Raw genomic sequence first — 71745 nt, 5'->3', positions numbered from 1 at the left:
GCATTTTCTTACCAAATCCTCAGCGTTTTCCAAAGCAGTGGGCCAGTAGAACCCATGCCGGAATACTTTTGCTACCAGCGCCCTTGATGAAGCGTGGTGCCCACATTCTCCTTGGTGAATCTCCTCAAGCATTTCTTTTCCTTCTTCCGGTTCCACACACCTTTGAAGGACACCGGTAATACTTCTCTTGTACACCTCGCCATTGATGATGGTGTATGCTTTCGACCTCCTCTGGATCCTTCTGGATTCATTTTCGTCAACCGGCAAGGTGCCGTTGATCAGGAATTCCTTAATAGGTTTAACCCACGATGGTGCTTCCCGAACTAGAAACACCGGCGCGTCTATCTCCATGTTATCCACCAACATTGTCTCTTCCGGTATAGCTGCAACAGCCCCCGAGCTTGCCGGTGCAGTCCCCGAGTTTACCAGTGCAATCCCCGAGTTTACCGGTGCAGTCCTCGAGTTTACCGGAGCAGTCCCCGGGTTCCCTTCATCGATGTCCATGGGTACTATGTGTGACTCCGGTACGAAAATTGATTCCGACTCCGGGCTCGGTTTGATCGATGGTACCCTTAAGTGTTCCAAGGCTATTCCGGGAGGAATTTCTTGCCTAGATGAGCCCAGTTTGGACAAAGCATCCGCGGCTTTATTTTCCGCTCGCGGTACATGGTGAAACTCACAGCCCTCAAAGAAGCCGGCAATCTTTTGCACGTGAAACCGGTACGAGGCCATGTTTGCATCTTTTGCGTCCCAATCTCCAGAACTCTGTTGCACCACGAGATTTGAATCCCCATAGCAAATGATCCGGTGCACACCGATTTCTTTTGCGACTTTAAGCCCATGAATCAGAGCTTCGTACTCAGCGACATTGTTTGATGCCCTGAAATGCACTTGCAAAACATACCGGAGATGATCTCCCTTAGGTGAGGTAAGCACCACACCGGCACCTAGACCCTCTTTGAGTTTGGATCCATCAAAGTGCATCTTCCAGTACTCTATTCTTTGATCCGGCGGCTTATATTGCATTTCTGCCCAATCAACAAGGAAATCCGCCAAAGCTTGCGATTTTATGGCGTCCCTCCTTTCGTACACCGGTACATACGGTGATATCTGAATTGCCCACTTTGCAATCCTCCCGCTAGCATCTTTGTTGCACATGATATCGGAAATGGGTGCCTCACTTACCACTTTCATGGGGTGCTCCTCAAAGTAATGCTTAAGCTTTGTGGCGGCCAGTACACGCCATAAGTCATTTTCTGGAAGTGAGGGTAGTTTTGTTTTGAGAGGGAGAGCACCTCGCTCAGGTAGTATACCGGCCTCTGGACGGTTTTTCCTTCCTCTTCTCTTTCAACCACAACCACTACACTCACAACCCGGTTTGTTGCTGCTATATACAACAGCATAGGCTCTCTCTCTAGAGGTGAAGCCAGTATAGGCGCCGTAGCCAGCATTGTTTTTAGCTCTTTGAACGCCGCGTCTGCCTGAGGTGTCCAGACGAACGTATCAGATTTCTTCATGAGAGCATAGAGTGGCAGAGCTTTTTCTCCCAACCTGCTTATGAACCGGCTTAGCGATGCAAAGCTACCGGTGAACTTTTGCACGTCCTTGAGATCGCGCGGTATAGTCATTCTTTCAATTGCCCGGATTTTTACCGGATTGACCTCAATGCCCCGGCTTGATACGAGAAAGCCAAGCAGCTTGCCGACAGGGACACCGAAAGTACATTTTGCCGGATTAAGCTTCATCCGGAATCTTCTCAAGTTATCAAATGTTTGCCGGAGGTCATCGATTAAGGTTTCTTTTACCTTGGTTTTTACCACGACATCGTCCACATAGACTTGCACGTTTTTTCCGATTTGATCAAACAAGCATTTTTGCATACAGCGCTGGTACGTTGCACCAGCGTTGCGCAAACCAAAAGGCATAGTGACATAGCAATAAGCCCCGTGCGGGGTAATGAACGCAGTTTTTATTTGATCTTCCTTTTTCAAAGGGATTTGGTGGAAACCGGAATAAGCATCTAAGAAAGACAACAGCTCACATCCTGCAGTGGAATCAATCACTTGATCGATCCGAGGTAAAGGGAAAGGGTCTTTCGAGCAGGCTTTGTTCAAGTTGGTGTAGTCGATGCACATGCGCCACACCTTTGGAGCTTTTGCTTCCATGTTCTCTTCTTTCTTCTTCTCGACCAGCACCGGATTGGCTAGCCACTCAGTGTGCAGTACTTCCACGATGAAACCGGCAACGAGTAACTTTGTCACCTCTTCTCCGATGATCTTTCTCCTATCTTCAGCAAACCGGCGCAGCGGCTGCCTTACCGGCTTTGCATCTTTTCGGACATTTAATGAGTGCTCAGCCAGCTCCCTCGGAACACCTACCAAGTCATCAGTAGACCAGGCAAAGATATTCCGATTCTCACGGAGGAAGCTGACGAGCGCGCTTTCCTATGCCTCATTCATGCCGACACCGATACGAACGGTGCGCTCAGGGTAAGCCGGGTCCAGCACAATGTCCTTTGTTTCTTTTGTCGGCTTGAATGCCGGTGTGCCCAGGTTTGCACTCATTGCCGCTAAGCTCAGCTGTGAGGACTGAGCCAGCGCAACTGCAGTTTGCATCCTCCTATTTTCCTCTGCGATCACCAGCGATTCTGCCAGGTTTGATCCGGCAGAAGCTGTTTCCAGTGAGACTTTGTAGTTTCCCACCACAGTTAAGGGTCCACGAGGTGCCGGCATCTTCATCTTGAGATACGCCGTGTGAGTTGAGGCCATGAAAGCAGCCAACGCCGGTCTCCCCAGCAATGCATGATAAGGACTATCTAAGTCCACCACTTCGAACTCAAGGTTTTCAACCCGGCAGTTGTCACGTCCTCCAAACGACACATCCACCCGGACTTTTCCAACCGGTGCACAGGACAGACCCGGAATGATTCCATGGAAAGTCGTACGAGTTGGCTGTAGCATGCTTTCTGTTATGCCCAGCATGTTCATGGTGTGCCGGTACATGATATTTATGCTGCTCCCATTATCTATCAGCACCTTGCTGAACTTGACTCGAGCGTTTCGCCCTTGCATGATTGGGTCCAAGACGAGAGCATAACCGCCCGGGTTAGGCATGATCTTGGGGTGATCCTTGAACGACCACGAGATCTCTTGATCAGACCACAGCATGTACTTTGGCACTGCCGGCATCACCACGTTCACTTCCATAGAATGGCGATGCAGGCTCTGTCTGTCAGTTGGCTCAGTTACGAACACAACGCAGCACATATCTGGGTCATGGTAAACATTCCGGCCCAAAGGTGCCGGTGGAGGCGGTTGGCCATTGCCTTCTCCCACCTGGTTAACTTGCTGGTATTGCTGCCGGTTTGGCTGTACCGGTGTTGCTGCCAAAACCCACCGGCGGGCAGCGACGGGCAACACCGTAGAGCCGGGAACAACCTAGGGCTGCGGCTGGCCGAGGTCCCTCCGAGCGACGGCCCGCAAAGCCTTCTGGTACACACGTCCGATGCTGATGCAAGGGCGTGCCACCTGACCTATACCTGGTCAGGAAGGTGATGGAGATGCCTCGCTTAGTTTCCTGCATGGCATACACGTAAACATTAAATACGAGCCTCGATCGGCTCTCAGGTTATCATGTGAATCGGCTCAAGGAGCCGATCCACCCATGATTCGTACGAGGTGCACGAATATATGGTGGTCCTGCTTGATCAAGATAAAGCTAATGAGATCTACGACGATTTAGGGTTTTCACCGCATAATCGGATCATCCTACTCAGGATTGGGCCTCGTGGCCACGCACGGTGATCATAAGCCGATCCTAGACAAGGCCTAAAAACCAACACGAGGTTGATCCCCGGAACATCCTGTCTAGGACTAGCGAACGACACCCTACGTGCCGCTGGATCCTCCAGCCCTTTGTAAGGCCTAACTATTGCAGATATTAAACTAATCCTTGATGAACAAGGAGCAACCGTAATGGATCAGATCTACTAAATAATGATCAAGCGGGGTGCCGGCCCTACACCTGAGATAGGTGTAAGGGCGGCTAGATATGCAAGGGTTGCACTACGATAGCATGTTACGCGAAGAACTATGCTAACCCTAACATATCTATGATAACTATGTTGCTCGCCATCAAAAAGGCTTCAGTACGAGCAACGCATGAACAACATAAAGCTTGTGCTGCCTAGATCGCAAGATGCGATCTAGGCAGCATGTTGCTTACCGGTAGAAACCCTCGAGACGAAGGAGTTGGCGATGCGCCGAGATTGATTTGGTTGGTTGAACGTTGGTTGTTGTCTATTCCATAAACCCTAGATACATATTTATAGTCCAGGGGACTTTCTAACTTAGACGTGCACCTAACCGTGCACGGGTAAAACTCTAACTAACCGACACGTATCCTAATATGTTACAGATACACAGGCCAACTAGCCCACACTTTGCATATAAAGGCCGATCCATATATTTCTTCCATGTATATTCTCCAAATCCATCTTGATCGCGGCCCACCTCTGACTCGGTCAAATTCTGGTGATAACACATGCCCCCCTGGTTTTGGAATTGGTAATTCCAAAATCACTCTGCTTTCCTTTCGTTGGGTCATGTCGTGGCAGAACCGTTGCAGTATCCGTCATCATGATGCCTTGCCTTCTCAACTTCTCCGCGTGACCTGGCAGTTTTTTTTTCTTAAGCACCACTTCCTCGGAAACTGCTGTGGCATTAAATTTCCACTATATCCCCTTTTATTTAACCACTCCGCACAGTTTATTTTCGCATCTTCTTCGCATTAGCACTCCAAAAGCCCTCCGGCGCCATCATGTCTTCTTCCTCCTCTGCTCCATCGGATCTTTCCAGCCAGTCCTCCCCTTCCCGTGAGCCGACGCCGGAGCCGACCCAGGAGGAAGTCCACGCGGCAAACACCCGCCGCGCCATCGAAGCTGGGGAGGAGTCCAGCCATGACTTCTCCGTCTGGTCTGAGGACGATAAGTCCTTGACCGACGGGGAAAGCGACCTCCGCTTCCTCGCCGACGGGGAAACGGAGGAGGAGAGCGATGACGATCGCTTCTCCTGCGACTTCACCTCTTCCGAGGAGGAGGAGGAGCAGGAAGAGGAGGAGGATGACACCTCCTCCGACGAGCCGCCGGCCAAGCGGTTCTGCCCCTGGCCGGGCAACCTCAGCGACTTCGACAGCGACGATGACGCTGATGAAGAGGACGAGGACAATGAGGGCCCGGTCGGCGGCCATTGGAGCGACGACGAGCCCGCCGGAAGCAGCGCCGACAGCGGCAACAACGGCGACGACGAGGGCAGTGACGGCCCGTAGATAGGACCTCTAGTATAGGGCCAGTAGCAGTAGATGGGGCAATGTATCCCCTAGTACTTCCTTTTGAGAGCAATCAGCTCTTTATGTAAGAAATCTCGCCTATCAATGAAGAACTTTTCCCAATTTGATTTTGCCGATTTCCTTTGAGCTTAATTTAGCCGATTTCCTCTCATACCGACCTTGCCGATTTGTCCCCTTTGCCAACGCGTAATGAGCCGATAGCAACGCATCGGTCCTTTTAAAATTCACCCTTCCATTCTTCAACTGATGATCTTGAAATCTGGTGGATAATGTAGAATCTTCAGGGAAGCCTTTGAATTCTCCCAACCAAACCTAATGGTCTTCTTTAACACTCATCATCTGTGAAGAAGGTTGCGACGAAAGATCAGCCGATGGTACCCCAATCGGCTCATGAACAGAGCATCTACCAGGCCTGCTGCCCCCCGAGCCTTACTCGAGGCGAGAATGTCAGAGAGGATGCACCAAAGCCGATCACCTTTCTTCCTTAGAAAGCCGATATACCCCTTCTGTCAACACGGCTGAACTAGTATCAAAGGTTGGAAATCCTCGACAAGAAGGTTCAGGAACCCGGATCGGCTCAAAGCAGCTGAAGAAGTTCTCATTGTTTTACCCCCGCGAAGAAGCAGAGGGCCCCACAGCTGAACTGGATTTGGTGGAGATCCGGTAAACCTCGTGTAATTGCACTAGAGTCGATGGCTGCGCATCGGCTTTGTTTCTTAGTTCTAAAGTCGATGCCCTTGCATCGGCTGTAAATTTTTTTTTTACTGGCCGATTTTCTCCTATCGGCCCGAATATTTCACTGCACACATGTTCTCCTGCACCTGTTCCCATGTTCATCGTGTTTAGGTGCCCCCCGAGCCGAATCTGTCAGGGAATGGCAGATATCGGCTCTGTAATTCGCACGTCGGCTCCGATAGGATCAAGGGCGAACACAAGTAGAACATGTGGTGAGGATAATTTTGGCCGATTACTGGGATCGGCCACCATAATGATTGAAGCGCTGACTGAAGGTTCTGTAATGCCCCTTCATAATTTTTTGGGGCCGATCACAAGGATCAGCCTCGTCACGTTTGCTCATCGCTTTGCTTCAGCTACTCGGTCAGGCTGGTGGATAAAACCAGCCCAACCTTTGACTTGATGCGCTTGCTGTCGTCCATCTTGAGTGCATCGTAGAATCGTGGAGCACTAAGCTCCGTTGGAAGGACGAGCACCATGTTTGTACCAGCCGATGTTTCATCATCGGCTTTCCTTTGCTTTCCTTTGCTTGGGACGACCCTCTTCGTCCAGGGTTCGCTGAACTTTCGCAGCCAGATCAGGTCGTGCCTTCCTTAGCGTATGCAAGTATAACCTTTCGGCTTCCTCCAGGCCGCGCAATCGCTGAACCCTGCGCTTTTGTGAACGGCTGAGTCCATCAGGGCACCACCTTGGCCGGTGGTACCTGTCTTCTTCTTCTTGTCCCTCGTCTTCTGAATCCTCGAGATCTGCCCACCGAGGGGACTCAGCGCGTTTGCTTTGTGGCGGGAGAGGCCCTAAGCGCTTGAACACGGACACATTGGCTGCCTCCTTCTTCTTCTGGTTGCATTCTGGGCAATTGCCGATTGTGGGCAATCGGCTCATTCCTGAATCCCAGCAGTGTCTGAATAAGGGGCAGTCCCAGTGCCTGTCGTTGTCGTCTTGCTCCCTTGATTTTTCTGTGGCACGGCGCTCGTGCTCCTCCTCATCGCGATCATGCCGACGATGTCTTCTGGCTTCTCTAGCCAGACGATCTCTTTCATCATCATCACTGGATCGTCGGCATTGGTCATACTGACTCACATATTTGTTGAGGAGGTGATCAGAGAGGGGTCGCTGATATCTCATGTTCTTCACTTCTCCCTCTGTGACGTAGCGCTTGCCATCATGACGGAGCCGATCGCGTGGAGCGGCCTCCTCTGTGTCCTTGCTACGAGAGCAGCTGCCCTCGTCTCCATCTTTGCCAGAGTGATGCCCAGGTCCTACCATGTTGATGCTGAACGAGGACCCTGGCTGGCAACCTTCAGGGTAAGTGCATTCCACCATGTTAACGGCGGGGAAGGGCTGGGTGTCGACCTTCATGGCGTACTGGTTGAAAATCAGACGCCCTTTTTCTATCGCCGCTTGGATGTGCTGACGCCATACCCTGCAGTCGTTGGTGGCATGGGAGAGCGAGTTATGCCATTTGCAGTATGGCTTTCCGTTCAGCTCTTGCACCGTGGGGAATTTGAGACCTTCGGGAATCGTCAACTGCTTCTCCTTGAGCAGGAGGTCGAAGATTTGCTCAGTCTTGGTCACGTCAAAATCAAACCCCCGGGGCGGGCCTGGTGGCTTTACCCATTTGCAGGACACGGGGGTTCCTCCCCGAGTCCATTCAGCCACTGCTACCTCTTGATCTCCCGCAGAAACTTTGTCTTCCTCTGCATCGACCAGGACTACTGCACGCTTGAATTTGTCCTGGTACAGGTCCGGGTGGCGCTGTTCATATGCCGACAGTTTCTGAACCATGTGCGCCGGTGAGGGATAGTCTCGCTTGGGAGGCCATGTCCTTGAGCGGTGTTGCGAGGCCCGCTATCGCCAACTCGATCGCTTCCTTTTCAGTTATACGAACCGAATAACATCGGTTCCTAAGATTCCTGAAGCGCTGGATGTGATACATCACGGTTTCTCCACGCTTCGACGTAGTTGTGCTAGATCGGCAATGCCGACTCGGAAGCCTTCCGAATGGTACTGCATATGGAACTGTTCTTCCAACTGCTTTCAAGTCCGGATGGAGTCTGGTGGCAACGAGGTGTACCACCCGAAAGCCGATCCCGTGAGGGACTGTGAGAAGAGCCTCACGCGTAGTTGATCCGACACTGAGTCCGGTCCTAGTTGTGCCAAATATCGGCCTACGTGCTCGATGGAGCTGGAACCATCTGATCCACTGAATTTGGAGAAATCAGGGAGCCGATATTTAGGTGGTAGCGGGATCATCTCGTAGTCGTCGGGGTACGGCTTGGAATAGCCGATTGCCCTCCTTTTCGGCACCATGCCGAATCGATCTCTCGCATGGTACCGATCTGATCCGGCTGTGCTGGCTGCAGGAGTTGAACTACGAAGATTCGCCGGGGTGGCGTACTTAGCCAGCCATGTTTGCTTTTCCAGCTACGAGCCAACCGCAGGAGCTGAGCTCTGGAGGTTCGTCGGGGTGGCGTACTTAGTTAGCCACGTCTGCTTCTCAAGATCTGTTGCTGACGTCCCTCCTGTTTTCCCAGAAGTCCCTGATGTTGTGGCCTGGTTTGTGAGCGCCCAGTTACCGCAATCTGGCACATACGTGCACGTGTACCCGTGAGGGATCTCCTTAGGCGCCTCAGGCAAGAACTGGTAGTCACTAGGGTCACCACCGATCTTGTAGACGACGAATGCCGGTGAAGCCGGCACTTCTGGTGCTGCCAACGCAAATGGCAGCGGTGGACGGGACTGGAGTGGCAACTCTCCTTGATGCGTCCCGAGAGCTGGTCCTGACGGCGAGTACTAGTGCCTCATGATCTCCTGGATCAAGCGAAGAGCGACACGCTCCAACGTGTTGACCAGGTTCTCAGAGTGGCGGTGTAGCGAGTGAGCCACCAAGTAGTTGATCTCCTGCCGCAGGGACCTGGTGCGTTCTTCTGACGGGGCAGAGAGGTCTATCCCATCGAGTGCACCATTAGGCGAGAACCCCTTCCACCTGATGCCATGTGAACGGGTTCTGTGGAAAGAGCCGATGAGGTCGGCCTCGAGGATGACTTTGATCTCGTCATACTTCTTCTTGAGCTCATCGGTCAGATCCTCGTACGTGACTGGCGTGCCGTCCGCCATCTCAGATGTAGATGGCGATGTGGTTGATGTAGAAGCTGGTCCCACCGGGCGTGCCAGAATGTGTTGCTGCCAAAACCCACCGGCGGGCAGCGACGGGCAACACCGTAGAGCCGGGAACAACCTAGGGCTGCGGCTGGCCGAGGTCCCTCCGAGCGACGGCCCGCAAAGCCTTCTGGTACACACGTCCGATGCTGATGCAAGGGCGTGCCACCTGACCTATACCTGGTCAGGAAGGTGATGGAGATGCCTCGCTTAGTTTCCTGCATGGCATACACGTAAACATTAAATACGAGCCTCGATCGGCTCTCAGGTTATCCTGTGAATCGGCTCAAGGAGCCGATCCACCCATGATTCGTACGAGGTGCACGAATATATGGTGGTCCTGCTTGATCAAGATAAAGCTAATGAGATCTACGACGATTTAGGGTTTTCACCGCATAATCAGATCATCCTACTCAGGATTGGGCCTCGCGGCCACGCACGGTGATCATAAGCCGATCCTAGACAAGGCCTAAAAACCAACACGAGGTTGATCCCCGGAACATCCTGTCTAGGACTAGCGAACGACACCCTACGTGCCGCTGGATCCTCCAGCCCTTTGTAAGGCCTAACTATTGCAGATATTAAACTAATCCTTGATGAACAAGGAGCAACCGTAACGGATCAGATCTACTAAATAATGATCAAGCGGGGTGCCGCCCCTACACCTGAGATAGGTGTAAGGGCGGCTAGATATGCAAGGGTTGCACTACGATAGCATGTTACGCGAAGAACTATGCTAACCCTAACATATCTATGATAACTACGTTGCTCGCCATCAAAAAGGCTTCAGTACGAGCAACGCATGAACAACATAAAGCTTGTGCTGCCTAGATCGCAAGATGCGATCTAGGCAGCATGTTGCTTACCGGTAGAAACCCTCGAGACGAAGGAGTTGGCGATGCGCCGAGATTGATTTGGTTGGTTGAACGTTGGTTGTTGTCTATTCCATAAACCCTAGATACATATTTATAGTCCAGGGGACTTTCTAACTTAGACGTGCACCTAACCGTGCACGGGTAAAACTCTAACTAACCAACACGTATCCTAATATGTTACAGATACACAGGCCAACTAGCCCACACTCTGCATATAAAGGCCGATCCATATATTTCTTCCATGTATATTCTCCAAATCCATCTTGATCGCGGCCCACCTCTGACTCGGTCAAATTCTGGTGATAACAACCGGTAAGGCGTTTGCCCCGGTAAGCGGTGGTGGTGGTGGTAGCTGTTGTTGCCGCGGCATGTCTTGCGGTGGCTGCGCATCTTTCACCGTTCCCTTTTGCATCAGGTACTTGGTCCAGGTACAATCCTTCGTCAGATGGTTTGATGGGTGTGCCGGATTCGGTGTGTGCCACCGGCAAGGTTGGTCCATGGCAGCTTCCATGGTGTACTTCGCGGGTTCTTGCCAGTTCTTTTTCTGGCCCCAGGGTTTCTTTTCGACCCATTGCTTCTTTGGACCCGCCCATGGCTGCGATCCGGTTCTCTGCCTCTGACTGCCGCTGGCCTCCGAATTTTCTTGTACAGCAGCAACTTGCTGCGGACCGTACCTTCGATCCGGAAAATCTTCCCTTCTTTTGTTGTTCCGGTTATCCCGGTGTTGCTCTTGGCGCTGCTGAGGCGGGTTTGACTGTTCCGGCTCAAGTTGCACCGCCGGCTGCGTTGGGTCTCCCAACGCATAGCTATCCGCCACGCGTATCATCTCTGCCAATGTTGTCGGCATGTTCCGCTGCAGCTTTTGCCACAACGGCGAACCTCTTCTGCACCCACTGCTGAACCAGGCGATGGCCTGCGCCTCTATCACCCCTTCGCATGAGTTCCTTGTGGTGTTCCACCGGGCCAGGTAGTCCCGGTCTGTTTCATTCTGGCGCTGTATGCACAGAGCGAGCTGATGCGGCCTGTTTGGCCTTCGATAGGTGCTGCTGAAGTTGCTCACGAAAGCTTCCTCAAAGTCCAACCAACCATTTATGCTTCCTGCCGGCAAGTTGTTCAGCCAAATTCTTGCCGGTCCTACCAAGAATGACGGTATGATTCTCACGGCCCAACGCCGGTTTCCTCCTCCTGCTACGCTTCCTCCGCCACCAGCGACGTATACCGCGGTCACATAATCCGCGAGCCAATCCTCTGGCTTCGTGGTGCCATCGTATGTTTTTGTGTCACGGGGCAACACAAAGTTGCGGACTGGTGGCTTTTCTTTCATGATCCTTGGACCAAAACACTTTGGGCCCGGAGGACCTTCTTCCTCGATCATTGCTGACAAGTATACTCTATCCAGACGATGCCTCGCATCCCATTCTGGCAGGTATCTTTCTCCTAAGCGTTCTCCCAACGGGTTCCGGTATGCTGCCGGTCTTGTGGAATCAGCCTCATGATACGCGTACAACACGCGTCCGTTGGGAACCCCAAGAGGAAGGTGTGATGCGTACAGCGGCAAGTTTTCCCTCAGTATGAAACCAAGGTTTATCGAACCAGTAGGAGCCAAGAAGCACGTTGAAGGTTGATGGCGGCGGGATGTAGTGTGGCGCAACACCAGGGATTCCGGCGCCAACGTGGAACCTGCACAACACAACCAAAGTACTTTGCCCCAACGAAACAGTGAGGTTGTCAATCTCACCGGCTTGCTGTAACAAAGGATTAACCGTATTGTGTGGAAGATGATTGTTTGCAGAAAACAGTAAAACAGTATTGCAGTAGATTGTATTTCAGTATAGAGAATTGGACCGGGGTCCACAGTTTACTAGAGGTGTCTCTCCCATAAGATAAACAGCATGTTGGGTGAACAAATTACAGCTGGGCAATTGACAAATAAAGAGGGCATGACCATGCACATACATATTATGATGAGTATAGTGAGATTTAATTGGGCATTACGACAAAGTACATAGACCGCTATCCAGCATGCATCTATGCCTAAAAAGTCCACCTTCAGGTTATCATCCGAACCCCCTCCAGTATTAAGTTGCTAACAACAGACAATTGCATTAAGTATTGCGCGTAATGTAATCAGTGACTACATCCTTGAACATAGCACCAATGTTTTATCCCTAGTGGCAACAGCACATCCATAACCTTAGAGGTTCTTGTCACCCCTCCAGATTCACGGAGATATGAACCCACTATCGAGCATAAATACTCCCTCTTGGAGTTACTAGCATCAACTTGGCCAGAGCATCTACTAATAACGGAGAGCATGCAAGATCATAAACAACACATAGACATAACTTTGATAATCAACATAACAAGTATTCTCTATTCATCGGATCCCAACAAACGCAACATATAGAATTACAGATAGATGATCTTGATCATGTTAGGCAGCTCACAAGATCCGACAATGAAGCACAATGGGGAGAAGACAACCATCTAGCTACTGCTATGGACCCATAGTCCAGGGGTAGACTACTCACACATCACTCCGGAGGCGACCATGGCGGCGTAGAGTCCTCCGGGAGATGAATCCCCTCTCCGGCAGGGTGCCGGAGGCGATCTCCTGAATCCCCCGAGATGGGATTGGCGGCGGCGGCGTCTCTGGAAGGTTTTCCGTATCGTGGCTCTCGGTACTGGGGGTTTCGCGATGGAGGCTTTAAGTAGGCGGAAGGGCAGGTCAAGAGGCGGCACGAGGGGCCCATACTACAGGGCCGCGCGGCCAAGGGGGGGGCGCCGCCCTAGGGTGTGGCCACCTCGTGGCCCCACTTCGTCTCCTCTTCGGTCTTCTGGAAGCTTCGTGGCAAAATAGGACCCTGGGCGTTGATTTCGTCCAATTCCGAGAATATTTCGTTACTAGGATTTCTGAAACCAAAAACAGCAGAAAACAGCAACTGGCACTTCGGCATCTTGTTAATAGGTTAGTTCCAGAAAATGCACGAATATGACATAAAGTGTGCATAAAACATGTAGATAACATCAATAATGTGGCATGGAACATAAGAAATTATCGATACGTTGGAGACGTATCAGCATCCCCAAGCTTAGTTCTGCTCGTCCCGAGCAGGTAAAACGATAACAAAGATAATTTCTGGAGTGACATGCCATCATAATCTTGATCATACTATTTGTAAAGCATATGTAGTGAATGCAGCGATCAAAACAATGTATATGACATGAGTAAACAAGTGAATCATATAGCAAAGACTTTTCATGAATAGTTACTTCAAGACAAGCATCAATAAGTCTTGCATAAGAGTTAACTCATAAAGCAATAATTCAAAGTAAAAGCATTGAAGCAACACAAAGGAAGATTAAGTTTCAGCGGTTGCTTTCAACTTGTAACATGTATATCTCATGGATATTGTCAACATAGAGTAATATAATAAGTGCAATATGCAAGTATGTAGGAATCAATGCACAGTTCACACAAGTGTTTGCTTCTTGAGGTGGAGAGAAATAGGTGAACTGACTCAACAATGAAAGTAAAAGAATGGTCCTCCATAGAGGAAAAGCATCGATTGCTATATTTGTGCTAGAGCTTTGATTTTGAAAACATGTAGAGATCATAAAAGTAAAATTTTGAGAGGTGTTTGTTGTTGTCAACGAATGGTAGTGGGCACTCTAACCCCCTTGCCAGACAAACCTTCAAAGAGCGGCTCCCATTTTATTTTATTTTTGTGTGGCACTCCTTCCAACCTTTCTTTCACAAACCATGGCTAACCGAATCCTTCGGGTGCCTGCCAACAATCTCATACCATGAAGGAGTGCATTTTTATTTTTAGTTTTATTACGATGACACTCCTCCCCACCTTTGCTTTCTCAAGCCATGGCTAACCGAATCCTTCGGGTGCCGTCCAACAATCACATACCATGGAGGAGTGTCTATTTAAGTTAATTAATTTGGGACTGGGAATCCCATTGCCAGCTCTTTTTGCAAATTATTGGATAAGCGGATGAAGCCACTAGTCCATTGGTGAAAGTTGCCCAACAAGATTGAAAGATAAACACCACATACTTCCTCATGAGCTATAAAACATTGACACAAATCAGAGGTAATAAATTTTGAATTGTTTAAAGGTAGCACTCAAGCAATATACTTTGGAATGGCGGAAAATACCATGTAGTAGGTAGGTATGGTGGACACAAATGGCATAGTGGTTGGCTCAAGTATTTTGGATGCATGAGAGGTAATCCCTCTCGATACAAGGTTTAGGCTAGCAACGCTATTTGAAACAAACACAAGGATGAACCGGTGCAGCAAAACTCACATAAAAGACATATTGTAAACATTATAAGAATCTACGCCGTCTTCCTTGTTGTTCAAACTCAATACTAGAAATTATCTAGACCTTAGAGAGACCAAATATGCAAACCAAATTTTAGCATGCTCTATGTATTTCTTCATTAATGGGTGCAAAGCATATGATGCAAGAGCTTAAACATGAGCACAACAATTGCCAAGTATCACATTACCCAAGACATTTATAGCAATTACTACATGTATCATTTTCCAATTCCAACCATATAACAATTTAACGAAGAAGAAACTTCGCCATGAATACTATGAGTAGAAACTAAGGACATACTTGTCCATATGCTACAGCGGAGCGTGTCTCTCTCCCATAAAGTGAATGCTAGGATCCATTTTATTCAAACAAAACAAAAACAAAAACAAACCGACGCTCCAAGAAAAGCACATAAGATGTGATGGAATAAAAATATAGTTTCAGGGGAGGAACCTGATAATGTTGTCGATGAAGAAGGGGATGCCTTGGGCATCCCCAAGCTTAGACGCTTGAGTCTTCTTAGAATATGCAGGGGTGAACCACCGGGGCATCCCCAAGCTTAGAGCTTTCAATCTCCTTGATCATGTTGCATCATACTCCTCTCTTGATCCTTGAAAACTTCCTCCACACCAAACTTAGAACAACTCATTAGAGGGTTAGTGGACAATAAAAATTAACATGTTCAGAGGTGACATAATCATTCTTAACACTTCTGGACATTGCATAAAGCTACTGGACATTCATGGATCAAATAAATTCATCCAACATAGCAAAAGAGGCAATGCGAAATAAAAGGCAGAATCTGTCAAAACAGAACAGTTCGTATTGACGAATTTTATCGAGGCACCAGACTTGCTCAAATGAAAATTATCAAATTGAATGAAAGTTGCGTACATATCTGAGGATCACTCACGTAAATTGGCATAATTTTCTGAGTTACCTACAGAGAAAACAGCCCAGATTCGTGACAGCAAAGAAATCTGTTTCTGCGCAGTAATCCAAATCTAGTATGAACTTTACTATCAACGACTTTACTTGGCACAATAAAACACTAAACTAAGATAAGGAGAGGTTGCTAAAGTAGTAAACAACTTCCAAGACACAAAATAAAAACAAAGTACTGTAGATAAAAACATAGGTTGTCTCCCATAAGCGCTTTTCTTTAACGCCTTTCAGCTAGGCGCAGAAAGTGTGTATCAAGTATTATCAAGAGACGAAGTGTCAACATCATAATTTGTTCTAATAATAGAATCAAAAGGTAACTTCATTCTCTTTCTAGGGAAGTGTTCCATACCTTTCTTGAGAGGAAATTGATATTTAATATTACCTTCCTTCATATCAATGATAGCACCAACAGTTCGAAGAAAAGGTCTTCCCAATATAATGGGACAAGATGCATTGCATTCAATATCCAAGACAACAAAATCAACGGGGACAAGGTTATTATTAACGGTAATGCGAACATTATCAACTTTCCCCAAAGGTTTCTTTGTAGAATGATCAGCAAGATTAACATCCAAATAACAATTTTTCAGCGGTGGCAAGTCAAGCATATTATAAATTTTCTTAGGCATAACGGAAATACTTGCACCAAGATCACATAAAGTATTACAATCAAAATCTTTGATCTTCATCTTAATGATGGGCTCCCAACCATCCTCTAGCTTTCTAGGAATAGAGGCTTCGCGCTCTAGTTTCTCTTCTCTAGCTTTTATGAGAGCATATGTAATATGTTGCGTGAAAGCCAAATTTATAGCACTAGCATTAGGACTTTTAGCAAGTTTTTGCAAGAACTTTATAACTTCAGAGATGTGGCAATCATCAAAATTCAAACCATTATAATCTAAAGCAATGGGATCATCATCCCCAATGTTGGAAAAAATTTCAGCAGCTTTATCACAGGCAGTTTCAGCTTTTAGCGATTTCAGGCAGTTTTGTACGCTTTGCACTAGGAGTAGAAACATTGCCAACACCAATTATTTTACCATTAATAGTAGGAGGTGCAGCAACATGTGTAGCATTAGCATTGCTTGTGGTGGTAATAGTCCAAACTTTAGCTACATTCTTCTCTTTAGCTAGTTTTTCATTTTCTTCTCTATCCCACCTAGCACGCAATTCGGCCATTAATCTTATATTCTCATTAATTCTAACTTGGATGGCATTTGCTGTAGTAGTAATTTTGTTATGATGATTCTCATTAGGCATAACTTTCGATTTCAAAAGATCAACATCAGAGGCAAGACTATCGACTTTAGAAGCAAGTATATCAATTTTCCCAAGCTTTTCTTCAACAGATTTGTTAAAAGCGGTTTGTGTACTAATAAATTCTTTAAGCATAGCTTCAAGTCCAGGGGGTGTGTTCCTATTATTGTTGTAAGAATTCCCATAAGAATTAGCATAACCGTTACCATTATTATAAGGATATGGCCTATAGTTGTTACTAGAATTGTTTCGATAAGCATTGTTGTTGAAATTATTATTTTTAATGAAGTTTACATCAACATGTTCTTCTTGGGCAACCAATGAAGCTAACGGAACATTATTAGGATCAACATTAGTCCTATCATTCACAAGCATAGACATAATAGCATCAATCTTATCACTCAAGGAAGAGGTTTCTTCGACAGAATTTACCTTCTTACCTTGTGGAGCTCTTTCCGTGTGCCATTCAGAGTAATTGATCATCATAGCTTTGTTGCTTCACCAAGAGTGATGGACATAAAGGTACCTCCAGCAGCTGAATCCAATAAATTCCGCGAAGAAAAATTTAGTACTGCATAGAAGGTTTGGATGATCATCCAAGTAGTCAGTCCATGAGTTGGGCAATTTTTAACCAGAGATTTCATTCTTTCCCATGCTTGTGCAACATGTTCAGTATCTAATTGTTTAAAATTCATTATGCTACTCCTCAAAGATATAATTTTAGCAGGGGGATAATATCTACCAATAAAAGCATCCTTGCATTTAGTCCATGAATCAATACTATTTTTAGGTAGAGATAGCAACCAATCTTTAGCTCTTCCTCTTAATGAGAAAGGGAACAATTTTAATTTTATAATGTCACCATCTACATCTTTATATTTTTGCATTTCACACAATTCAATAAAATTATTAAGATGGGCAGCAGCATCATCAGAACTAATACCAGAAAATTGCTCTCGCATAACAAGATTTAGTAAAACAGGTTTAAATTCAAAGAATTCTGCTGTAGTAGCAGGTGGAGCAATAGGTGTGCATAAGAAATCATTATTATTTGTGGTTGTGAAGTCACACAACTTAGTATTTTCAGGGGTAGCCATTTTAGCAACAGTAAATAAGGCAAACTAGATAAAGTAAATGCAAGTAACTAATTTTTTTGTGTTTTTGATATAGTAAACAAGATAGCAAATAAAGTAAAACTAGCAACTAATTTTTTTTTGTATTTTGATTTAGTGCAGCAAACAAAGTAGTAAATAAAACTAAGCAAGACAAAAACAAAGTAAAGAGATTGGGAAGTGGAGACTCCCCTTGCAGCGTGTCTTGATCTCCCCGGCAACGGCGCCAGAAAAAGAGCTTGATACGCGTACAACACGCGTCCGTTGGGAACCCCAAGAGGAAGGTGTGATGCGTACAGCGGCAAGTTTTCCCTCAGTATGAAACCAAGGTTTATCGAACCAGTAGGAGCCAAGAAGCACGTTGAAGGTTGATGGCGGCGGGATGTAGTGCGGCGCAACACCAGGGATTCCGGCGCCAACGTGGAACCTGCACAACACAACCAAAGTACTTTGCCCCAACGAAACAGTGAGGTTGTCAATCTCACCGGCTTGCTGTAACAAAGGATTAACCGTATTGTGTGGAAGATGATTGTTTGCAGAAAACAGTAAAACAGTATTGCAGTAGATTGTATTTCAGTATAGAGAATTGGACCGGGGTCCACAGTTCACTAGAGGTGTCTCTCCCATAAGATAAACAGCATGTTGGGTGAACAAATTACAGTTGGGCAATTGACAAATAAAGAGGGCATGACCATGCACATACATATTATGATGAGTATAGTGAGATTTAATTGGGCATTACGACAAAGTACATAGACCGCTATCCAGCATGCATCTATGCCTAAAAAGTCCACCTTCAGGTTATCATCCGAACCCCCTCCAGTATTAAGTTGCTAACAACAGACAATTGCATTAAGTATTGCGCGTAATGTAATCAGTGACTACATCCTTGAACATAGCACCAATGTTTTATCCCTAGTGGCAACAGCACATCCATAACCTTAGAGGTTCTTGTCACCCCTCCAGATTCACGGAGACATGAACCCACTATCGAGCATAAATACTCCCTCTTGGAGTTACTAGCATCAACTTGGCCAGAGCATCTACTAATAACGGAGAGCATGCAAGATCATAAACAACACATAGACATAACTTTGATAATCAACATAACAAGTATTCTCTATTCATCGGATCCCAACAAACGCAACATATAGAATTACAGATAGATGATCTTGATCATGTTAGGCAGCTCACAAGATTCGACAATGAAGCACAATGGGGAGAAGACAACCATCTAGCTACTGCTATGGACCCATAGTCCAGGGGTAGACTACTCACACATCACTCCGGAGGCGACCATGGCGGCGTAGAGTCCTCCGGGAGATGAATCCCCTCTCCGGCAGGGTGCCGGAGGCGATCTCCTGAATCCCCCGAGATGGGATTGGCGACGGCGGCGTCTCTGGAAGGTTTTCCGTATCGTGGCTCTCGGTACTGGGGGTTTCGCGACGGAGGCTTTAAGTAGGCGGAAGGGCAGGTCAGGAGGCGGCACGAGGGGCCCACACCACAGGGCCGCGCGGCCAAGGGGGGCCGCGCCGCCCTAGGGTGTGGCCACCTCGTGGCCCCACTTCGTCTCCTCTTCGGTCTTCTGGAAGCTTCGTGGCAAAATAGGACCCTGGGCGTTGATTTCGTCCAATTCCGAGAATATTCGTTACTAGGATTTCTGAAACCAAAAACAGCACAAAACAGCAACTGGCACTTCGGCATCTTGTTAATAGGTTAGTTCCAGAAAATGCACGAATATGACATAAAGTGTGCATAAAACATGTAGATAACATCAATAATGTGGCATGGAACATAAGAAATTATCGATACGTTGGAGACGTATCACCTCATCATAACATTCCGGTACCGCGGCCCTTGCCTGCCGATACCTTGGGAGATCTATTTCCTCCTCATCGTACGCTGCCCTTGCAGCTTGATAGTTTTGCCCGGTTTCATGTCTACCAGCATGATTGTTTCCGGCATAGCCTTCTTTGGCATAGCCTCTGTTTGCCCCTTGGCTTTTTCTACCGGCATCATATTGCCCGGCTTGTTGCTTTCCGGCAAGAACCGGATCGTACACAGTCATCTGCTGCGCATTCATTTCTTTTTCTCTTCTTCTGTCCGGATGGGGGGACGAAGCCTGCCCATGGGACTTGCTACCGGCATTCCTTGTCGAACGCGCGGATTTTGAAGCCACAGCCTTGTTCAGCTTATCAAGCTGCTCGGCGTTCTGCTGCTCGATAGTTTCAAGAAGTTCCCGGACACGCTCTTGTTGTTTTGCCAGAGCGTCCCCGGAAAGAGATTCACATAGTTGCACAACAGCTTTAGCAGCTTTTATTGTTTTATCCGGGCTACTGTACTTAGGCTTTTCTACTATGCTCACAGATGCAGAAGTGCTTTTGCCGGCATGAATTTCTTTACGCAGATCCTGATCTAGATTGCGAGCCTTAAGCCGGTTCTCCGGTATCCTAGCAGCATGAGCGCTAACAGAAGCAAAGCCATGGGCAGCGTTATACTCACGTACGGTTAGGTTCAGCTCGCGCTGCGCCCTGACGACGTCCTTGCCGCTCTCGAGTATTTTCTGGCGCTGCACCTCCAGCTCCGCCTGAGCCGCTGCCGGGTCGATGTTCTGCGCGATGGGGGTGGCGAGGACGTTCATCGCCGCTTGGAGCGGTGTTTCCGGTGGTGCGGATGATGCTCCCGCAGCGCCTGCGCCGCGCTCCAGCGGTGGCTTGGCCGCACGGGTCGAAACCGCATGCCCAACACCTTCTTCCACAGTTTCTTTGCCGGCGTCGACCGCGCCTGCCATCATCACCTCCACGCTGCCAGGAGCACGGCCTGCATGTAGCCACCTTGGCGGATCCGGTGCCACCAGCACCGGCGAGGGGCGCTGGCGCACAGGAACGGTGCCGAAGTAGACACGGTGGCTGCCGAACTCAATGATGCGGCCATTCTTGGGGAAGATGCCGCCGTTGGCGAAGCAGCCCGCGTTGTCGTTGATGAATTCCATGGCGTAGATGCGTTGCACCAGCGCGGACACCGTACGCTGGCCGGCGACGTCGAGGATGCCCGCCCGAATGTGAACTCCAGCAAACGCCACTTCTAGCCCCACGGTGGGCGCCAACTGTCGTCGTGACGAACGAGCAGATGCCATGGGATGGCTTAAGTTGGGGCCGAATGGGCGCAAGCGGATTCGGGGGAGGGTTTGCGACTAGATGGGATGAACTTCCGGATGCTTTCCTCAAGAACACAACCAAAGGCAGGTATGCAAGAAGAAAGACAAGAGGAAGAACTCTGCTCTAGATCGCTAGCTTCATTGATCTCAACATGGTTACAGGTTTCTGGGCGTACATGAGCGTGTCCATGAAGGACGGTGCCCCCTCTCCTTATATAGGAGAGAGGATGGCTTACAGAGCAAGAATCCCTAATGGCATCTTTGACTAGACAAACTACTTTACAAAGCTACTTTAATCATGGATGACGCCGGGGTCTTCTTTCATCAGGGACGCTGACGTCCTCCGGCTTCTTTCAGCGTCACCCCTCTCTTTGGCGCCAGGGCTTCGATTAAAGTCACTTTGCTTAGCTCATCCTTGTCTTCTAGCTGTGAAGAGAATCTTTGACCAGTCTTGCCGACATGCTCTTCTTTCCGGTAGCCCGGTATCTTCTTTATCCGGTTCCGGTATACCCCTCTTGGGGATACCGGCTTAGCTTTACTTAGCCAAACTCTTATCTTTGTGCTCCGGTATAAACATTAAACCGGTATCTTGATGGCCCAAACCATCCGGTTTGGCATGCCTTTGGCATACCGGGTGTCATCCCCCCAACACTCCGGGCACGCCGGACACAACGAAAAGCGAGGCGGGCTCCCATATGTCGGCGACTATTTGCATAAACCGTTGGTTCGCGCCTCTTTTCTCGTCGCTCCTTCCTTCCCGCGCCTCCCACCCCTCCGCCGCCGCTGGATTTCCCGGTCGTTTGGGCGTCTGATCTTTGATGAGAGTCGGCATCGTCGTCGCGGCTGGGGCTCCCGGCGGTCGTGCCGCCGCCGCCGCTTCGCCAGCGCATCCCAGAACACGCCGTCAAATCCGCCCCACCTCCGCGCACAGAAGGTGCTCGACGACTTGCCAGGTAGGCGCGATTGGCCGTTGTTTGTTGCGTTGTCTGCCTCGGGGCAATTTTAACCATTGATTTTGCTTTAGCCATCGACAGCAACGATGAGATGCTTGCCCTGCTGCTGGAGGACGAGCAAGCCTTCGACGATGACCTACGGGAGCATTTGCTGATCATCGCGTCCCTCCAGGACTTGGTTGACGCTGAGGCGGAGAAGAGGAAGAGGCCGCGCCGCGGAGGATCAAGGCGGGGAAGAAGGAAGTCGAAGCCCCGGCAGAGGATGGAGGGGCATACCATGCTGCACAACGACTACTTTGCAGACGGTGCAACACATGAAGACAATTTTTGCCGCCGGTACATGATGAGCAAGGGCCTGTTCATGAATATCCTCCACGACGTTCGAGAGTTCGACCCCTACTTCAAGCTCAAGCTCGACGCTGTAGGCGTTGTCGGGTTCTCGTCCATTCAGAAGTGCACCGCCGCCATGAGGATGCTTGCATACGGAGCACCTGCCGATACACAGGACGACTACCTTCGCATGAGTGAGTCTACTGCCATTGAGTGCATGTACAAGTTTTGCCGAGCTGTGGTGGGAAAGTTTGGCAATACTATTTGAGAGGGCCAACTGAGGAAGAGACTGCAAGGTATCATGACACAAAATGCTGCCAGAGGATTCCCTGGAATGCTTGGAAGCATTGATTGCATGCACTGGGCAGGGAAGAACTCCCCGTTTGCTTGGCAAGGTATATACAAAGGGCGTCATGGATATTGCAGTGTGGTGCTTGAAGCTGCGGTAGATTATGACCTATGGATTTGGCATTCTTTCTTTGGCATGGCGGGATCACACAATGACATCAACGTGTTGCAGCAGTCTCCGGTGTTCAGCAGATTAGTGGAAGGGCATGTTCCACCATGCAACTATGAGATCAATGGCCACCAATATACCAAAGGCTATTATCTAGCCGATGGTATATATCCAAAATGGGCCACTTTTGTCAAAGCAATATCGAATCCATCAGGTCTGAAGAATTCCCACTTTGCTACGCGACATGAGGCTTGCAGGAAGGATGTGGAGCGGGCATTTGATGTGCTTCAAGCATAATTTGCCATTGTCCGGTACCCTGCTCTAAGCTGGTCTCACGACCAAATGTGGGAGGTGATGCAGGCTTGTGTGATCATGCACAACATGATCATCGAGGATGACCGCAAGAATCATGTCAGGACACATGCTGGTCCCTATGAGTGTCAGGGCCCTCTTGCGGAGGTTGATCATGAGTTGCCTGCAGATTTTGCTGATTTTCTCGCCATGAACACAAAGATCCGTGACAACAATGTTCATGAACAACTTCAAGTTGATCTCGTTGAGCATTTGTGGATGATCAAAGGAAATACCGTGGCACCTTGATCTAGCATCTAGCCCTATTTATTATATTTGTTTACTTGTTTTATTGTTTGTTGTAATTTAATTTGAAAACAATCCTCGCAAACATTTTTATTCATATGCTATATTTGATAAATAATTATGTGTTAAAAAAATATTTTAAATGTTTGGGGGCGGCGTTTGGGGGACGCGGCTGGGGAGCGACGTCCCCCAAACGCAGCACGAACAAAACACATCCCCCAAACGCTCAATCCGACGCGGTTTGGAGGACGCTTTGGGGGACGCGGCTGGAGATGCTCTTAGGCCAAAAATTACACCCATCTAGCGCCGATTTCAGCCTGGGAAGCACCAACGAGTGGAGATACTCTTAGAGCATCTTCACCGGAAAGTTCAAATCGTCACCGGCAACAGTTTAGGGATTTTTGAGAGAGAAACTGATCACACCGGCGGTTCCAATGAAAATCTACGCCATACTGCTAACCGCTCCAGCGTTTCCAATAGAATCGTCGGGAACCCAAACTAATTTGGGAGGGAGTATTTTCTAACAAAGAGCACCTAGGCTGCTCACTTGGCATGCTACTAACGACAATACCAAATGATCGGCCGAGAAATGCTAGCAACAAATACTTCACGATCATTATCAAAAAACCAAAATTACGGAAATAGCTAGACAATTTTTGTTCACTCGCATCATAATTTCCAAATAACAGTCTGGGGTTTATAATGACTTCAACAAACAACGGTAACACCAACAACAACACGAGGAGTCGACGTCTGGAAGGTAAAATCACAGACAAAATACCAACATGTTTCTCAGGAAGTTTGGTTCAAGGCTTTAATGAGTACTCAGGTTATAGCGGCCAGCCGGTTCCCAACTTTGGGAGCTTAACTAAGCAATTCTGTATCAGTTACCCTGCCGTTCTTTCTCTCCCTTCCTGTGAAGCTCTATTATCATATTGAGAGCTGCAGAGCGCTTCGCCTCGCTCGGGGTCATACAAGGATCGCCAGTGATGCTTATTTCAAAATCATGGCCTTCAAGATGTACAGTGGCACGGAACTTTCCTGAAAAATATAGGAAAGTAGACTAGTGAAGAAGTGCTCAAAACAATGTGTGAGAGCTCTAGAAGGGAGACAGGTGATAGTCAATCAAACAACAGTTACTGGTTATTGCTAGCAGAAAACCTAATCAGCTCTTGACAAGTGATTGCAATGCTATGGCTAGAGGTGATGTCTAATAAAGACTACAAAGGTGCACATTATTTGCCTTTACTTCTTTAGTAACAACGAACCGAACTCACACTTCAATGGAGCACAACATGTGGTAAACAAAAGTGGTCCATTGATCTGAGTCATCTGACAATGTGTGTGGTATCACGTCGATACACAATATTTGCTGGAAACTGTAGGACCGCATTAAGTAAACGATAATCGAAAAGTACGTAGCAAAAGACCTATTTCATACGATGAATATGATATTGTTAATTCTTATGCCTATGTGGTCCAAGGACCCAAATGTTTGCCCATGCAGAAAATTAAAAAGATAAATTCATATATACCTTCTGCTGCTGAAGGTACTATTATGTATCCTGGAATTATCCAGTTACTCCTACTGCACATCTTGTTAAGCTCCTGCATTGCCAAGTGTCAAACGTACAGGTGGCATTTGAAATTCTAATGCATCAGTTCTGCTCAAGGTTTTTCCTACCTGGCATGTATTGTAATCGTCGAGTGCCTCCTTCAATGTTTTCTTCTCCATGCTCATGGTTTGCACGCAATTTCCAGTGCAAGATGAATTAACAACTTCCAGCATATTTGAGCAAGGTTCCTTATATTTGTCTCTTATTGACAGCACTTTGGGCGTCATCTTCCTTTCTGCATAATAAACATGATGAGTACTAGAAACCTGGAACTTGATATTTAAACTCCTTTCCAAAACTTGACACACATCCGCCGGATGATTTGTTAGTCACAAAGTGCAGTGGGCAACCACACCACAAGTATGCACAGAACTTTTGGAAATGTATGGTTCCTAGCAAAACAGTACCATTCAAGATTATCTGAATGTCCATATCACATTGGGCACATCGCTCTTGAATTATGCCTCCCTTGTGACACTGAAACAAAGAGAGAACATGATGAGTTCACATCAGCTTCTCAACTAGAATATTTATCTAGGAAACATGCATCACTTTTTTCTAAAATAAAAGAGAAGACATATAACATACAATTTCATCCCGTATTTTCAGAATTGATCGTAGCAAATCATACACCTGATCATCATTATTCTCAGTGACGCCACCTTCAATAAAATTTGGAACACATAGGTTAAGAATATGGATGACCAATAATAACCAATAATAAGAAAAAAATCTTTCTTGGGTGGTTTATCGCAACCTGACTTTTCCATCACTTCCGCATTTTGAGGTTTCAAAGAACCGTTCTCCATGACAGGATCAACATATGGTGCCTGTAAAATTTGAAGCAGAGTAAATGAATCACACAGAAGCTAGGCCTACACATAACCTAGTCATCAGACTCAACTGTTAGCCAAGACTTGACTACCGTACAGCCGCTATTTGGTCACCAGAAGATATTATGATGGATTGATGGCTATATCATAGGGTAGATGAGCCCAGGCTCAAGAGGGAAACTGATCTATGAAAACTTGAAAAGGATAAATACTTCTATGGTTGATTGAGCATGGAGGGTGTTGCTCCTCTCTTTATATATAGAGATGGTTAGCACCTAACAGTAGGATTTAATCTTAACCACTTTATACTTTCCCGACAATAAGAATATTCTTAACTACTCTCTCCATTCCTTTTTATTAGGTGTATCTGTTTTTTAGGTAAATTCCGAACTTTCAGGTGTATTTCCTTTTTATACTATAGTAGATGCGGATCGCTCCACCCTTCCCGAAATGGATCCCCAAATCAGTGGTTTGGTCAGCGTAAAATGGAATGGAGGGAGTACTAAGTTGATCTTAATTAATGGGATATTATTCATTATTTCATATGGTTGGGCCGGCTTCCCCCTTATTCTAATCCTTAACATAAGAAGTGTGTTCTATCACACTTTCTCAAACATCCACGTGGCAGCGTGTGGTAACCTATGGCAGAAGCCCTAAGTCCATGTTAAACTGCAATTTAGCTTACCTCAGTAGGAAAGCCATCTTGGGGCATATTGCTACATGTAGACTTCTGTGTTTTCTTATTGTCCACTTGTACACCTGAATTTGATTGTACCAGAACACAAGTAAGAAACGATGATCAGTAATATATAAATACAGTTAGAATAACTCACCGGATTCTAGGGCTATACGTCCTGCGCTTGCTGCTACTGTTGCATCTGCATTTATTGACCTAATTAGTAACAAGTTTTGAAGTTTCCACATCACCAATAATAAGCGATTTATTTTGTATTGTAGGGCTCTCACCATCTGGACCCTCTGCTGCTGTAGCCCTAGATGCTTCAAATTTTCTTTTGTTGTTTTCCCTTTGCTTAATGGTGTTGGAGTTCTGGTTGCTATTGGCGCCAGTAGCTTTTATTGCTTGCTTGTTTTGCTTTCGAGTTGAAACTTCTGTATTTTGTTTTCGCATCTCAAATGTGCTATCCGTGTCTTGCTCTTCCAAAATTTCATCTCTCATAGAGTGCAATCCATGTTGGAGTGATTGTTCGTTTACTGAAGAATCAGCAGGCCAATTCCTGAAACATGTCAGGTTACCATTAATACCCGACTAGTTCTATTGCCCTAGTTTCACACATAACAGCTAAAAATAAATCTTATGTTACCTGTGGAGGAGTTCGAACAAAATCTCCTTATATGGAAGAATGTGATAGTATTCAACTACAGATGTTGTTTTCGGGAATGGATCAGTCACAAATACCGGACCAGTCATCCTGTCAATGAGGAAAAACTGAAAAATGTAAGTAACGTCAAGAAATAGAAAAAGCTAACAATCATACATCATTAAGCAAAGCATCCTAATTTTAGAGGAGAAATAGCAACAAAATAAACATGATTTATGTAATAATCACAAGCAAAGCAACATCACCTAGACATGGAATGCATTACCTATAGAGGACAAAAAGAGAAGAGCTATAGCAAAGCAACATCCACCGACATATTATCCATTAAATGTGTAATAGGTAAAAGCAAACCTGCTAATCAACTCTTGTAGAGACATTTCCACAAACTTGGCATTCATGATTTTCTTATACCCCATAATGAATAATTTAGTAGTCGTCCTTTCTTTACTCAAAGAGTATGCAAATGCTTCATCGAGAATACGCAATTCTGAGCTTTTGATACCTATTAAGATGAAAAGTTTGCCAATAATGAGCAGCGACCGATGTGTATGTGGATCCAACAGAAAATGCACATACTATTACTAAAATCAAGTTCACAATAGAATCATATACATGGCTGACCGACAGGGATCCGCTGACGTACCCAAGGCCCACCATAAGTGGACCCACATGTCAGCGGATGAAATCCAGAGAACTGCAGGGATTCCCACGTCAGAGGATCCGTGTACGCGTTGGCTGGAATTAACCATTCTAGTTTCCCACGTTCTTTTCAATTTGCAAGTTCATAAACAAGGTTTCAGTTATTAGCAGTATGTACAAGAACTGGCGTTGACCAGCTGGCTAGTGCCGTGCGTCCAGCTACGCGCCTAGCCCGTCATCCCGCGTTCGAGCCTTGGGCCCAAAGGATTGTGCCTGAGTTGTTTTTAAAAAAAAAGGCGTGCCCAGTGCTAAAAGCTCCCACGCATTATGCGCCTGAGTTGTTTCCCTTAATACAATTCCGCAGGTGCTCCTCCCCCTGCGGGTCCCTTTTTATTAGGAGGTGGTACGCAACCAAAACAAATGAGGAACAACGCCACGAAAACTAATAAACAACTAATTTGCTTTGCAGATGTTACTGTTTTTCCCGAAAATAAATTATTTTACACGAGTTAAAAGCATGTGAGAGGTACGAAGAGGACAAAATAACTAACAAATGGTCGCCTTTAGAGCATCTCTAGTAGTGACCGTAAAAGTGAGAAAACTGAATAACCGCCGGTTTACGGGTTCAGTTCGGAAATGGGCGCAGATTAGTAACTGAAAACATGTCCAGCCCGAAAAAAAAATTACAGCCCCGCGGATCCTCCCGCACCTCCAGGGCCCGCCCCCTACCGCGCCGGCCGAATCGAAGATGAACTCGACCGCGGAGTTCGCTAACGTTGATCTCTCGGATTCGTCCTCCTCGGATGATTCCGACCTGGAGGAGCTGCTCCAGGACGACGACACCGAGACCACCATCCTCCTTCTCGCCGTCAAGGAGCTAGAGGACTGCACAAAGCTGTTGGGTAGGCGGCGCGGCTCGGTGATGGGCTGCAACCACATCCACCGGAATCGCCTCCTCGGGCAATACAAATTATGGGATGACTACTTCGCCGAGGTACCTACCTATCCGCCGCATCTATTCCGTAGAAGGTATCGCATGCGCCGTAGTTTGTTCGTCAAAATCGTGAAGGCTTACGAAGCAAACTCAAATTCTTCAAGCAATGTAGAAATGCTGCCGGCGTGATGGGTTTTAGCCCCTATCAAAAAATCTCCGCTGCCATGAGGGTGATTGCGTATGGCATCCCTGCGGTGTAGAAGCACCCACTTGCAATTACAAAGTTATGAATAATGAATATTCAATGGGATAGTATCTAGCAGATGGCATTTATCCAGACTGGGAAACTTTTGTGAAGTCCGTCAAGGATCCCCAAGATAATATAGAAGTTGAATTTGCCAAGGCTCAAGAAGCAGCCCGCAAAGACATTGAGAGGGAATTTGGTGTTCTGCAAGCTAGGTTTGCTATTGTTCGAGGACCTGCTTGGTTTTGGGAAAAAGAACCATTGTCAATATCATGACTTGTTGTGTCATTCTTCACAACATGATCATTGAAGATGAAAGAGGGTTAAATTTGCCCTGTTTTTATGACAATGTAGGCACCCGAGTGCAACCTCAAAGGAATTCCGATCGCGTTGAAGCTTTCCTTGAAACGCATCGACAGATTGAGAATGCCACGGCTCATCACAAGCTCGTTTATGATCTGAAAATGCACCACTAGAAGCTCCATGGCCGTCGCCACACTTGATCCTGCCATTCCATTGTTGAGACATTTGATTATTTGTTTTATGATTTGGAAACTATTGTTGTAATTTGGATCAAACATTTGTTTATTTGTTTGATTGATGTAATAATTTGAATGATTATTGTGTGCTCAAAACTATTATTTGATTACTTTATGATCGGTTGTTTTATGTTTCTGTTTTATATCATGTTGCATATGAATTCTGTGATAAAACCCTGGTTTTACGGGTTCGGACGCTATTGTCGCGGAACAGAGCCTGCAAACCGAACCTGTAAAACAGAATATTCTGTAAACACGTTTTTGGGAGACTGAACTAGAGGTTTTCGGTTCTCACTTTTTCGGTTAGTACTAGAGATGCTCTTATAATATTAATGGAAACTTCGATCCACACTCTTCTTCCTGTTCAGGTTAGTATGTTTGATGACATAAGATTTCTAGTTGGCAATACTACTGATCACCTGATCCAAGTGAGGAATTGCAAACTCACAAAAGTAAATGGCAGATATGGATGCATAAATTAAGGGTTGTAATGATAAAATCTGACCTGTTCTACACTCGACCTCTGAAAGTGCTAGTTGTTGAAGCAAATATGGTTCATTCAAAGCACCAACGTTTCTTTTCTTTGTCGATTCCTGGCCTGCTCGCTGGCTTGTAGTGTGTGAAATACCAGCTGTTGCATCAAATTCATTTTCTATGATTGAGCAGACACCCTTGGTAATAGCACCATACTCAATCAAGCATTTTTTCCTTGTCCGGTCCAGAAGAAGAACAGCAACTTTCGATATTGGCCACATTGCCATGTCTGGAGATGCTTTACTCGCATCGAGTTTGGCAGCAATCTCACAAGCTTGTACTGCTGCAATGTCAGTAGCAGATAACCTCTCCTCCTTTCCAGAATTGTCCTCGCGCGCATGGACCAGAGTCAAGTATGCAAGCAAACCTTCTCCAGCAGAAATACAAGCACACACACAGAACCGTTTGGCATCAGCGAAACCAAGCTGTGGAAACATCTTCCTGTGGTAGTAATTGTACACAATGATAGCTGTATGAATCTGCAAAGCCACACACCGGTGTGATGAGTTAGCAACTTAACCAACTATATATTGCAAGACTTGTATGCACAGAGAAACACCGTCTTAAATGTATTTAAGCAGACATATAAAATTAGAAATTACAGTGCACGCAAAGGGAACACACACGAGAAGCATTTCATGGATACAGTGAGGGGCATTACCATGAATAGAAAAGGGAAAATAAACCGATGTCATTATAATAGTAAACTGATGGGGATAATTCTAATCATAACCTGGTAAGCAAGACTAGGTCATTGTACAGACAAACCAAACATACATTTAACTATCTCACATAGAACCAATCCAATCCAATCCAATCCAAATTAATAGATAAATTTGAAGAGCATTGCAAGGTCCACTTGATGGCTTTCTCCAATTTTGCAAGAAAAATGAGCATATCGAAATTGGCAATTTCCACTGACAACGTTGACAAGAGTGACAAGAGAAGTAGAGAAACTAAGAGCATCTCCAACAGACGCGGCAAAAGCGGTTTGCCTCTGCTGCCTAGCGGCTGCTCCACAGCGGCCCGGACGTACGAACCCGTGCGGGCGCCTCCAACCGCGAGACGAGACCACGCCGCAGCCCGCAGCTACCGCCGCCGCCATCTGGAGCGGCACCAGACCTGCAGCGATAGTTTCTTTTTTTTTTAGCATATGGCGTGTGGTTGCGTGTTCTGCATCGCACGGCCGCCGTGCTTCTCGGTAGAGCCTGGCCCATTGGACTTCAAATGTGCGCGTTGAGGCCCACCACATCACTACTAAGGCTTTGTTTGTTTGGGCTGGAACTTGTGCTTCTGGGTCCTTGGTTCCTTGCACGAGCCCAGCGAAAGGGGTGATTGGTTCACAACTACACTAATTTTCCAAATTTAAGTTTAGGAAGTGTGGCAGCTGTAAAAGAGTGACTGAAAATTTAGAAGCTGCACAGTATGCTAAAAATTGGCAATAAATTCACTCAATGGCAAGTGGGTCATATGGATAATAAAGTGCCGCTACTCTTAAGTATGTAAAAAATCAAACAATGCTAAATTGCTAAAATTCGGCATGACAAAGTGTGACGGGGAACAAAACACCTCCTTAGCTTCTATAAGTGGGATTATTTAAGTGTTTATATTATTTTACTTACACATGAAGCATTAACTGGGTACTTCCCACGGCTTCTTAATTGAAGATTATATCGTTGCATGATATTGCTCCTATAATTTGAGTTATCTTCCCCGAATATCGCTGAGTATGCACACCTCTTAAGAAATGGGTCTAAATCCCTGATGTATACCCTTTCCCATCCCACTCGCAACCCACACCGAAGAGGCGCCTAGGGTTTTCACCCGTTAGCCTCTCCGGCATGCCCTCCTATCGGTTCTTCCCGCTAATGCCACCCCCACACATGTCCTATGCCTCCGCGCCCCCACACAGCTCGTCCCAACCATGCCTTTGTCTCAAGCTAGTCATGAAGAAGAAGTTTGACATCGACTTTGTTGTCGGCGACCAGCGCGCCTCACTGTCCATATTGCCTTTAAATCTCGTCAATTGCCTCCTACCAGGACGACCAAGCCGACCTTCGCCTCCCCTGGCTCGCTGACCTCCCTCCTACCCCACTCGACTAGGCACCTCCCCGACTTCTATGGCCCTCGGGCATCGCTCGAAGACGCTTGGTGGTCTGCAAGCCGTAGTCAACCTCCACAATTGTTGTCGATGCACTCAGTCTATGGCACTATTGTAGTGCTCTTCTAGCTCGCCCTCTTCACTGTACTCAGTCTATGGCATATTAATCAGATTTCATTAATTAGTATTGTATGATATCCTCTATTTAATAATAATTATTAAGGAAAAATATACTTTTCTGCTAAAAATATTATCAGCTAATATATGGTATAAACAGACAAATAACATATACTGTATTTATATTTCACCAGCTGTCTGTCCAGCTTTATCATTGAGTATCACTCTGCTGGAGCTCAGACAAACGGGCACTAAGGAGTAAGGACCACAACCATTAAGGCCCGCCGCCTAGCTTATTTTTCCTCCTCCGCCGACATCCCTGCTTCCTACCGGCGAGGTCAGGACAGGTTCCTCTCCGTCCCCGGGGAGGAAGCCACCCCCAACTCCCAGTCCACGTTGCGCGCGGTGGCATAGTGTTATTCCTACTAGCTATCTAGCACCGGCCGGCGGTGGTTACGTATGCCGCCCCTGCCACCAGCGGCGACAATTGAAACGCCAGCAAGATCGCCGGGGAAAAGATCAAGCTACCGTTGAGCATTTCCGAGCATCTCATCCATTCCAGAGAAAAAGAAAACACTCAGATATACGAAAATAAAACGACCTAGCTAAGTCTACAGCTAGCTAGCTCTATGTGCTCACCTGCTGCGCGACGGTGCGCTCCTTCTCGTCCTGGGCGGCGCGTCCACCCAGCGCCGGCCTCACCAGGTGCTCCATCAGCATATTCACCGCCTCCTCCATGCAAACCACCTCCTCAACCACCAGCGCATCTTCTCCGCCACGCATACCGTCCAGATACAGTTCCTCGCGCCTCTCCACGATCTCTAGGGGTTTGGGAGTCAGCACGGAGGCGGCGGCTGGGTGGCAGGCCCTGCGGTGGGTTGGGGTTTTGTTAGAGAGAGAGAGACGATGGGTGGAGATAGTGCTGGAAGCCTAGAAGCGGAAAGGGAGTACGCAGATAGACGTGAGGCAAAAGTGGAAATAAGTACGTGACGGGGGCCGAGACCGATCCGTCGTCCCTTGCCGGACTGTCTCCTCCGGCGGATGGCCGCCGTCCATCGCCGTCGCCAGAATAGGAAATTGCTTTTCTTTACAACAGAATGGGCAAGTGTCACCTTGTTGGAGGCGTCGTCATGGCACTGCTCGTGCTTCCCCGCCTCGACCACCAGGGAAAACCCTAGATCCGGTCATCGAATCGGGCGGCGGTAAGGTGGTTCGTGGAGTTCTTGGTGCACCCATAGGAGTCGGTATTGGTTGCCGCCCAGAGTGTGGGATTACGAGGCACTATGTACACCGTCGTCGGCACTTCCTGGTCGTCGCCACCTCCGATCTGGTTCGGTCTTGCTGTTCTCTCGTCGACCCTTAAGCGCTTATGGGTGGGTTGTTGCGTTGGCTTAGGTCGTCTCGGAGTTGAGTCAGCCTCCTGAAGTTCCATCCTTCCGTTGTGACTCGGCCTAGAAACTTAGTGTGTCGCATCCTTGCCATTCATGAATTGAAGAGTCATAGACCTCTGCAGGCTTGGGCTCCGGCTCCGAAGACGGAGGCGCAGGCGCCATAAGGGTGTTGCGGCTCGCCATGGAGTACGTGGTGGGCAGGCGGCGCGGCACCCTGGCTACACGTCAAGGTGGTTGCGGAGGCGTGTAGTGGTGAGCACGGCGGAGGTGGTTGCGGAGGAGAGTGAGGTGGTGAGAACGGAGGAGTCCGTCTTTTATAGTCGGGGATGACGCGGGAAACGGAGGCGGGAAGGGGGGAGGAAGGGAAGTAGAAGCGGATGGGGTAGGCGCCGCGACAACGCATGGTAATGGTGCAGCGACGACGAGGCGACTCAGCTGCCCTGCCACCGCCTCGGAAACCGACATGCCATTAAGGAAAAGCTGCCAACTCCTAGCGTGGCCCGCCTCACGACAAGTCGCCAAGGGTTCATATCTGGCGTGCCTAGGCCGTCCCATGTGGGTAGGGGATGGTCTGGGGATGCCAGACAGGTTATTAGACCGCACCGGATAAAAAACATTTTGAGAAACACCACTAAGCATTGATTTTTATCCGACACCCTCCCAAAAAAATTTGAAGGCCGTTTTAAGAAACGCGGCTAGAAATGCTCTAAGGTGTTGATAACATGGAGCCAAAGAGCGTGGAAACGTGAAGCAACATTTATTGAATACAAATGTTGGCTCATGGGAGTCGGAGAATTCTTTATCTCTATTTCTCCACCCAACATCGAGATTCAGTAAATAAGAAGAATCTTGCATTTTGTTGAATACAAATTTTGTACAAGGCAGAATACTATCTCCACTTCGCCATATGCTTTTACTGTTTCGTTAGCAGGACATGATCATTTATGGCAGTCAATGTAGAATGAAACGCATGAAATGGCTAAATAACAAATTTGATCCATATTTGATCCAACCATGCATAGTTATATAATTTCCATCAAGGAAACTAAGTAGCCATAACAGTACGTGTAATATGTTAAGAGGAAAATTAACACATGGGGTCTGTTTGGTAGCTGGGACCCCTTGGCTCGCATGTGAGGCGTAGTTTTTGGGCCGTTTGGATGCCCGCACGTATCCACGTTCTTGCACAACACAGGTCTTAAAGCACCTCCGGGACAGGCCTAGTTTGGCCTTTTTTCCAAGGACAGGCACGAGCGCGATGAAAATCGAGAATACCGTTCGCGCGGGCGCTCGGCCGCGGCATGGCGAGAAGGTGAAATTCGAGCGGCTTTGCGTGGCAAAGGTAGGGGTAACCTCCCTCTTTGGTTACCCTCTCCATTAGGCCCCTCCGGAATTTTCCCTTTCCCCAATTTTGGCACCGTCGGTGGCTGCGGCTCGCGCATCTGGTCATGCTCTGGACGAGGAGCTCCTCTCTTCGGTATCTGGCATCGTACCTGCAGGGTCGTCGTGTCTAGCCGCGGTGGAGCATGTGCAACTTATGCATCACGCCGCAACACTCATCATTGCCATTCAAGCATGGATCCTGATGGTCTACAAGAGAGAAGTCAGGCATGTTGTTTTTCCTCCTGTCATGTATGATCCTATGTTACAACGAGATCAGGAGAGGATGGACAACCTAAACTACATCTACAAATGTAACGACGTAGAGGCTAGCTAAATGCTTCGAATGAGAAGAGCCCCTTTTATGCACTTCTGAAAACGTTCAGGGAGAGAGGACTGCTAGTTGGTAGCATCCACACATCTATCGAAGAACAAATCGCAATGTTTCTTCATGTTGTGGGTCCGAACCAGAGGTTCAGAGTCATCCATAACACATTCACCACAGAGACTATCTCTCGGTACTTCCATCAGGTGTTGTACGTAGTTGGGAAGCTCAAAGGTGAACTGATCAAGCCACCATCAAACAACACACCACCCAAGAGTTGTTCAATCTAAGACACTCAATCCTCAGAGTCACCATTGAGAGGGCCTTTACTGCATTGAAGAACAGGTTCAAGGTCCTTGACCAGAAACCGTTTCACACTTTTGACACTCACTCAAGTGAAGCTGGTCCTTGGTTGTTGCATTTCTTCACAACTGGATCTTAGGTTGGGCCGAGGATGACTTCTTCCAACATGTTACCACTTTTGATGAAGTTGAGATAGGCCATGGCATGGAGGCAGGTGACAGTGAAGCCTGAAAGGAGAAGGTGCCCGAGTGGGCAAACGCAATGTGGGTAGCCAGAGGCCAGACCACCATGTGAGAAGGAGAAGAACACGTGAATAAGTGAAATAAAGAAGTGAAGAAGATGAAGAACCCCTTTGATTCCCTCTTTCTCGAACCCCTCTTTGATCCCCGTAGTTGAACTACCCTGTGATGATAAACTTTCATTCGTAGTAGCTAGAGAATGTCGTTATGAACTACCATTCTTAGTAGCTAGGGCTGAATTCGTGAACTGCTAGGTTCCTAAGTGCAACTGATGAACTGATGAGCTGTGACTTTTGTGTGATGGGAGGTGATAGTTTGGTAAAGTCACCCGTTGTAGAGAAGGGGTGACATTACACTTGTCTAGATGGTACCAAACAGATGTAGTTTCATCTCCATCGATATTTGGGGTTGGCTGCAGGCAAACAAATAAAAGGACCTTTTTAGTTCATGCAGTCCGAGCTACCAAACAACATGCCCGTTCCAAATGGGAAGTGTGCTTGCACCACTGCGCCAATAAATCCCAAAATCAGCCCAGACTACCAAACATGCTCATGGAGTATCAGTCTTAGGACACGCGGTACGGCCATAGATTTTACTCAACGAACAGTAGATGCAGGCATACTTTGGGTGTGTTTGGTAGCTCGGGCCAACACGGAAATTCTCATCTTAACAGAGATTCTCAGAGATGTATGTGTTTGTTAGCCCAGGCCAACACATCTCAGCTATGCCCACCTCATAGGCTCATACAGAAAACCCCCCTCAACCTAGCCTAGTTGTGAAGCTCAAATCGAGCTTCACAACTCAGCCTAGCTGAGCTCAACCCGCAAAACGTCTCGAAAGGTCCGCTAGCACCCCCCCAGACACGAACCCGTCGTCTCCTTCCTCCCGCAAAACGCCTCATCTCGCTCGCTCCTTCCTCGCTTTCCCCAGGCCCGCGGCCCGCAGCCCGCAGCCCGCCTCCCCTCCTCGTGGCTGCCACCCACCGCCGCCCCGCCCCTGGCTGCCGGCCGCCCCCTCCCCTCGCTCGCCGGAAGAGGCCTATCTGGCCGCCAACCCCTCTGCTGCTCGCCGGAAGACGCCTGCCTGGCCGTCGGCCCTTCCTGGTCGCGACCCTCCCCTAGCCGCCGCCGGTCTAGCCACCGCCCGCCGCTACTCAGCAGTTGGCCGGCGCTCGCTGCTCATACACACCCGAGCGGAGGACACCATCGATGAACGGTGCTACTCCATGTAGCTACAGATCAGAACAGAGGAGCCGGTTGATTTTTTGACTCTGTTTTAGGACCTTTTAGCAAAAAAGGTGCACCTTTTTGCAAAAAAAAACTACTGAATATTGAATAAGTATATATTTTATGTCTGTTTTATTTAACTTCGTTCGAATATTGAATTAGTGCTAAAATCAATTTTGGTGGCATCCTATCTCATCTCATACATGTGCTACCAAACAACATCTCATCTCAGCTCATACATGTGCTACCAAACACCATCTCATCTCATCTCAACTTGGTTGGAGTCATCACGTATGAGAAGAGATAGTCATTCTCAGTTGAATCAGGCTACCAAACACACCCTTGTAACATTGATCCAGTAGACTAAGAAATGATAAAGGCGAAGTTCTCACAGGAACATGAACATGTAAACATTACAGCAGTGACAACGTACGGCCTGTAAAAAATTCCTACCAAACAGTGATGGGATGAAAATAAGCTTTTCGCAACGAAGTGTGAGGAGGAGCTGAGGCAACTTGGTTCGCACGAAACTCAACGTAGGCTAGTTCCCACTTCCAGAAACTACAGCAGCCGAATTAGGACGACAGGAGAAGACAAGATATGGGAGCTATTTATGAATAAATCGACCAGTACATGATCTGGGAAGCTAGGGCACCGCCTCCATGCTTCATACTGGTCTATCATGTAGATGTAGGTGAAGCCAAATGTTGAGATCGGAGAACAAGATGCTCTGAAGCAGCGTACAAGATTCTCCTGGCGAGGCTGAACAAGAACAGGAAGACAAAGGAAGAACAGGAGAGTCGAACAAGAAGAGTTAGCACTTAGCCCTGAGAGTTGGCTTATAAGCTTATAAAACAAGAACAGTTAGCATTATGACCCAGGATGGTCACTTTGATGAGCGCACTGTCCCATCCTGTCTAACGCCAGAGACCTCGATGAGGGCATTCCCACCAAGTATAGCACCAAGATTGGGTCAGAGATACCAGCAGATCAAATGCAACAGAGAGATCGCTATTCAATTAGAAGTTAAGAACAAGTCAAATTTTCTTCAGAAGCACAGATGCCACCAGTTAGTTGCTTGGTGACACTGTTACATAGTAATACATCGGGACATCACATAAAATACTGTTCCTACCACAAAGTTGGGTTCAAGTTCAAGGGTTCTAAAGGCTGCATATAGTTAACTAATGAATACAACAGTTTAGCTTAAGATTCTACATAAAGCTCAGGCTGGTTCAGGTTTCAGCGATTTAAATCTACATTCCTGCTGCCTGACACAATGCAACGCAATGCAAGAATGAAAAATGTTTTGATGACGCTGATTCAACAAGGTCAATGGAGTGTTCCAGCTTCTCATAGCAGAAATGAGCAGAATATCTAAGTTTATTATCAGATCCTACGAACCCGCTGTGAACTCATTTTCCATATGGGTGGTACCTGCCCGAGCCTCGGCCAGTCGAGCTCCCACCGCCCATGCTTCCAGCTCCCCCATAGGCACCATACCCACCTGCTCCATAGCTGCCAGGTGCGCCGTATGCACCACCTCCGTAGGCACCCGCATATGCCCCATAGGCACCATATGGACTTGCTCCATATATAGAACCACCATAACCGGAGCCATAACCAGACCCAAAGGCAGGGTTGCCTCCATATGCACCATAGCCTCTACCATAGCCACCATACCCTGCACTACCATAGTAGGCTGCTGCAGCTTCTCTGTAGTCAGCTCCATACCCATAGCCACCAGCACCACTGCTGCTGCTCACAGAACGGCCACCGCCGCCGCCTCCACCGCGGTGCGAACTGCGGTTGGCACCACTGCGAAGATTATATCTCCCATTAGAACTCGAATCACCACCACCAGGTTTCTTTGGTTCGGCCCTCTTTATTTCAACCTGCAAAATCCAAGTGGGGAAGTTGTCAAAATAATTTATGCTAACCCAGATTCCTCTGATGTTTCAAACTTGCAATTCGAAATTGAATTACATTATGCCAGCCTAGAAAAGCTTCGAATTAAGATAATCACATCTTATTCCTAACTCCAAAATAACAAAGTTAAGAGCGAGTTTCACGTGCAAAAAACAACCCAAAACCAAAGAAGCCTTATATAAATGTAAGAGCTAGCTGCCAGCAATCATGAATAAAGCTAAAAGCCTGTTGCCATCTGAGCAGTTTACTGGGTAAGATTGCACGGGTGATATAAGTTAGATTCCTACATTTCTACAAAATGGAGTACACATGTATGTTCAAGATCATTTATCTCATATCAAAAGCACACACATTGATTGCAATGCCCTTCACAACAAAGCATCATAATTTGCCATAAAGGCATTTACAAAGGCGTGACATCAGCTGAGTCTTCATCCTGCCATGTAGGATAAATGCTAATGTAGGGAGAAGGGACAGGGAACAGAGCCGACTCTTCGTTAGACTCGGGACTCTACAAATAACAGAATCTCTCTGAACTCTTCCTGGAGAGTCACCTTAAGAGAGACCCCATTGTACGAGCTGTCACCTTTCTAGATGGCCTAAATAGGTTCTACAGCAGAAATTATAAAGTTTATTGGATTAGGTGGACATGTAGGATAAATGCTAATGTAGGGAGAAGGAACAGAGAACAGAGCCGACTCTTCGTTAGACTCGGGACTGTACAAATAACAGAATCTCTCTGAACTCTTCCTGGAGAGTCACCTTAAGAGAGACCCCATTGTACGAGCTGTCACCTTTCTAGATGGCCTAAATAGGTTCTAGAGCAGAAATTATAAAGTTTTTTGGATTAGGTGGACATATGGAAGTAACTCCCAGTAATTTTGATTCACCAAGAAAAGAACTTCCAAATCGAAAATCACTCAAGAGCTTCCAGCGTTGCGATTTACATTTCTTGGCGTGATACTATTCTGGTTGATACACTTAACAGAAATGTACCATTAGTTGGTTCCGCAAAAAAAAAGAATAGCACAGCTCAAGTACCATTCTCTTGAAAGTACAGATGAAAACAATGTGAAGATATAATAAGGTACTACTCAATTATTCCTTCGATCCTAGAGTAAAGGATTAGCTCAATACATAGTAGAGTTGACATGGCTGATGCATTATGAGCAAATCTGGCATTCATACACATCGCTATCTCTTAAAGTGCAATTCAGCTATCAGTTACAATAACAGCGAGTTCAACAACATTACATCATAAACTATGTCAACAATCAAAAACAACCACAGAAATTAAGAGTACATGCTAACTGTTTAACAATATATTGCCATGGTTGAATATTTGACAGCAACAATATTTGCTAATGAATCTAATAACTGCAACCAGGTGAAAATATGAATTAATAATTATCACAGAAAGATGATAACAAGAGAAAGATGGCGACCTGCTTCCCTCCAAGCTCATGCATTCTTCCCTGTGACATAACCCTTTCAACAGCGTCCTCACTTTCGAAGGTAACAAAGCCAAAGCCTCGTGAACGGCCGGTGCTATGGTCGACCATGATTTGATGCTCAGCGACATTCCCATATGAGGAGAAGTGCTCCTTTAACTCACCTGAAAATTGAAGTTAGACATGTTTGGCAAGTGAAACAAATATGCTCAAGACTTAACATATGTAAATATTAAGAGCATTCAACTGGTTTTGACTTAATACATGCAAACACCATCTGGAGTTCTAAACTTCAAATAAAAAGAACTCATAAAAATAGAAATCTGTTTGTTTTGCTAACTACCTTCAGTTAGAGATGGTGGTATACCACCGACAAAGATCTTTCTTGTCTTCGGACCATCTTTTGCAGACATTTCCTCTCTAGGCACAGTCCTTTTGACTTCAACCTTAATACATAAAAAATGTGAGTAAGAACAGACTCAATTCAGGTTCACATGTTTTGGTTGTTGGTGTTACAACAGAAGAGCCTCCACCAAGCTGTCAACACAGGAGGGCTTACCGTTCTTCCATCTATAATATGTTCATCCTCAAGAACCCTGTCTATCACAGATGGGTCAGAAAATGTAACAAATCCAAATCCACGAGGCATCCTGGTATGCTTGTCCTTCATGATCACGGAATCAGCTATAGCCCCATATTTCTGAAAATGCTTCTTGAATTTTTCTGCACACAAACAAATGGGGGCATCAGTTACAGCTCATATTTCCGCAAATGCTCAATGTTTCTGCACGCAAAGAAGATATGAGAATGCCGAATTAAACAAATGGATTTCACAGGAAAGCAAAGCAACATCCAGAACAAAGGTATCTAGACAAAATTGATGGGAAACAATTGAGAGCATTAATAATTTTCTCGCATGAATTCCTAGTTTCTTGGTGAAATCAAATGTCCACATTATACTAAATTAATGCAGCCTTGTCTAATTTAATGCAACATAAGAATTACAGCGCCCCAAACAGGAAGAGTCAGTGTACGCAGCCATTCAAATATACCATTTTAATATTGCAATTGCCAAATTCTGAGCATTTTTTTAACATCCATGCACAATGCTTAACATGAAACAAAATCTCAGATCCACATTAAATAATGCATCAAGAAACTAAAAAGACAATTTCAGCTAAAACAAATAGTGCCCAAAATTGTGTATGTTTGAATTTATTACTATTCAGTATTCAGAGCTGAATTTATTGTTGTTATTTCTTGATGTGTGGAACAAATTTGGATCTGAAATTTCGTGGCATGGTAGATACAGTTTTGTGTAAACGTTATAAAACGGAATTTAGAAATTCAACACTTTTTGGATCTCAAAATGAACTATTAGCTCAGATATCTCGCAAACTGCGCCAAGATAAAGTAAGTTCTTTCTCATGGCATCATTTAGAAAAAGAATGCCCCATTTAAAATAGGAATTGAATGGTTAGTAACACACCAAAATTGCTCAAGACAGAAGAAAAGGAAATATGTAACCAGATATTTTTTTGCATTGATCCCTTTTTCTTAATAAATGTGTGCATAAAAAATCAAACATGAGCAGTACAGAACGAAGCTGTATTTCAAGTTATGAACTGAATCACACAATCCAATGCGCAGTAGCGAAATAAAGAAGATCGTTCTATTTTCAATGCAAAATCTGAACTGCACCCTTTTATATGTTAATCTAATGCACCTAACAACTTATTTATCTTCTACAAAATGTTCACAGTCACCCAATGGAGAAACATTTTATTATTAGACAAAACTAAAACCGCCCCCCTTGCTAGATCAATCCCCCAGCAATAAATTAACTCGCCGTCTACCTTCGGTTGTCTCCCAGGCTACACCCCCAACGAAAACCTTCCTGTAGAGAAGCAGAGACACCAAACCAAAACGAGTTAACTACACCTCATCTAATCCAATCCAACAGGCCAAGCCAAACCCTAAAAGCTGAAGGAGAACTCACCCGGACCCGTCGGCAGGCTCCGCGGGCACGTCCCCCCTCCCGTCGTCGCCGCCAGCGTCTCCATGGCCGACGACGGCCTCCCCTCCAAAGCCACCTGGCGCGCCCTCGGCCGCCTCCTCCTCAACCTCCTCTTCCACCTCCTCCTCGACCTCCTCCTCCTCCTCGACCTCCTCCGGGTCCTCCTCCTCCTCGTCCTCGTACCCGGTCATGGCGTGCCGGCTGTCCACGTACCCCGCCATACCGCCACCTGCCGCGGGAACCACCGGCGAAACCCTAGCTCCGGATCGAAGCGCGCGGCGAAGCGTAGAAGCCGATTTGCCTAGCGGGAACCCGCGTCGGGGCTGGTGGTGGGGGGCGGGAGTGAGCGGGGTTTAGGGTTCGTGGTCGGAGCAAACCCTAGCAGCGAGCGAGAGAAGGAATGGGGCTGGGGGACTGTAGAGGTGGCGGCCGGGATGGGGGGATTTCTAGCTCGTGCCGTGGGCGGCCGGCCTGCACGCGCGAGCTCGCTTCGGACCGTCCGATGTGCGCCGCGATTCGTGCTGTCTGTAGAGTGGAGCGTGCCGTGCTTTTCAGTGGCTTTCCGCAATGGTACCGCATTCGATTCTGAAACCGCCTATCGCGCGCCCCCACGTTATTTTTTGCTTGGTTTCGACTAACCTGGTTTTCTATACGTAGGGTCCCAAATAGAAACAAACAAATAACATACCAAATTAACAAACCATTTCAGAATAATTTATACAAAAAATTGATTGTAAAGATTTACTTTAAGAAGCTACTGGAAGTGGATTTACTAATTTAGGATTTTTTAAATCAATAGTTATAATTTTTATAAAACCAGAAATAACTTAGGGACCAATTAAATGGTCTAAATTTTTCTGTGAGTCCCAAAAATGCATGCAGCATCTCTACTGGAAGCTATCAACACGAGAAACACACATGCACAGAAATCACACACAAATTAATTTTTAAATATTTTAGAAGATTTAAACAAAACAGAAACTATGTCAATCCAATCTCTAAGCACACAAGTACCAGAGTACAGCCAACCAAAGACAACTATACCAATGGATAGGTACTACCAAATGTGACCTACCAAAACTGGTTTGGCTTTTCTGAGTTGCAAAATAATTTACAAAAATCAGAAAAGGTACCCTGTTTCACTAGTAAAATGCTCAGAAATAAACTACTACTCAAAAAAATATTTTCTTTGACCCAAATGTACCCTATCATGATATCTACTATAAGCACTTGGGTTTGCCCCAAAATTAGATGTCTTTTTAGTTTAAAATTAAGGAAGAGCTCTCTGGACAGTATTTGATTTGCAAATCAAACAACATCCAGGAAGCTGAGTTGAAATGTGGAACCTATGCCAAAAGAATCTTGAGTTGCATTCCTCTTAACATTCACGACTGGTGAAAAAATTCAGATATAAAGGAAATGCATCAGTAAAAGAAACAATACTAGAATGAATTTAGAGACGAGACATGATAATAGTTGGATAAAATACACGATAATAATTGGGTAAAGTTGAATAAATTTAAGAAATAAAAAAAATATACTACTCAAAATTAGTTAGAGTTGACCAAGGTCGATCGAATAAAAAGTATTTTGAAAGTAAACAGCAAAATATATCAAGTGAATTTGTAACCAAAATTGAACACAATTAGCACCAACACGTGCAACCACCAGGTGCCATGAAATCTGATTGCTTGATCTGGGCAGAGCTACTACTACCATTATTTCAGGTTACAATGTCAAATACTTGCAGCACAAAGATAGTCAAAATTGCAGATATACATATACTGTCAGCTACTGTATCTCGGTAGGTTGTTTCTCCAACTGAAAGGAGCTATACTTTTTACAAGCCTGGCTTTGGAACTTCTACTCAGGTGGTGTAAGGCCACCAATTACAACTCAACACTTCTTACACAAATGGAGAGGACAAAAGAACAGCAACAAATTAAAAGAAAAAATTAGGAAGGACAAAGAAGAAGAAAAAAGCCTTATCGCTCAGTGAAGCCATAAACCGCTGACTTGCAGGAGCAAGGTAAAGGCTACAACTACTGCCGGCAAGACTATCAGGCAACTCAGAGATGTTCTAGGCTACAGTATGGATGGTTAACGATGGGCTTTTCTTATGCAATCTCCCCTTGATCTGCTTAATCTTTGCGTCCACCCTTGCGGTGAAACCAATCTTGGTCCTCTGTCTGGCCTTAGACCGCTCCCTCTTCCACATTGTTTCATCTTCGACATCTTTCCGTAGGTACTTGATCTCCTGAATCACATGGTGATCAAGTGGATTGCACGATCTCTGGTAGGATATGTGAATCAAGTAGGGGATGTTGCAAGCAGCCGTCACCAGAAGTGTCGCTGCCCAGTACAAGGGAGCTGGCCCCAGAACTTCTAACATAATCTGGTAGTTGTCACGGGACTTCAAAGCCATCCCATATGCGATAATGAAGACATACCAAGTCCCTATGCTGCCCCACACAAACACATGTTGAATCCAAGTGAAATGGCTCATTGTCAGAGCAATCTGTATGTTCACAGCCCAGATGATGCAGGAGAACATGGTGGTTCCCACTGAAGCCATGTCGGCAGTCTGTCCCCCAGAACGGATTGCTTGATCATAGAATATACAGATGTTGAGAAAGAATATTGCCAGAGAAGAGTAAAGGCCATTCCCCATCCATCCTAAAATCCGGTACCAGTCAAAGAAAAGGTTATTTGGTCCTTGCTGATATAATGCTGGGAACTGCAAAGTGCAAAGTGTGCCATGTTAGTGTTAATGTAAGAGGGCATAGTAGCTTTAGCGGATAGCCAGATAAAATTAACTAAAGTCTTCTGGTGCAAAACGCCTGATGCAAAAGTATTCTGGTATCATTCAGCATTAGACAACAGCAAACACAAATACACATTTACTAGGAAGTACATAGAGTGGCTTGTGCCATCCATTAGGATGCCTTGTGAGTAAATATTTGAACTAGATATTCTACCTATGAATCATTCTGTTGTATAAAGAATGTGGAATTCAAGCACATTAAACTGAACTAATATTTCTAATTTGTAACATTCTATGTCAATGGAGAGACAAGGTTAATTCACACACTTAAATTAAATGAAAATAGGCATACTGAAGGAGGATGAAGTTCTATGTGTGTAATCCAAACATTACAAGCAGGTACAGTAAATTTGACGTCCTCACAATTTGTTTATACTTTTCTTAAACATGCATATCAATGAGCATAACGTTGTTATTCTGGTACGAGCCAGGGTCCCATACTAATTAACTCCCAGATGGGACTAAATAGATACTTGGGTACATTATTAATTTCAAAGCGTATGGTTAAATAAGTTCAAAAATTCCATGACATACCTGTAAGCAGATTTCAGCGGAAACATCTTGCTCAAATACTCCAAGTGATATAACAGGTAGAGAGGTAAGAACAACGTTGAAAAGCAGCATAAACCAATCATCATAAACTGATTGCCCAGAAAATCCAGCAAATGCCTCAAAGTAAAATATTGTAAGTCCAAAGGTAATATTCTTGTAAAAGAAGTAGCAGATCTGCAACTCAACAAAAGAGGATTCAGCAAACACTATTCCACACATTTGAAACAATATTATTCAATAGATTATAACAAATAAATCAAGTGATTTAGTCGCACCATTTGTGCAATTCTCTTGTAGCACCAATGACCATGTACAACAAGGAGTCGCTCGAGGAACCGAAATTGGGAAATAGAAAAGTCACTTGCCATCACAGCCTGGCCAAAGGAAACAAGTCATTATCAGTTATAATCAAAGTATCGATGCTTGTTCTAGCAATGCACTAGATTCCTGAGTGAATCATGTAATGATCTAGACTGACCTGCATGCCCTCGACTCCACTTATACCAACACCAATATCAGCTTCTTGAATCATGCCCACATCATTTGCACCATCACCTATTGCTAAAGTGGTTTTTCCAAGCCCTTCCTTAACCAGCCGGGTCACCTGCAAAGGAAAGATGAGCAAACTCGGCACTGAATTATGTTAAAAACCAGACTGTGGATTGGCGATAGATGAAGTTACCAATGCTTTTTGCCTTGGAGACACACGGCAACATATGACAGAAGCACACTCTGTTGCCAGATTCAAGAACATATGCTTCATGTCATCTTCCAAAGCAAATGTCAGAGCTTTTCCATCAATAATTAGAGCAAATGCTGCGTCGGGATCCTTCTCTAGCTTAACCATTTGTGAACCATTGGCAATTTGCAACATGAGACTCTCCTTCGCCGCCTGCTCAGGTTCCAAAGGTGAAAACAAAGCTAAGGGAACTACCGTATAGACCAAATCCACTTATAGTTCCAGAAAATGTTGTGCAAAGGTACCTTTTGTGCATCCTGGGCTACTTGGTCACCAGCCGTTGTAGACAAGGATATCCGTTTCATGCCTTGCCTAAGTAAACTGCATGCATATCTGAAAAGAAGAAATGGGCAACATGTTTAGAAGAAACAGACAATCACCTTATAAAGAACTAGAAAGAGCTTATGTTCAATGCAGTACTTGGGATTATTGACAATATTGTTAAGAATAACTCTTAAAGAGCTTTACCCTATGTTAATTGCAGTTTCCATCTTATCGCCCGTTAGAACCCAGATTTTGAGACCTGCTTGTGCCAAACGATCGATGCATTGAGGAACCTGATAGAAAATGACAAATAACATAACAAGTCAAAAAAAAAGCAGGACCAGCAACATACGGTAACAACTAAATAATCAACCGTTCATTCCTACCCCTGTTTGTAGTTTGTCCTCTACTGCTGTTGCGCCAACAAGGATCAGTTCCCTTTCAATCAAATCTGCGACCCGCTCGAGTTGCAATTCTCTATCAGGCCCTATAGATGTCTTCGCTTGAAGAAACTCAGCATTCCAAGAAGCATATTCTGATTCCTCGAGCATTCTGTAGGATAGCGCTAACGTCCGCAACCCTGCCTCACCATACTCATTGAGATGCTTGGTTGTATCTGGCTCATACAACCTTCCATTTTTTGCTAATCTATCAAATATAATCCTGCTCAGTTGGAACAAAAAGGCAGCAGAAGATAGTCAGCTAAAGTACAAACAACCCATGTGGACAGTACCTAATCATAAATCAAGTATACAACACTACTCTTTTGGGGGCCCTTTCCAATTTCTCATCGTTTTAGTTTAAGATTAACAAAGTAGCAGCATGTCAAAATATCTGAACACGGATGACAGTACATGTTGATGCAACAACTGACAAAATAAGCATCAGAAAAGAAAATTTTATTTGGCATAAAATCTTACGTGTCTGCTCCTTTGCAAAGAAGAAAAATACGGTCATCTTCATCCTTCAGAATTACCGTCATTCGCTTCCTTTTGCTATTGAATTCCAATAAATTGAGAATCTTGAACTCCCTAAGAAATCCCAATCGAAGATGAAGATAAATGAATAAAAGGTGATCAAAAACGCTAAGGACTCTGAGTCAAAAAAAAAAAAAAAAAAAAAGCTAAGGACAAGTGCAGTATGAAATATAAATCCAACCTTTCAGTTGTGCCATTAGACGAAGTGTATTTCTCCTTGATGAATATACTCGATTGTGTTCTCTTGGAAAATTCAAATCCAAATTCTCTGGCTGCCACAAGAAAAGCCCCCTCGTCAGGTGATTCTGCTTCATAGGTAAGAGCACCAGTCTCCTCATTCACCTCTGGGATTGCAGTGTGACAAAGAGCAAGTATCCGGAAGAAGAGAAGAACCATGGAAGAATTTGGTTCCTTGGTCCAGTTCCCCTGCATAAGACGGCTATCCTCAAAACTGAAGCCTTTTATCGAGGGCTTTTGAGTATTTCCCGCGCTGAAGTTAACTCCTTCCAATAGCTGGATTTCGTCCTCAGTATTCTCCCATACATCTTCTAGAGAAATATCCTGGTCATCACCAGCACCAGACGCCATCTGCTTTGCAGCAGCCCTTTCAACTTCACTCGCTCGCACACCGTATGATACCCCAGCAATCGAACACTTCAAGAAATCCATCTGATTGCAGGTCAAAGTGCCCGTTTTATCAGACAAAATTGTATGAACTTGGCCAAGCTCCTCGTTCAAGTTGGACGTACGGGCCTGAGCAGTGTTGCCAGTCTCCTCATCAAACATGTGAAGATCCTGGTTAATGAAATGTGCTTGTGCTACCTTGACGACTTCAATCGAGACATACAGCGAGATGGGAATCAAATACCCATAGAGAATGAGCGCTGTGATGAGATGGAATATCCCAGAAAGAGCAGGGCGTGTTGGATCGTCCAACTTGTTGGACTTCTCAGGCTGCAAGTACCACCATCTGGGCAAATCAAGCTTGATCCTGACCGCGAAACCGATGGAACTGATGAGGGATATTAGCACCAGGACAGTGAACAAAATGTATATGACCAGATCCATCTTCTTCTCGATCCTGCTCCTCTTTGACGGGGACTCTGTAGAATTCTGCATCACCTTGCTGTCGTGCCCAGTGAAAATGACAACCCCATAGATGAAGGCTGTGTTCCTGAGCTTGGAGTCCCTGAGAAGTATCTGAAACGGGTCGATGGAGTATATCTGCCTCTCGTATTCGAGGTTACCGATGAACGTGTAGAGGCTTGGGTTGGGGTCCTCACACCTTATGACTCCCCGGAAATCCTTATAGGTGTCATCCTCTTCCAACGGCAGGGTAACCTCGAGCGACCTCTTGAGCTTGAGGTTGGTCTCGCCGTCGAGATTCATGGTCTCGACGTAGCAGATGCCGTCCTCGTAGCTGGAGGAGAGGAGCAGCAAGTCGGCGGGGAAGAACTGGTCCTTCTCGACCCTGACGACGTCGCCGACGCAGAGGTCCTCCCAGTGCCTGAAGCCGAACTCGCCGTCGCCCTTGTGCACGCTGACCTTGCGGTTGTTGACCTTCATGTCCTGCATGAACCTGCGCCAGTCCTCGAGCGCCTCCTTGATCATGCTGAGGCCGACGACGAAGGCGAGCGGCGCGATCATGCTGACGGGGGAGAAGGGGCAGACGGGGGTGAGGGAGAGGATGGCGGTGAGGAGGAAGTAGAGGTTGGCGACGCGGCGGAACTGCTCGAAGATGGCCTTGGGCAGGAAGGTGAGCACGTTGTACTTGGTGGTGGAGATGTAGTTGGTGGGGTACTTGAGCGGCTTCCGGCGGTGCAGGATGGAGTTGTTGCAGTGCACGACGCGCGAGAAGCCCGGCCCGCCCACGGGGCTGCCGCTGGCGGCGGAGGGCCCCGCGCCGCCGCCGCCGCCCTCGTCGGTGTGCGGGTGGCGGAAGCAGGAGAAGGTGTAGAGCTTGCTCCACCGCAGGCGGTCGCGCTTCCGCGCACGGGCCATCTCGGCGGCGGCGAGCGGGGTCGGGGTCGGGGTCGGGGATTTCCGGCTACGACGAGGCCCGCATTGGAGCTGGTCGGTCGAATCTCGGGCGTGGCGGAGGGGATTCCTGCGCCGTCGGCGCGAATTCGACCTGCGGAATTTGGGGGGCGAGGGATCAGGCCGTGATCTCGCGACCGGAGGAAGATGAATATGAATATGAATAATAAATCTATATACAAAAATTGACGGGAAAATTCTCCGAAAAAATTCAAGGAAATCCTGCAAGCCGCATTCCGCGTCAGGCATGAGTGCCCGCCGAATTCAGCCGTGGGGAAGAACAGCGACAACGCAGACGCAAACAAAACAGAGGGAAAACGCCTCCCTAAAAAACAAACATCGAGGGAAATCCGAAACCCCGTCGAGGCAGCAGATGAGATGGTGGGGAAAGCCGCGGCCAGCCAGAACCAAACGGAAGCGTTGGCACGCGGCGTCCGCTGGAGCTGGGTCGTGAAGGGAGGGAGGAGGTGTCGCGGCGTGGCCTACCTGGGAAGGAGGGAGCGGCGAGTCCGGCTGGCTGGCGGGCGGGCGGCCGTCCTCCGATCCCTCGTCGGGATTGTGGGCGGCTGCTATGGATGGCGGGCGGAGGTGGCCTGCAGCGTGTGAGGGGGGATTGGAGGGCGGAGCGACAAGGGAGGAGGGGAGGACGAGGTGGGAGGCGACTAGAGAGACAAGAGGGGAGCGGGCGGTGCGTGAGAGAGAGATTAATTAAGCTCCCCGATTATTATTTTTCTAATTAGCGACGCGTAAAATCAGCTACGGCAGAAGCAATGGTCGTGCTGAAAGGAACAATTGGCTTGCAGAAATGTAGTGGTTGAATCGGATACTTTTTTTTGCAATTGATCCAGGTTTAAATTTTATTCAAATTCAAATTTCGTTATATGCTACAAAGTTCAATAAATTTTAACTATAATTTAAACTAAATGAAACCCTAAACTACTTGTTGCGATTCAGGGCGTCCTTCCATTCCTTCTGGGCTCGCATCTGTAGTGGGTGGCGCGCTCCTGCTCCACCATGGTGCGGCCCGTGTCCAACGGGATGTCTCGTTCTGGATGACACGTCGAGCCTCATGGCCAGCGACCTCAGCGAGGCGATAGGCGTTGATGTCAATTATCCTCTGCCGCATGAGCAGCCCAAGCGGACTCCTCCATCGATGCCCTCCCGTGGGGGTGGGAGATACATAGGATTTGGTCCACGAGGGCCGCGTCGGGCTCCTCAAGGGCTCGTGTGGTTTTCCTCTCATGGCATGTCGTCTCATAGGAGGCGAGCAACGTAGCCTGCTCTGGGTCCGCCGGCTTTGGCCTGCCCTCGCACTGCTCCTCCTCCATTGCCTCATGCAGCATTTCCTCCTCGTCGAAATCGACATAGTCTAACGACTGGGCGGTGATCTAGGGTTCGGCTCTGGCGGCAGTGGGTTTGAGATCGCCTCTGGTGGTGGGACGTCGTGGCCTAGCATAGCGTGGGTGGTGGGTATGCGGCGAGGCGTATTTGTAGTGGATGATGGAGGCAGGAAGCGAGGGGAAGTGAGTGCACGGCTTGCCTCGTCGCATCGTGGCTAAGCTTTATAGTCAGAGAACTAGGTGGGAAAGTGATGCTGGAAGGCGGCGAGAAAGGCGGAATTGAGAGATGGTTCACATTAACATAATAACATCGTCGTGTGGAAAAGGAACAACGGTGACGCGTGGGAAGCCGTAGAGGCAACGAGACATCTCACTGCCTCTGCCTATGAACCGTCGCCGCTATTAATAAGTTAGACTAACAAGCCGTTGTCATGCCGGTGCATCGGCCCATGTGAATCGAGTCGGTGTGAAGGCACCAAACAGTTTTCTAGCTCATGTTGGACATAACCACATATACTGCCATGATTGAAGGTGCTTTTGCGTACGGGGCACAGGAGAGCTATAGGAGCCGCGACCGAAGATGCTTTTATGCAGCTATCTTAGCTAAATGTTTTTTAAAAAACATGCAATGTTGAGAATATATCCTAACATTATCCTAGGGAAGCTAATCAAACGGTGCATGAGATGCCAAATTTTACTTATACACGAAGGAGTCCCGTGCGTGGGTGGTGATATTAAATTATTAAATAATATAAAGTGCCATAAGGCTTTTTAGAAAAATGGAGCGAGGCGTATTCATAGCAGTAGTCGCTGCTGGCTGCGCTTTCCGCTCCTCCATCGAGTACGACAGCAGGGCAGGCCGATTTGGTTCGGTTTCTTCGTCCGCATTAATAATGCACAGTGACGCGATTTATTTGTTTAACGGTTCATGTTGCTCCATTTCGATACCATAATTAAAATGGATCATCGAAAGGCGTTGCGATCATTTTGGATCCATTGCGCTCTAAATATATATACGCCAAATATCGCGTGTGGGTTTTGTCAACTCGTTGTTGCTGGTACGAAGAGGCCGGGGACGGCGAAAACCTCCATGTGTGATGTGCTCATGGCACGTCGAGGTCGTTGGGCGTCACCGCGTCAGCTAGCCAGCCGAGTAGAGGAAGCAACAGACAGACAGCTGTGGAGCCATGAAGAACGGAACACACAAAGGAAGTGCCGGACTGCTGGCATCCGGCTGGGTTGTTGTTGAGATCATATTCTCAATTTTTTTTTTTTTTTTGGCTTTGAATCTCAGAAGCTAATCAGCAAACTCAAGCAAAAATTGAATAAACCAAATTTTCTTAATGTGTGGCATGTTTTAGTAGTATATGTGCGGTCTGTCCAGTTTTGCGTCGCGGGCACAAACATGTCGGATGGCTTGTAAGAGCATCTCCAGCCGCGTTCCCCAAAGCGTCCCCCAAACCGCGCCGGATTGAGCGTTTGGGGGATGTGTTTTGTTCGTACCGCCTTTGGGGGGCGTCGCTCCCCAGTCGCGTCCCCCAAACGCCGCTCCAATCAAGAATTCAAATTTTGCATTCAAAAGAGATCGTTTCCCGCCGAATCATCGCGATCAGAGTAGCGGCGATCAAAGTACTAGGTGCGCGATCATATTACAGACCATATAGTTCATGCTAAATTAGAACGTATCCTGAGTCGACGCAGGCCCGTCGATCACGATGACCTCGTCGCGATCTGCCTGGTGTTGTGCATGCCCCGTCTGCTCCGCCGCCGTCGCGTAGGCCGACGATGGTGTAGCAGTCGAAGACGCGTCAACCGGCTCTTGCGCCGCGGTTGCTGCCGCTGCCGCTTCCTGGACCGCCGCGTCGGCCACAGCGTCGGCCGCCGCCATTTTGGCTTCGATGTTGTCGAGGATCTGGCCTTTGAAGAAGTTGTGCGCCGCCCGCGTCCGGGGAGACATTCCCTCTGTCGACGCTCTCAGCAGGGACATGTCGTCCCTGCGTTTCTTGAGCTCCAACTTCTCCTCTTGCCTCTTGAGCAGCTCCGCCCACCTTTCGTCGGTCTTTTTGTCGCGGGAGAGAAAGGTCGAGAAGACGTCCGCGAGGCATATCGTGATCGACGCCTGCGTCTTCTCACACGACGCGGCGTCGGCCAAGGCGGCCTTGGCAGCCTTGTTGCCAGTAGGACGCCCTGCCGACGTTGCCAGCGGCGCGTCCAGATCAATGGCATCCTTCCCCTTGGACAGCGACATGCGCATCAACCGCCATTTCTCGTTCCCTTTGAGCTTGGTATAGCAATGCATCAGCGCGAACGACTTATGCCCATCCGAGTTCCTCGCGTAAACCTCCATGGCCCTATCAAACTAGCCAAAGGAAGCGGAATCATTTCATCGAACACAATGTAGGCGCTACAGATTATGGAAGAAAGAGTCGTACCATTTGGGAGAGGTCGGCGCCGCTCTCGGCTCTGGTCAGTAAGTCCTGATGGTATCCATGGAAGGAGTTCACCGACGCCTGGAGTTCACTTTGTTGTAGTCGCTCTTGATGAGCTTGCGCTCATCGAACTCGGTCTTGATTCTCGCCCAATACTTCCCGTATTTTTGGTTGGCGCCGATGATGGAGTCATGGCTCACCGTCGCCCACGACTCGCATAGACAAAGATCCTCCAAAACCGTCCACTTGGGGCCTCGTGTGCCCGACGCCTTCTTCTTCTTTTTCTTCTTCACGTTATCCGCGTCTACCTCCACGAGATCATCGTCACCGACACCCTCCTCGTCTTCTTCCTCGCCACCCTCTTCGTCCTCGTCGTCGTCCTCGTCCTCCACCCCCTCCTCTTCATCGTCCTCCTCGTCGTCACCCCCGCCCACTTCCTCAGCACCCTCAGCACCGGCGCCGTCAAATTCGAGCGGCCCCCTGCGGCCAGTGAAAGGGTCGTCGTCCGCACCGGGTCCTGGCTCGCGCTGCTCGTACGCCGGGGAGTAGAGGTTGTTGGGGTTGAAGCCGCCATGCGGCAGCGCATCCTGGTAGTGCGGCGACAAGTTAGGTGTCACGCACCCGGGAGTGCCGGAGGGGCCGTCGTTGTAGAAGGCGGATGACGACGGAGAGAACACTCCCGGAACTCACACCGGCACGTTCGTACTATATGGGCTCGCGTTGGTGGCGGCGAGACACCCGGCCATTAAGTTTTGGTGCTGGCGCGCCGCCAGAGCTTTCTTCTCCTGCTCCGCCGCCCTCTGTCCTTTCCGCTCCGCCGTCGACATCTTCCGGCGCAGACAGTCTTGATGCCACTGATCATCGGTCCATCCTTCCGGCTTCTTCTTCGGAGCCGGCGCCTTCCGCAGCTTCGCGAACGGTGCTTTCGCCCCTTTCGTCGCATTGCCCGGCGGCTTCTTGGCCGCTTTCTTGGCCATCTTCTTGGGGGCTACCGGCGGCGGGTTGACGGCGGGAGGGAGAAACAAATCGGCGGGATAGGAGAAATGAATCGGCGGCGGGATATGTGTTGGGAGGCCAGAAATGTGTGGAGGGATAGGCGCGATATGGCGGGAGGGGCGGGATTTGGCGGGAGTGGGAGACGATTTTTCACTGAGCCGCTGACGCGCCGGGCCCGCGTCGGTTCGCCTCGCTTTTCGGTGTGTCCGGCGTCCCCGGTGTGTCCCCTGTGGGACGGGGACGGGCTCGGGGCGCCGGACACCGTATCGGGGGGCGCCGGACAAAATTCGGGTTTGGGGGACGCGGCTGGAACGGTTTTTTGGTCCGGGGCGCCCCAAATTGCTTTGCGGGACGCGGCTAGAGATGCTCTAAGTCCCGCTAGAACCCTAGCAACGAAGGCACTATTCTGTTCCATCCGCAACCATCTGTTCACTACTTCCTTTCTCTTTTTGGCACTCTTTCGAGGTTTACATGAAATTGAGATATGGTTTTTTAAAGAGTGGCTAAACATCTTATACAACTTATTTGTTACGTCTTTGTCAGAAACTCAATTTGGCTCCTGAGTGCCTATGATCCCTCTACAATAAAAAACATATTTCCAAGTGTTAAAAAATTTCGACAATTTTTTTTACACGTACATCTCCATAATATATGTGTGTTCGTCAAGTTTGACGAAAAAATGATAGTTTGGTTACATCTACTTCTCTGTGACTATTGTGGATGTCCGACTATTGTTATACATGCCATGGGCCCCATGGATCTCTTGACCTAGATTATGATGGTGGCGCCGAGATCAATATTGAGCCAAATGGGTAGAGATAGATTTGTTTTTAGATATTATAGTTGAATTAAGCCATACAAGTTTAAGCAGATCATTGTCAATTCAGTAGTAGTCGTTATTGTCGTTGTCACAATCCTTGTAGATTGCATCTTCATCAATTAATAAGTGAAACTAACGTCCATGTTTAGTCGGCAAAGATTTTTTGGAATAGATACGTCCATTTTTCTTTGTTTTACATGCATTGGTTGTTTTGATAAGTAAATTTTTTTGTTAGATATATTTTGGATTCCACTGCTAGGCCATTTATATTAACATTCATGATAGTCTCACAAGTTGCATTAACGTGTGACTTACTATATATCTACTACTTTGAAACAATTAGTACATTATGTGTTAAGAATCACCAAACACAAGCAAAAAATGGAGATTCTTTAAATCATGATCACTTAATATGTTTTTAAAATTGTTGGGGAATAATCCCCATTTTTGTACATAAATACCATGTCGATAGGTGAGAGATAAAATGTTAAGAGATTACAAGCGGAGAAATGACATGGATGATAAAATTGCAGCATATTGAAGAAGAAGAAAAGAATGCAAATGAAAGGTTGATAACATTCATTTATGAAAAATATTCGTCTTGAAATTCCCCACAATTTTTGGATGTACAAAATTTAGAAAACTCTAAATCTCACAGTAAGGTGGGACTTATTTGTGATTTAGTTCATATTTATGTAATTCTTACACATCAATGTAAAGCAAGAACTTGTGCACTTTTGCAATTATTAAAATATTATCCCCAATAAAAGTAATAAGAATGTCTAAATATCATGAACAATAACATAACATACTTAACACAAACATAGATACGTTTTCGATGTATCATGCCCACACCACACACCTTATTTATCTACATATACTTGTTTGTCATACAAGTTGTGACATGGGCAAACAAGGTATTAGAAATAAGGAATTTGATGATGTATTGATGCCTATGTTCCTCCATAGAGAGCCATAAATAGGTGTTGTCACGTAAATGTAAATGAGCAAGTGAATCATCTTAGGACCGCATAAATAAGCAAACAAGAGAATAATGAAGACATATTTCCAACCACCGCCTTATGTTCTAAGGTGCCCATAATTATTCCTCTATTTAAGACATGCAAGCTAAAAATTCAGGCCTAAGCTTAACACTCATGCAAGGTCTCCTCCAAGATACATGTAATAGTGATACCCTTAGGCATTCCCCCAACGTATGTGTGCACTCGTACATCAACATGTAAGAGCCTCAATAAAGGTAATATACTTGTATACAACCAACATAAGCAATTACTTCGCCATCGTGAACAAATTACAACTCCAATCTAGACATACAAAAATAACACATCATGGGGAAATAACATATTGCACCATACATCATGCTTGAGGGGCCAAAAACCTCCCTTGATGTGGTTGGGGGGGGCACCGTGCAGAGGCCCACTAGCCACGTCGAGGGGGCTATATGGAGCCTCGGGCCTCCTCTTATGCACTTTCTTTTTGTCTCTTGGGCTCTATCTTTCAATAAAAACTAGACCAACGGAAATCTCTGATCCTTTTAAGTTCGTGAAGCTCCCTAAAAGTTAATAAAACTACGAGAAAACATGGATTTCCTGATTCCCATAGTTGTAAACCAAAGAAAGCGGATTTTGTAAAAAAAATCCCATGAATTATTAATATCAGTGGTATTAACTCATAATATGATGCAAATATATTGGATAATAACATAATAAACTTTATTGCTCATTGATATGTTTTTGACGCCAGCCTTTTGTGGTGAAACAATGGAGATGCTAGCCCTACCCACCTCACCGCCGCACTCAGATCAGACATAGCAGAACAAGCATCAGAGGGAGGGGAAACCCTCCAATGGAGGACAATGGGAAGGGGATAGGAGGGAAACGAGATGGGGAGGTGCCGCCGAAGGGTGCGTACTCCGATGACTAAAGCGTAAGTGAGGAGTTGTCTAGATCCGGACAAGAGAGGGGGGACAATAGTAGAGAGGTCGCCCCTGCTTGGGAGCAAGAGCCGCCCACTATTACTGAAGTCGCCACATGCGGCAACGGCGAGAAGTCGATGCCTAGAGCTTGGGGCGAGGGGGACACCCAGTGCCACTCACAGGAAAGGTAAACGAGCCGCCATTGTGTCGTGAATTTCTCCTATCACCTACTAGTTCACTGTTACTTAACTATCTTATAAAAAACCATGCTAAAACAACAAGGCATGTAATGTAACAATTGCGAATCTTATGGCCGAAGGGATCTCCAACCTGTATCTATAAAAGATGTCACAAGTTTGTCTAAATTTAGATATATCTAAACACTCGTTAGTCTACTATACATTGAAATTTAACCATATCTCTTACACCTTTTCATAGATGGAGAAAATAGTTATCTTCCACACTCTCTCTCCCAAAGAAGTCACACCAGGCAGGTGACACTGCCACCCTTTTGATTTCTTTGGTTTTACATAACCTGCTAACTTTGTGACTCGCCTTTAACCTTGGAAGTTGCTGCTGGATCAAAAAAAGAAAGTGGAAGGAAACTTCCTGGCCACACGGTTTTATGCGAGGGATATGACTGTGCACAGGTGCACTATACCTTTTCCTTTTCAGAAAATGAGTTCCTTTATCATGTACATGCCGGCCTGCCTGGAGTATATACTGGTGCAGAAATCATTTTCAAGCAAAGTTAAAAAGGCAAAGGATGCGACCAAAACTTCAAAGAAGAAGAAAGAACAGCCGTCCCTTACCCACAAGAATTCCATGTAGGATTGCTTGGTTCGGAAGAATGTTTTGTGAATTTTCTAGTGATCATTAATCAAGTACAAGGTGGGGCAGTAGTCATACCTGAATTAGGTACCGTTGGCAGATTAGCATGGACAAGATAGTACGGCATTGCTATCTGAGTGCTCGAGAGAACCAATTAATGTAATCTGGTGACCGGTGGTGAGCTGGGTCTCACATGCTAAATTATCCTAGGATAATTGGAGATCTGTGGAAGGCATCGACAAGCACATGTGCAAATAAATATATAATGCATTTTGAAAAATTTAGGGTTATTATAAGAATTCAAAGATTTTTTTTCACAAAATGGTGGCGGTCCATGGCAAATGAAGGCGCTGAGCTGGTCTTATTTTCGCCTTCAAATAAAAACTGTTATGTCATCACCTAATCATATTCATCATCATATGGAGTATTTCTTTTGGACTGCCATTCATATTCATCATCATATTATTCTTGACTTTCTTGTATTCAGTGGGGAAGGGGTGGTTGGATAGGTATAAAAGGATTTATATCACAACTATTTATGTCATCACCTAATCACACATACGGAGTACTCCATCCTTGCTACAATATAGTGCATATAAGAATTTTAAAAAGTCAAACAATGTTAACTTTGACCAAGTTTTTTGAGAAACTTATCCGTATCTACTGTACCAAATGTATACCATACGAAAATATACATTGTGAGGAATCTAGTGGTAATAATTTGGTATTCTAGATATTGATATTTTTCGTACACACTTCGCCAAACTTTACATCGCTTGACTTTAAAAAAAAATATACACATTATATTTTGGCAAGGAGGGAGTATATAACTTTGCAAAACAATCTGAATGAAGTTTGGATAAATGTTGCCAATATCTGAAAATACTACTACTATATCATCTTTGTACTCAATGGTCTAGCTTGATCGTACTAGTGTCCTAAGATATACAGTACTTGCAAGAAACTTAATCAACACTGCACATAAGTACATCATAAACACTGATCAACGGATGTCACATACACTTTGCCTCAGATGTGGACAATCGATGGAGGACAATAATTGGCAAGTCCCAACAGATTGGAATGGACCTAGCCTGTAAAACTGTATTAAGGACGTGGAGTACACATAGGAAAGTAGGGTTCCACCTGCCGAGTTTTTGTCTTCCAATATGTTTTAGCTGTATGATGATTTGCACACAACTGGACTCTAGTGAACATGCTTGTCCTATCTCATGTTTATTTTCTCTGGTCATTTTTTCCTTTTTTCTGTCATTGCTTGTTTTTCAACAATGTGCTTGTAATTGTCAGGTTGGCTTTTGCACCTATGGTTTTAAAATTTTAATACTTCCTCTGTCCCTAATTAGATGTCATACATTTGTCTAGATCTGCATGTACCTGCATATGTAGACACATATGGAGTAGATAATTTGGGATGGAGAGAGTAAGCTGCATGCAAGGCAAGTTAAATGAATAGATGGGAGGAGAGACGGAGCTATGCGTATGTCACGGACTCAGGGATCCACGTCCACCGCCCCCGAGGTTTAGACCAATTTGTGAAGTTTTTTTTTTTGAAAGGGCTTAGATGGATTTTTTTTAGCTCCCCCTCCCTGCACCGCTGAGCTGGATCGTTTCGGTCCGTCCTAGTAAGCACGGAAGACTTGGGACAACACAGAGGAATCAAGCAAGGTCGACGGCGACTCCAGAATGCCATTCTCGTAGTGCTACTAATGGTAGCAGAATTTGGGCCAATTTATGAAGATATTTTTAGAAAGAACTTAGGTGATAAAAAGTTACAGTTTTGCCCTCCAAAACAGTCAAATGTTACCATCCGCTCCCCACCAGGGGTTTTGTCTAGCTCCTCTACTACGCGAGAGCCTGCCGAACCGCCCTAGTTGGCACGGCAGATTGACACTTTGGAGGAAGCACAGAAATCAAGCAAGGTCGATGGCGACTCCAGAATGCCATTTGCGTTGTGCTACTAGTAGAAGTACGGAGTAGTAGATTTTCTCACTTCTCAGCCGTGTCACCGTCAACTTTTTTGTTTTCCCGGCCCTTAGTGTGTAGTGCGAGTGATAGACGTCAGTTGGTGGTGCTGCTTGTCGACTTCCTGTTGGAAGCCCTGGACAGTTACATTGCTTGCACACTCACTATCTAAAACCCCTCTCCACTGATTGTTATTCCTTGGAAAGAAGATCAGCTAATACAAAATGCACACGCTTTGCCCGGCCTCTTGGTGCACGACGCCACGGTCCATGACGGCATGAATCACGATGGATGGATAGATGTACCACACCATCCCACAGCTTATGGTGATTTAGTTAGACCGGTTTTTAGGCCACACTGATTGCAAAACGGGAGTTGCTGGAGTCGATCACGATTTATTATATATATATACGCCCTCCGTCTTAGTAAAAGTGTCTCAACTTTGTTAAAAAGATGTATCTAGATACTATCTTGATACATCTAAATTTTAATAAAGTTAAGATACTTTTAATGGGACGGAGTAGCTCCACCGGTTCGTTTGCTCCATGCCTCCATCATCTTTTTCTTCCTATCTTGTTTAAAGCTATTTTAGGTTGCGCTGGTGGTTTGAATTTCATTCATCAACCGTGCTAAACTACTTTCCTATGGCTGAAGTAGGCGCCAACTAGCTAGCGAATCTCGAGGTCAAGTCGAATGTGCAGCTCGAGAAGGGGTGATGATTGAGCATGTACTTTTCTCCCCCACACGTTCCTTCATATTTAGTATTCAACTACTCCTTCAGTCCTTAAATAAGTGGATATCTAGTCCTAAATTTTGTCCATAAAAGAGTATACTTCTATCTTTTCAATATATTTTAATTGCTTCTCTCTCATCGCACGGATATCAAACTCAATAATATTAAGCGCATATTCTTCTTGTTTTCTACATGCACTTAGCTTATTGGAGGTGAAAGAATTAAGGAAGAGAGATGCATGTTCTCAGTGTATTTTTTACTCCACTTTTTAATTTGTCTTGGAAAACCGGCAAGTACACTTATTTGTGGACGGAGGGAGTAACATCGATCAGCTCGTGTTTGCGCAAAATTTTAAAATATCTACTTACGCAGGTCAGCCACGAGCAAGTACCATCTCCATGTGGCCTGAGCTAGGATTATCTTTTGATCCTTCTTAATTCGTTCTAACCGGGTAGAGCGGTCAAGTCACGAAACATAATCCCCTCCCCTTCCATCCCGATAAAATAAATACTCCCTCCGGTCCGGTATTCTGGGCTCCTTGCGAAAAATTATATGTTCCAAAACACCTAAGGAATAAGACCTGTTTTCATTTAATTTCCTTATTAATTGCCTCGTAGATTTACTCCTAGCCATAACACATGCTTCTCTCTCATTTTTCCTAGGCTGTGTGAAAAGGTTTCTTTGCATGAGGTGGACCAAAATGATGCTTCACTTGCCCACCTTAATAGCGATACTTAATGGAAAAAAGTCAAAATGGCATGCTAATTGGTGGAATCATACGGGAAAACGAGACTCAAATTAGCCAATAGTTTTTTTTTCGAGGGTACGCAATTGCGTACCAAACTTTTATAGAAGAAAGCAAAGTTTTAAATACAAGAGATAGTCAGGCCTCTTGCTAACAAAAGGCAGACTAACACACACCCAACAGACCCAAGACTACTCTCTCCCTGAACCAACACCCACACCCCAAACCGACAGCCAGGACTTGAATTCATCAACAATCTTGCCAGCCAGATCAGCCACCGCAAGCTGTTGACGAGCATTGTTGAAAGTGAAGGCATTCTGATGCTTCCACAAGGACCATCAGACAGCCATGATCAGAGTATCGAGAATTCTTCTCTCCTTGCCGTTGTACTTTTTCCTTACCTTGAGCCACCAAGCCTCCAGGTTATCGTTACCGCCAGGAACATCCAACTGCACACCCACCGAACTGAAGACCCGGAACCAGATATCCCTAGCCACCACGCAATTGAGCAGGATGTGGTCCAAAGTATCCCCTTTCTGTAAACATACATAGCAAGGAACAATCACGTCTTGTAACCCATGTCTTACCCGCCTATCCGAAGTCCACAGTCTGTACTGAAACGCAAGCCAGATGAAAAATTTGCATTTAAGCGGGGCCCATGGTTTCCAAGTGCAGCTCACAGTCGCAGATCGAATGCTACCCTGGCAAAGCGCCGCGTAAGTTTCCTTGGCCGAGTATTGATTAGAAGTCGCACCCGGCCAACCGAAGGAGTCCTGCATATCCGGCTGGAGCACAATCTCTCTGATCGCCAACCATAACCCCATAGCTTCAGCAACCCCCTGAGCCGGCAGCACCATGGTGATATCCAACACCCAAGCATCATTGAGTAACCCATCGGCAACAGTTCTCCTATTTCTTTGACGGGCACCAACAGCCCGTACGACCGTCGGGGCTAAATCTGCCACAGTGACGCCATTGATCCAGCGGTCTGACCAGAAGAGCACCGAAGCCCCATTGCCAAGCTTGATGGACGCCAAGCTACGGAACACACCTTCAGCTTCTGTATCTTTGAGCAAAGGAAGTCCATACCACGGTCTGGAGCTGTCCGTACGCCTCAACCACTCCCATCTTGCACGCAAGGCTAACCCCTGTAGCCTCAGATCCTTTATACCCAAGCCACCGAACGCGATCGGCTTGCAGACCTTATCCCATGCCACTGCACACTGTCCACCATTAGCCTTGTTCTTACCTGTCCAAAGGAAGGCACGCATCCATATAGCTACCTCTTCTAGCAGCCACACCGGAGCCTCAGCCACCAAACACTGATGAACCATCTTAGCCGAAATCACAGATTTAACAAGTATGAGCGCCTTGCTTCTGCACCAAACCCCTCTGCCACGCCGGGATGAACTCGACAATCCTATCAAGGAAAGGTTGCCATTCTGCCTTAGTAAGAGGCCGGAGGGCCAGCTGCATCCCTAGATATCTTAGAGGGAAGGGAACAATTCTACAGCGCAGGATGTTTCTGACCAAAGCCCTACCCTGTGGTGATCCTCTAATCATGGTAGCGGTGGTCTTGCTGTAATTGATATGTAGCCCAGACGCCGCACCAAACATGTGCAACAAACTTTTCATCGTATGCAGGTCAAGCACGAGAGGTTTAACAAACAGCACCGCATCATCCGCGTATACAGACAGGCGTTGGAGAGGTGATATCCCAGGGAAACTAGACAGTAACTGCTCCTCACATGCCAGTCGAATCAAAGCTGAGAGAACCTCCATGGCCATGACAAAAAACATGGGCGACATCGGATCGCCCTGTCGCAGGCCTCTCCCATGCACTATCTTCCTTCCTGGCACTCCATTTACAAGAACCTTAGTACTCGCTGTATACAGCATCAATGCCACCCATCTCAAAAACCTCTTCGAGAACCCCAACTTACGTAGGACCTCCATCAAGAAAGCCCAAGACAAGGAGTCAAAAGCTCTTGAGATATCCAGTTTAAGAAGGATACCTGGCCACCTCTTGGAGTTGATTCTTCTAGCCACCTGACGAACCAGCATGAAGTTATCATGGAGGCAACGGCCTCGGATGAAAGCCGATTGGTTAGTACTGACCAGATTTGCAAGTTGTGGCCTAACTCTGTTAGCTAGCACTTTCGAGAATAATTTGCCCAGACTGTGCACCAAACTGATTGGTCTATAATCCCCTAACTCCTTGGCATCAGACTTCTTGGGAATCAGTGTGAGCAAAGCTCTGTTCAGGCACTCAAAACCTCTGCCACCCCCCACAAAGAGCTTTAGGAAAACAGCCATAACATCGTTTTTTATAACCGGCCAGGCCAACTGAAAGAAATGACCAGTATATCCATCAGGCCCTGGAGCTCGATCAGATGGTAGCTCCTTTATCACACCCCAGACCTCATCCTCTGTAAAAATGGCATCCAACTCATGTAAGTCTAGCTGAGGTAAGTCCAGTCTGCTAAGATCAATGGAGCTGTCTCTAGTATGGATGGCCCCCAACATCTGACTGAAGAAATGGAAAAAACACTCCTCCTTGCGACCTTGATTCGTCACCAGATCATTGCCCACTTGGAGAGGACCAATGAAGTTTTTGAGCCTACGGCCATTAGCAAAAGCGTGAAAGAGTTTTGTATTTGCGTCACCATCTCTGAGCCACTTCATCCGTGAATGTTGTCTGGCCATTGTTCGCTCCAAGGACGAGAGTTGTAGCACTATCTTCTTAAGGAACCTTCTCAACCAGACCTCCCCCATCGAGAGCGATCTTCTATCTTGAGCAGCCTCCAGTCGAAATATGACTGCATTGGCAACCGCTAGCTTGATCTTGATATCACCGATACGCTTCTGACCCCATGCTTGCAAGGACAAAGCCGAACTACTCAGAAGAGCGTCAAACCGTTTGAAAGGATCTGTGATCGAAGGATCACAATGCCACGCTTCTTGTACTGCGTCCATAAAACCGTCAAGCTTGGTCCAGGCCAGCTCAAACCTGAATCTGCGTTTGGGTCTGTGCACTGCATTCAGAGACAAATGCAGTGGTGCATGGTCAGAAACTGCCGACGACAGTGCCTGTAACATGCTGTCCGGGTGCTCCAGGTCCCAATCAGTCGACACCAAGCATCTGTCAATCCTGGACATCGTTGGGACCTCCCGATCATTACTCCAGGTATACAATCTCCCATGCATATACAATTCCTTCAGCTGCTGGTCACTGACGAAATCTCTGAACATGGCCATCTCCCTCCTATTCAAATTCCTGTTGTTCTTATCCGAAGCCCTCAAGATCATGTTAAAATCGCCCAGCAGCAACCAAGGCCCCGGGCATAGGGCCCTACGCTCACCCAGCTCACGGAGGAAGGTCTCCTTGTCATCAAAGCTCTGAGGTCCATAAACCACCGTAATCCACCAGCTTTCTTGATCGAGGGTGTGTACCAGACCAGAAATGGCGTGGGAGTCAGTAGATATATGGGACACCGATATCACTGACGAGTCCCAGGCCAGGAGAATGCCACCCCTAGTCTCCGTCGCCGGCAAGTAAGAGAACCCATCAAAAGACGGACCAAGGCATTGTAGCACCACATAACTATCAATCACCACCATTTTCGTCTCCTGAAGACACACCAGATTCACATGCAAAGAAGATATGAATAGGCGCACCGCATCTCTTTTATCTGGATCATTCGTACCACGAATGTTCCAGTTAAGCACCTCAGGATTTATATTCATAGGACTAGACAACACCATACAAACAACACCACACTAGGCGCTGATCCCCTCCTGCAACACAGGTCCTGTACTGAAGAGCTCCACAGAAACTGCTGCCCCATATATAGCTGCAATCACACGCAGATGTTGCTCCCTAATCGGCGAGTCAAAGATGAGATTCAACTCCTTTAGATGGTTCTCATTAACCTCCAGATCACTTGAAGCAATGCCCAAGGTCTTAAGCAGAACCAGATCAGCTGCAGAGACTTTGCGCGGCGATTTTGGAGTCGTAGCAGCCGTTGTAGATGCAGAATGCCAGGTTACACAGCGAGGGGTGAAGGGGGCAGCATCGGCGCGCAGCTCCTTGGCGGTGTTCAACTCCCGGAGCAGCGGCGGCGCCAATTTCTTCAATAGCGTCGCACAAAAGCCTTTGATCCTGTCCAGGGCTTGCTTCTCCTCCACAACTATCGACTGACGCTGTTCATCATCCGGCACACGCTCCACTAACTGCATCTGATCATTAGGCCCATCATACGATTCGTCCAGGGTGACTGACCGCGTCCTACACGGCCCACTATCAGTTTCACGCCCAGGAGAGCATGGGCCTGGCCCAGCAGAAATGAGCCCGGCCACGCCCACACCCCCCACAGACTCCAACGCTCTGACTGTAGGATAACGTTGCATAGAAAACAAAAAAATTCCTACCGCGAACACGCAATCTAAGCCAAGATGCAATCTAGAAGACGGTAGAAACGAGGGGATTATCGAGTCTCACCCTTGAAGAGATTCCAAAGCCTACAAGATGAGGCTCTTGTTGTTGCGGTAGACGTTCACTTGCCGCTTGCAAAAGCGCGTAGAAGATCTTGATCACGATCCCTCCGGCGCCACGAACGGGTAGCACCTCCGTACTCGGTCACACGTTCGGTTCTTGATGAAGACGACGTCCACCTCCCGTTCCAGCGGGCAGCGGAAGTAGTAGCTCCTCTTGAATCTGACAGCACGACGGCGTGGTGTCGGTGGTGGTGGAGAAATCCGGCGGAGCTTCGCTAAGCGTGCGGGATGTGGTGGAGGAGAGAGGCCGCTAGGGTTTGGGAGAGGGGGGCGCCGGCCATCTAGGTGATGCGGCCACCTTGGTGTTGTTGGGGTGGCCGGCCCCCTCCCCTTGGCCCTCATTATATAGGTGGAACACCCAAGAGTTGGTCTACAAGTCTTCGAATAAGACCCCAAACCAAAACCTTCCATAACTCATGAAACCTACCCAAGCTAGGACTCCCACTAGAGGTGGGAGTTCCAACTTCCTTGGGAGGGGGTGGCCGGCCCCCATAGGGGGAGTCCACTTGGGACTCCTCCCCCTCTAGGGTTGGCCGGCTATGGAGGTGGAGTCCCTCCGGGACTCCACCTTCCTTGGTGGTTTCTTCCGGACATTTCTAGAACCTTCCATAGAACCTTCCGGATCATTTTAATTCGCATAAAATGACATCCTATATATGAATCTTATTCTCCGGACCATTCCGGAACTCCTCGTGATGTCCGGGATCTCATCCGGGACTCCGAACAAATATTCGAACTCCATTCCATATTCAAGTTCTACCATTTCAACATCCAACTTTAAGTGTGTCACCCTATGGTTCGCGAACTATGCGGACATGGTTGAGTACTCACTCCGACCAATAACCAATAGCGGGATCTGGAGATCCATAATGGCTCCCACATATTCAACGATGACTTTAGTGATCGAATGAACCATTCACATACGATACCAATTCCCTTTGTCACGCGATATTTTACTTGTCCGAGGTTTGATCTTCGGTATCACTCTATACCTTGTTCAACCTCGTCTCCTGACAAGTACTCTTTACTGCAAATGCCGTGGTATGTGGTCTCTTATGAACTTATTCATATGCTTGCAAGACATTAGACGACATTCCACCGAGAGGGCCCAGAGTATATCTATCCGTCATTGGGATGGACAAATCCCACTGTTGATCCATATGCCTCAACTCATACTTTCCGGATACTTAATCCCACCTTTATAACCACCCATTTACGCAGTGGCGTTTGGTGTAATCAAAGTACCTTTCCGGTATAAGTGATTTATATGATCTCATGGTCATAAGGACTAGGTAACTATGTATCGAAAGCTTATAGCAAATAACTTAATGACGAGATCTTATGCTACGCTTAATTGGGTGTGTCCATTACATCATTCATACAATGATATAACCTTGTTATTAATAACATCCAATGTTCATGATTATGAAACTAATCATCCATTAATCAACAAGCTAGTTAAGAGGCATACTAGGGACTTTTTGTTTGTCTACATATCACACATGTACTAATGTTTTGGTTAATACAATTATAGCATGACATATAAACATTTATCATAAACATAGAGATATAAATAATAACCACTTTATTATTGCCTCTAGGGAATATCTCCTTCAGTCTCCCACTTGCACTAGAGTCAATAATCTAGATTACATTGTAATATACCTAACACCCATGGCATTTTGGTGTTGGTCATGCTTTGCCCTAGGGAGAGCTTTAGTCAACGGATCTGCTACATTCAGATCAGTGTGTACTTTGCAAATCTTTACTTCTCCATCTTCGATGTACTCGCGAATCGAGTGGTAACGCAGCTTGATATGCTTCAGCCTCTTGTGTGACCTTGGCTCTTGTGCATTGGCGATGGCACCCATGTTATCACAGTAAATGATTAATGGGTCCAATGCACTAGGAACCACACCGAGCTCTACAATGAACCTCTTCATCCATACCGCTTCTGATGAAGCCTCTGAAGCCACTATGTACTCTGATTCTGTTGAAGACTTCGCCACCGTGCACTGCTTCGAGCTTGCCCAGCTTACTGCAGCACCATTCAATATAAACACGTACCCAGACTGTGACTTAGAGTCATCAGGATCAGTGTTCCAACTTGCATCGGTGTAACCGTTTACAACGAGCTCTTGGTCACCTCCATAACAAAGAAACATATCCTTAGTTCTTTTCAAGTACTTCAGGATATTCTTGATCATTGTCCCGGTGTTCCATTCCTGGATCACTTTGATATTTGCTAGTCAAACTAACAGCATGCGCTATATCCGGTCTAGTACATAGCATGGCATACATGATAGATCCTACTGCCGAGGCATAGGGGATATTACCCATCCTTTCTCTTTCTTCTGCCATAGCCGGTCCTTGAGTCTTACTCAAGACCTTGCCTGGTAACATAGGTAAGAACCCATTCTTACTTTCGTCCATTCTTAACTTATTTAGAATCTTGTCCAGATATGTACTCTGTGATAGCCCTATTAGGCGTCTTGATCTATCTCTGTAAATCTTGATGCCTAATATATACGATGCTTCACCAAGGTCTTTCATTGAAAAACTATTATTCAAATAACCTTTTACACTGCTTAATAGTTCTATATCATTCCCGATCAATAATATATCATCTACATATAATATCAGGAATTCTACAGAGCTCCCACTCACTTTCTTGTAAATACAGGCCTCTCCATGACACTGTATAAACCCGAAGTCTTTGATCACCTTATCAAAGCGTCGGTTCCAACTTCTTGATGCTTGCTTCAGTCCATGGATTGAACGCTGAAGTTTGCATACTTTGTCAGCATTTTTAGGATCGACAAAACCTTTGGGTTGTACCATATACAACTCTTCTTCAATGTCTCCATTAAGGAACGCCGTTTTGATATCCATCTGCCAAATCTCATAATCGAAAAATGTAGCTATTGCTAACAAAATCCTCACAGATTTTAGCTTCGCTACAGGTGAGAAAGTCTCATCGTAGTCAACTCCTTGAATTTGTCGGAAACCCTTTGCGACAAGTCGAGCTTTGTAGACAGTAATATTACCATCAGCATCTGTTTTTCTCTTGAAGATCCATTTATTCTCGACAGCCTTTCGGCTATCAGGTAAGTCTACCAAAGTCCATACTTTGTTATCATACATGGATCCCATTTCGGATTTCATGGCTTCTTGCCAGTTGTTGGATCTGCGCTCATCATCACTTCTTCATACGTCGCAGGGTCCTCATCATTGTTATCCACAATCATGACATTTAGACAAGGATCATACCAATCAGGAGTGGCACGCTCCCTTGTCGATCTGCGAGGTTCAGTAGTTTCCTCGTTCGAAGTTTCATGATCATTATCATTAGCTTCCTCTGTTGCCGGTGTAGGCGATGCAGTACAACTTCGATCTTGCGCTACTCTGATCAACGAGTATAGATTCATCAATCTCATCGAGTTCTACTTTTCTTCCAGTCACTTCTTTAGTGAGAAATTCTTTCTCAAGAAAGGTTCCATTCTTAGCAACAAAGATTTTGCCTTCGGATTTGTGATAGAAAGTGTACCCTATAGTTTCCTTAGGGTATCCTATGAAGACGCATTTCTCCGCTTTGGGTTCTAGCTTGTCTGTTTGTAACTTCTTTACATAGGCTTCGCAACCCCAAACTTTCAGGAACGACAGCTTAGGTTTCTTATTAAACCATAATTCATATGGTGTCGTTTCTACGGATTTTGATGGTGCTCTATTTAAAGTGAATGCAGCTGTCTCTAATGCATATCTCCAAAATGATAACGGCAAATCAGTAAGAGACATCATAGAATGAACCATATCTAAGAGAGTTCGATTACGACGTTCGGACACACCGTTTCGTTGTGGTGTTCTCGGCGGTGTCAATTGTGAAAGTATTCCGCATTTCTTTAAATGCATGCCAAACTCATAACTCAGATATTCACCTCCACGATCAGATCGTAGAAATTTAATCTTCTTGTTACGTTGATTTTCTACTTCACTTTGAAATTCCTTAAACTTCTCGAAAGTTTCGGATTTATGTTTCATGAAATAGATATACCCATATCTACTCAGATCATCAGTGAAGGTTAGAACATAACGATAACCACCGCGCAATGCTACGCTCATCGGTCCACACACATCGGTATGTATGATTTCCAATAAGTCAGTAGCTCGCTCCATCATACCAGAAAATGGAGTCTTAGTCATTTTTCCCATTAGACATGCTTCGCATCTATCAAGTGACTCAAAGTCAAGTGATTCAAGTAATCCATCAGTATGGAGTTTCTTCATGCGTTTCACTCCAATATGACCAAGACGACAGTGCCACATATAAGTAGAATTATCATTCAATTTAATTCGCTTAGCATTAATGTTATGTATATGCGTATCACTACTATCGAGATCTAACAGAAATAAGCCATTCTTTTCTGGTGCTTGACCATAAAAGATATTATTCATAAAAATAGAACAACCATTATTCTCAGACTTGAATGAATAACCGTCTTGCATTAAACAAGATCCAGATATAATGTTCATGCTCAACGCGGGTACAAAATAACAATTATTTAGGCTTAAAACTAATCCCGAAGGTAGATGTAGAGGAAGTGTGCCGACAGCGATCACATCGACTTTGGATCCGTTTCCAACGCGCATCGTCACTTCATCTTTCAGTAGTCTTCGTTTATTCTTTAGTTCCTGTTTCGAGTTACAAATATGAGCAACCGAACCAGTATCAAATACCCAGGTACTAGAACGAGAACCAGTGAGATAAACATCTATAACATGTATATCAGATATACCTTCTTTCTTCTTCTTGACAAGGCAGCTCTTCAGATCAGCCAGATACTTGGAGCAATTACGCTTCCAGTGTCCCTTCTCCTTGCAGTAATAGCACTCAGCATCAGGCTTAGGGCCGTACTTAGGTTTCATAGGAGGCGTGGCAGCTTTCTTGCCACCCTTCTTTAATTTTCCCTTAGACTTGCCCTGTTTCTTGAAACTGGTGGTCTTGTTGACCATCAACACTTGGTGCTCTTTCTTGATCTCAATCTCAGCAGCTTTTAGCATGCCAAAAAGTTCAGGTAACTCCTTGTTCATGTTCTGCATATTGTAGTTCATCACAAAGTTCTTGTAACTTGGTGGCAGTGATTGAAGGACACGATTAATCCCCAGTCTATTAGGAATCACTATTCCCAAGTCACTGAGTTTCTTCGCATGCCCGGTCATGGCGAGCATGTGCTCACTAACGGAGCTGCCTTCTTCCATCATACAGCTGAAGAAATGTTTCGATGCTTCATAGCATTCCACGGCCGCATGAGTCTCAAAAATAGCTTTCAGCTCTTTCATCAACTCATGAGGATCGTGGTGCTCAAAACGTTTTTGAAGATCGGATTCCAGACTGCACAGGATGGCACACTGAACTTGAGAGTACCGAGTTTTTCGAGTCTCGTAAACAGCTTTTACTTCATCGGTTTCAGTTTCTGCAGGAGGGTCACCTAGCGGTGCATCAAGCACATATTGCAGATTTCTGCCAGAGAGGAAGATCCTCACATGACGGAACCCGATCGGTGAAG

The 71745-nt window shown here is 46.3% G+C and overlaps 3 protein-coding genes across 3 annotated transcripts; all 3 read right to left on the bottom strand.

Moving 5' to 3' along the window:
* Nucleotides 1-23929: 23929 nt before the first annotated feature.
* LOC127313215 (uncharacterized) lies at nucleotides 23930-31046 on the bottom strand. The gene is made up of 13 exons (XM_051343770.2): nucleotides 30935-31046; nucleotides 29911-30418; nucleotides 27401-27551; nucleotides 27032-27139; nucleotides 26676-26944; nucleotides 26543-26587; nucleotides 26395-26468; nucleotides 25634-25706; nucleotides 25465-25538; nucleotides 25284-25353; nucleotides 24945-25111; nucleotides 24796-24868; nucleotides 23930-24301 (listed from the first exon to the last, which is right to left on the bottom strand). Exons 2-13 carry the CDS (start codon nucleotides 30374-30376, stop codon nucleotides 24144-24146), a joined length of 1728 nt encoding a protein of 575 aa, XP_051199730.1. The 5' UTR covers nucleotides 30377-30418; nucleotides 30935-31046; the 3' UTR covers nucleotides 23930-24143.
* Nucleotides 31047-38040: 6994 nt separating this feature from the next.
* Nucleotides 38041-42853, bottom strand: LOC127313214 (uncharacterized). Its single transcript, XM_051343768.1, has 6 exons — nucleotides 42401-42853; nucleotides 42258-42298; nucleotides 40961-41124; nucleotides 40745-40847; nucleotides 40396-40565; nucleotides 38041-38916 (listed from the first exon to the last, which is right to left on the bottom strand). Exons 1-6 carry the CDS (start codon nucleotides 42637-42639, stop codon nucleotides 38437-38439), a joined length of 1197 nt encoding a protein of 398 aa, XP_051199728.1. The 5' UTR covers nucleotides 42640-42853; the 3' UTR covers nucleotides 38041-38436.
* A 1323-nt stretch (nucleotides 42854-44176) lies between these two features.
* LOC127313213 (probable phospholipid-transporting ATPase 4) lies at nucleotides 44177-50496 on the bottom strand. Its single transcript, XM_051343767.2, has 11 exons — nucleotides 50298-50496; nucleotides 47956-49905; nucleotides 47718-47828; nucleotides 47184-47460; nucleotides 47002-47090; nucleotides 46779-46866; nucleotides 46477-46686; nucleotides 46273-46398; nucleotides 46070-46168; nucleotides 45777-45968; nucleotides 44177-45155 (listed from the first exon to the last, which is right to left on the bottom strand). Exons 2-11 carry the CDS (start codon nucleotides 49773-49775, stop codon nucleotides 44499-44501), a joined length of 3669 nt encoding a protein of 1222 aa, XP_051199727.1. The 5' UTR covers nucleotides 49776-49905; nucleotides 50298-50496; the 3' UTR covers nucleotides 44177-44498.
* Nucleotides 50497-71745: the final 21249 nt, after the last annotated feature.

The sequence above is a fragment of the Lolium perenne genome, chromosome 7 (assembly GCF_019359855.2).
Source record: "Lolium perenne isolate Kyuss_39 chromosome 7, Kyuss_2.0, whole genome shotgun sequence".
NCBI classification, from domain to species: domain Eukaryota; kingdom Viridiplantae; phylum Streptophyta; class Magnoliopsida; order Poales; family Poaceae; genus Lolium; species Lolium perenne.
Note: the sequence above shows the minus strand (reverse complement) of the source record. Positions and strands in the feature narration are given on the sequence as shown.

Excerpts from the sequence above, each read along its gene's own strand:
- LOC127313215 (XM_051343770.2), bottom strand. The coding sequence starts at position 30,376 with ATGTTTCCACAGCTTGGTTTCGCTGATGCCAAACGGTTCTGTGTGTGT. Across the intron at positions 26,469-26,542 it reads ACGTATAGCCCTAGAATCCG|GTGTACAAGTGGACAATAAG; the intron begins GTGAGTTATTCT and ends AATCAAATTCAG. Across the intron at positions 25,707-26,394 it reads AAGATGGCTTTCCTACTGAG|GCACCATATGTTGATCCTGT; the intron begins GTAAGCTAAATT and ends CAAATTTTACAG.
- LOC127313214 (XM_051343768.1), bottom strand. The coding sequence starts at position 42,639 with ATGGCGGGGTACGTGGACAGCCGGCACGCCATGACCGGGTACGAGGAC. Across the intron at positions 40,848-40,960 it reads ATATTATAGATGGAAGAACG|GTTGAAGTCAAAAGGACTGT; the intron begins GTAAGCCCTCCT and ends TTATGTATTAAG. Across the intron at positions 40,566-40,744 it reads ACCACCATCTCTAACTGAAG|GTGAGTTAAAGGAGCACTTC; the intron begins GTAGTTAGCAAA and ends TTCAATTTTCAG.
- LOC127313213 (XM_051343767.2), bottom strand. The coding sequence starts at position 49,775 with ATGGCCCGTGCGCGGAAGCGCGACCGCCTGCGGTGGAGCAAGCTCTAC. Across the intron at positions 46,399-46,476 it reads CTCCAAGGCAAAAAGCATTG|GTGACCCGGCTGGTTAAGGA; the intron begins GTAACTTCATCT and ends TTTCCTTTGCAG. Across the intron at positions 45,156-45,776 it reads CCGCTGAAATCTGCTTACAG|TTCCCAGCATTATATCAGCA; the intron begins GTATGTCATGGA and ends TGCACTTTGCAG.